This window comes from Lepidochelys olivacea (assembly GCF_965140295.1).
Source record: "Lepidochelys olivacea isolate rLepOli2 genome assembly, chromosome: 2".
NCBI classification, from domain to species: Eukaryota; Metazoa; Chordata; order Testudines; family Cheloniidae; genus Lepidochelys; species Lepidochelys olivacea.
In genome coordinates, this window is record NC_140412.1 from 168,971,557 (window position 1) to 169,032,504 (window position 60,948).

Genomic DNA, 60,948 nt, shown 5'->3' on the forward strand with positions numbered 1-60,948 from the left:
AGGGCAGTTAGTGTTTCCTGATGGTGCTTCTTAATTGAAAATGTCTAGCTTTAATGCAGTGCACCCATATTTAAAAATTCACACTATAGTGAAGAACAGAGAAACAAGAAAACCACTGGTGCCATTTTAGGGTGAAATCCTGGACCCACTGAGACTGATGAGAGTTTTGCCATTAACTTCAGTGGGGCCAGGGTTTGACCTTTAATATTTAGAGATATACAGGGCTCAGACTGAAGGGAGCTAGAAGGAATGTTGTTCTGCTAAAACAATTGGTTTAACACATAAGAGAATGGAATGGAAAGCATTCCAATTGTTAAATATTTACTCACTGGGCAACAGAGACTACAAAAGAGATACTGATTAGACACAGTTAAAGGAATAGGTAGGGGGACAAAATACACTTTGATTAAAAACAATAGGCCAGATCCTCAGCTGGTTTAAATTCTTGTAGCTCCATTGTAGTTATGAGCTACATGGAGCCTCACTGATTTATGCCAATTTGAGATCTGGTCTAGAACTGCATAAATTTCCAAATGGAAATTATACCAAACAAATTGACTACTGTATACTAAACTTTCTGGGGAAGTATTCCCCAAATTGAAGGAAAGGATTTATAGCCTTAATACATTATATTACACATGTTCTAAGGATATTACAACTTGAATTGGATGAGCTAATTAACTTGAAAAACAAACACAGTAATAATATCATTAACCATTTTTCAGATTGAATCAAGGTTACATAGCGCTAGAAGGAGACCATGGATTATTCATGACTGGAACCAACTGTCTGATGTCATTGTCTATATATATGACTTTGCAAAAATTAAACTTAAAAAAACTATTTAAATTTAGTTTTGTGTTTGAGGAAGTTTCATAGATTCATAGATATTAAGGTCAGAAGGGACTATTATGATTATCTAGTCTGACCTCCTGCACAATGCAGGCCACAGAATCTCACCTACCCACTCCTCCAATAAACCTCTCACCTATGTCTGAGCTACTGAAGTCCTCAAATCATGGTTTAAAGACTTCAAGAAGCAGAGAATCCTCCAGCAAGTGTCCCGTGCCCCATGCTACAGAGGAAGGCGAAAAACCTCTAGGGCCTCTTCCAATCTGCCATGGAGGAAAATTCCTTCCCGACCCCAGATATGGCAATCAGCTGAACCCTGAGCATGTGGGCAAGATTCACCAGCCAAATACCCAGGAAAGAATTCTCTGAAGTAACTCAGATCCCACCCCAGCTAACATCCCATCACAGGCCATTGGGCCTATTTACCATGAATAGTTAAAGATCAATTAATTGCCAAAATCATGTTATCCCATCATACCATCTCCTCTATAAACTTATCGAGTTTAATCTTGAAGCCAGATAGGGCTTTTGCCCCCACTGCTTCCCTTGGAAGGCTGTTCCAGAACTTCACTCCTCTGATGGTTAGAAACCTTCATCTAATTTCAAGTCTAAACTTCCCGATGGCCAGTTTATATCCATTTGTTCTTGTGTCCACATTGGTACTGAGCTTAAATAATTCCTCTCCCTCTCTGGTATTTATCCCTCTGATATATTTATAGAGAGCAATCATATCTCCCCTCAGCTGTCTTTTGGTTAGGCTAAACAAGCATTCTCATTAAACCAAAATAACAAGGAAGTCAGCACAAACAGAAAAATCCCTGCACACAGTCCAAGGAATGGGGGAAATCAAAATGAGCAAAGAATTCCCTACTGTTACTAAGAAAGAACTTTTGACGTCCATCAAACCTTGATCTCTTAACAATGGCTAATACAGTATAATTTTGGACACTAGGACTATACCCTCTTCTTCTTGCTTTTGTGTTTTTGTGATCAGGCCTGCTGATCCTTCCTTCCTTTTATCCCTTGTCAACCTACTAAGCTTATCCCTTATCCCTTCTCTCTCTCTCTCTCTTTCGCATGAGGCAGTGTAGCCAATAATTTGATCTATGCGTTCAAACAGACTTATGAAATCTGGATCTGAAGTTGTCTCCCTTTTCAAATTTCACAGTCAAAGGTTCTCCATACACTCTGGGACTCTTCTGAAGATGAGCAAAATCCCAAAGCATGTATTGTATGGGTCTATGAACATATGCATGACATGATAAAAGAAATGAAGGTATAGGTCTGGAAACCAACTTCAGGTGGTCGGATCAAAGAAAATTTCTAGCATAATGGAGGAACAGGGGAAAAGTCACAGAAGGTAGGACAAGAAATAATGGGCTTAATTTGTGGCAAGAGAGATTTTGGTTAGATATTAGGGAAAACTTCTAAGCTATAATGGTAGTTGAATTCTTGAATAGACTTCCAAGGGAGATTATGGGGCACTCATCATAGGGGGGGTTTAAGAACAGGTTGGACAAACAACTGTCAGGGATGGTCTGGATTTACTTGGTCCTGCCTCAGTGCAGGGGCCCGGACTTGATGACCACTCAAGGTCCCTACCACACCTACATTTCTATGATCTAGGGATTCTATAAAGCAGACACTCTTTGTGGAAAAAAAAATCATTTTATAAAAAGATCCACCTATTTTCTCATTGAAAAAATATTTGGATGGAAAATTTTCAACAAGTCCTAGTACTCATGTATATAAACAGTGAATAGTGGGTAGGTGAATGATGGAAAGTCACAAGCATAATTAATTTTGTTCATCTATCCTATGACTACAAATGTGATGCAATATACAACTAAGAAGGTCCAGAAGAATCAACAGAAAGGATTCAAAAAGAGTTAGACTGGAAAGTATGAGAGGCGTAAGCTGCTTATGCAATTCATTGTAGCAAACAAAATAATAAATCTGGGGACAAATAAAATAAATATACACTGAAAAATCATAGATGGAAATCACAGAGCAGGCTAAGGATTACTGGATTAGAGTGGCAAGAATCAAAATCAGCACAACGCTTAGAAGCAGTAAAACAAGACAAACATAATTCTGGAAGTATAAAGAGAAGTGCTGAATACGAGTTGCAGGAAGTTTTTCTGACACTAAAAGAGGGAGCTAATGAGGTCACATTTGAAATATTAAGTTGATTTCAGGCTGTTTTATAATACTGCAAATAAAGATGACTTTCTGGAGAAGTAGAAGGCTCAGCAGATGGCAACTCAAATTATTTAAGGATTCCCTTAATGTAGTTATGTTAAAATACTTGGGAAAGTAGGATTGTATTCTTTGGAAAAGAAGAGACTAAGAAATGATATGATAATCTTGAAGCGTATTCTCAATAGAACAGAAAGTATGTGTGTTAGAGGACTGTTATGGTTCAGGGATGAGCTATCTCTTGCTGTCCCTGCATGGAAACTTTTAAGTGACAGGCTTACACCTGCACTTCTCTCAGAGTGGAATCCTGCAATTTACCCCACTAGACCACCAGGCTACAAACACCTACTGTTTCCCAATTGTATTATCTCCAGCAGATTCTTTCAGTCAGTATGTGTCTCTGAGTTCACAAGCAGTCTTTTATCCATTTCAAGGTACCTTTGTCTGTCTTTGGGGCCCTGGCCCTGATCCAAACTGGTTTATGCATCTTCACCAGGATGGTGGAGGTAGTCTTCATGGCATGGATTCCAAGTATTTTCTGTTAGAGCACCAGAAAACAGGGCTCTTTCTAAAGTCATTGTTTTGGGTTCCTGCAGGGCTTACCCTTAGCTACCTTTCAGCCAGAAATACAATAACCACCAAATGCACATTATATATATATATATATATATACACACACACACCCCAAAACAATGACTTTATGCTTTGCCAACCGATGATCAATCAGAAAAAATGGTGGTGTTAAGTGACTTGTCAAATAGATAGCATTGATAAGCAAAATTCTGAAATTTAGTTTCTGGAAGATATGTCTAGCAGGTTGCAGAGCACCAGAGACATGGGTGAAAATCACCACCGTGCAAAGAGCCAGTTCAAGGTTGATATAACACTTAAATCCTATATAAGCTGTAGTGGGATCTAAGTAGTCTAATGTTTGTGCTGGCACACTGCATGGGGTGAATTTCACTTATGCATGACTGTAACGCCTCTATAAAAATGATGTGATTATTTCAAATCTTGAATGGCTATCATTTATTGTTACTTTACCCATTCATTGGTTTACTCTGATCTCACTGATTAGTTATCGTGGAATTATTCCTTACTCCTGACTTTCACCTTTGTAAGTGGGAAGAGAATCAGGCACCGTAAATGAAAATGACATGGATTTAAAGAAAAAGCTCAAACAAATATTTCTATGTATTTAAAATAATAAAAACACACACATAATTTTCGGTTCTTTTCTTCTTTTGCAATGTAAGAGATTTTCCTATGATTCAATATCAGTCTTCTTAATCCCTGACAGGCTGACAAACTGTGAAATTCATCCTTACTACCATGATAAAGCCATAAATGCTTCATCTGTGTCCATGATCTACACAAGGCAGTGTTTATAAGAATTAATTAATATTAGAGTTGCATTGAGCTATTTGAATCTCTGCCAGATTCACTTCTGGACATATGTGAATTCCCCCTCACCATTCACCCACTGAGTGTGTGCTCTAGAATCATGCTTCTTTGAAATGTCTCTTATTACGTTAGATGAGTAAGACAGAAAGATAGACAGACAGGTGCTCACTTTAGCCAAGTCCCACTCTGAAATTTCTGGCTAAAATTAATAATACTATTATTTGTAAAGCACCCATCTAGTCTTTGCACATAATAATAGTAATAAAAATGGAATATTAAAATTTATATTAATGCATAATAAAATCACCACCCTCTTGAACATTAATAATTCAAACAGATTTGATGGGTGTGGGAGGAGGATTCCATCTGTAAGCAAAAGGGAAGAATAAAAAGAAAAAAAAACATTTGAGTCCAAGGATGGAATACTAAAATAAAAATGGTTTCAGAGTAGCAGCCGTGTTAGTCTGTATCTGCAAAAAGAAAAGGAGGACTTGTGGCACCTTAGAGACTAACAAATTTATTTCAGCATAAGATTACAGACCTAAAAGTCGCAATATTACAACAAAAAAACTTCAAAAACAGACTACAGCGAAAGACTGCTGAATTGGAATTAATTTGCAAACTGGATACAATTAACTTAGGCTTGAATAAAGACTGGGAGTGGATGGGTCATTACACAAAGTAAAACTATTTCTCCCTGTTTATTCCCCCCCGGCCCCCCGCTGTTCCTCAGACGTTCTTGTCAACTGCTGGAAATGGCCCACCTTGATTATCACTACAAAAGTTTCCCCCCCGCCCCCTGCTGGTAATAGCTCACCTTACCTGATCACTCTTGTTAACGTGTGTATGGTAACACCCATTGTTTCATGTTCTCTATGTATATAAATCTCCCCACTGTATTTTCCACTGAATGCATCTGATGAAATGAGCTGTAGCTCATGAAAGCTTATGCTCAAGTAAATTTGTTAGTCTCTAAGGTGCCACAAGTCCTCCTTTTCTTTTTGTAAAATAAAAATAAAATCCCTTAGGTGGGAGGAAGATTTTAGGTACCCTTTCCAAGTGAGGAAACTTTTCTTCTTCAAGCTTAGTACCTATGTATGCAGGTGCTATTGCTCAGATAGGGTGAAATTCATTCCTTCTGCAGACTCACGGACTATGTAGCACTTAAATCCTACTTAAGCTGTATTTTCAGAGCTTACGTTGTTTTTAAGGCCTTTGTAGGCTCTCCATATAGAGGTGAACTTCACCCACAGTGTGCATGCACACAAATGCAGGCCACGGTTACAAAATTGGTGTCCCATTATGTTTAATTATGTTTAATTGAATTAATAAGACCAATGAATAAATCAACTAAGTATTGATAATATTAATGTCGTAGCTAACACCAGCTCTGTTGGAAGAGCTTTATAATAAGAGATTGTCTTTCTTTGATATCAAAGATGTTACATTTTGATAGGGGTGTTTTACAACTTAATTATTAACCCTTAAGTTGTAAATGGCTTTGTGTCCCCAGTTGGAAGGCACCATACATGTATAATATTATTATTAAGCATATAACAATGAGTCACACATATACATATTTAAGACTAGAAATTAAACCAGCTGTATATGGTGTTTATCCTGAAGAATTAAAACCACCACCTGGCTCTTTCTCACTGTTAAAAACGTCGCAGAAATTGAAATCCCATAGAATATGTGACAGATTCATTTTTACTGCCTCTGAGTTTACCATCTGGTGTCCTTTATTTCATTAAGCTGTGGTTTCAAGGCAGAGGATTAATGTAAAGCAATCCCAGTAAAATGTATTACTTCTGATTTGTCAGCTAGATAGTGAACTCCACCAGTAATGTGCCAATAGATAGCACCCTTGCTGTCCAGAATAATGTGTGAGCTTCTTCACAGAGATTCCACAGACCAAATTGCACGAATACAGTCGCTATTTAATGGCAAAGCCCAAATCTAATGGAATAGAAAGGACTCAGGGCTGCTTCCTATTCATCTCTTTTTTTCCTTCCACCATAACCAGGCCTTTCTCCCTTCAGTATCAGCCTTGCATTCTCCTGATAATTGCCTCTTATTGAACCACCAGTAAGACCACTTTCTCTCACTATCCTAATTCTTTTTCCTGACCCAAAAGGGTCAGGCGAACTCATACACTCCCAATAGGCCCTGTAAAACCCTGCTGCCCCATAGGCCCCTCTGGCTCCCAACGGGCTGTTAGATTTGCTAATGTCACATGCTCAGGTGCATTGTATCTAGATGTCTATTCTACTAAAACCTCAGCTATACGCAAAAGTCCTTCCCTGTTTAGTGATATCACAGAATGCATCCCCCCTCCTTCACTCCTGCACCAGGGAAAAGCCCACAGTTACAGAATTAATCACTACCAGCCCAGTAGACAGCTGAAACTGAGAGCTCAGCTCCCTGCAAAATAATAAACCTTTTAAGTAGCTCAGAGAAAGGCATGAGTCTACTTAATGGTTTAGATTCAGTTTGTTTCAAGTTTTTAACTGAGGTTCTGGTCTGTTCTTATTGTATTCTGAACAGGCTCATCTTTCACTGATAGAAATGTCAGAAGCAAAATACCACATTTGATATATAAGATATTAAATCAGCTTGTTCCTCTATTTTACTATGGTGACAGAGGATGTGGTGACCAATTACAAGGGTACTGGACGCATCTTACTATCTTGATAGTGATTATTAATTTCTTTATTTTTGCTCTCAGTCATTGTTGGCCAGTAAATGTTGGATCTATTGTGAAGAACATCACCTTTAAAACTGGAAATTAACCAATCTCTCTATCATAAATACATTACAGATACCTGTAGATATTGAGACTAAGCTTTTTCTTTTACAGACTTTTACAATATTAGTGCACATTCTCTAAGCCAAGCACATCATCATATGTGTTCCTCCAAGTGATGGCAAATTAGTCATGAAATGCCAGCAGAATGACTAATTTTTCTGCACAACCGCTCCAGCCACAGTACAACAAGCTAATGCTTTTTTAATATACTATTGCTGTTATAAAAACACAAGCCAGTCATTAACTGTCTGTAACAATTTGTATGGATTTATTGCTTAATTAGATTTTTACCTTTATTTGACAGGGGTTATTGAATATATCTTACATTCCTCCTATAAAGTCAGAATAAAAGTCAAAGTAAGTTTCTATATGAGCTTATATTAAAATGCAATACAGTGATACAATAAAATATATTAACCCACTTCAGAGGGTTTTAATAGGGCCCATTTTAACACAAAGCTATTTACATATTTGCATAATTTTCCTGGTCATTTTGCTAATTACCAAGCATATATATTTGTAAGGTTTAATGAGGATTTTTCTCCCTTGCAGCCCATCCGCTCTTCCTTTGTGATGCTGCAATTAAGCTATAATGCTGAATTTGAAGTATTGTGGCAACTTCCAGAGTAAAAGACAGCAGGTTTCAAGCATAGAGACCTCTCACTCCCATTCTAGGGCCAAACAGAAGTTGAAGGTGAAGATATGTTTAGTCACATATCTTCAGTATTTAATCATAAGGATGGGAGGAAAATCAAATGTTTCTTCAGGAACTCATGAATATTAGACAGGTTTCCGAGTAGCAGCCGTGTTAGTCTGTATTCGCAAAAAGAAAAGGAGTACTTGTGACACCTTAGAGACTAACCTATTTATTTGAGCATAAGCTTTTATGAGCTACATCCGATGAAGTGAGCTGTAGCTCATGAAAGCGTATGCTCAAATAAATTGGTTAGTCTCTAAGGTGCCATGAATATTAGAGCTACCTTTTGGGGAATATTTCCAAAGCAGAGCAAATTTGATCCTTAATTTAACTACATTTACTTTGGTATGTGGAATTTAAATATAGATTTAGAGCCAAATCCTGATTACCTTATTTGGGTAGCACCATGACAAAAAAAAAAAAAGGCAAGCAGACTTGGTCCTTTGTGTTCACACTTTTCCATTCTCTGTGCAACCCCCTTTCACATATTCTGTGCTCATTGTTTATGTGACCCTACCACTGAATTAATCCAAAACTTGTGCAGCAGACTTAACTGTCATTGATCATTGCATTACAATCACTCACATTCACATACAGCAGTCATTTCAGGCCTGGAATGTGGGAGAAGAAACACAAATATCATAAGCATTTCTAGGTCTCCTGACATCATTATAGCCAATCAGACATTGTGGAACTCCATTACTATCTATTAAAATGGAGTGCCTTTCAAATGGATTTTATTTACACCATTGTAAATAACTGTTAATAAAACTACAGAGAGGATGAAACCTATAAGCAGTAAGATAAGGATCATTGATATAAACCATTGCAAATCTTCAAAGAGGCCCATATTCCCAGACTCTGAGGAAAAGTCATCCCTGCCCAGAGGGCCAACAAAAGCTTATTCACCACTTAAGCCTTATTTTGAGGGTTTAACTGATACTTGGACCTTATTCTGGCCCTCCACCAAGGGATAAATTTCACTCTCAGAGAGTAATGGCAGGGAGTCTAAAATAGGGTTGCCAACTTTCTAATCACACAAAACCAAACCTGCCCCCGTACCGCTCTTTCTCCGAGGCTCCACCCCGTGCTTGCTCCATCCCCTGTCCCTCTGTGGCTTGCTCTTCCCCACCCTCACTCTCTTTCACCGGGCTGAGGCAGGGGGCTGGGGTAGGGGTTATGGACTCTTGTCTGGGGGTGCAGGCCCTGGGGTGGGGCCAGGGATGAGGGGCTCTGGGTACAGTAGGGGGCTCCAGGCTGGGGCAGGGGCTAGGGTGTGGGAGAGAATGAGGGCTCGGGGGTGGGGCCAAGGATGAGGGGCTTGGGGTGCAGGAGGGGACTCCAAGCTGGGGCCAGGGGTTGGGGTGTGGGAGAGGGTGCAGGGTCCTGGCAGCACTTACCATGGCTACAAGTAAGTGCTGCCAGGTCCCTGCAGCCTCTAGACACATAGGCGGCCAGGCACATAGGATCTGCACAGTGCACGCTGCCCCCTGCAGCTCCCATTGGTTGCGGTTCCTGGCCAATGGGAGCTGCAGCACCAGCACTCGGGGCAGGAGCAGCGTATGGAGCCTCCCAGTCCCTGGCTGCCCCAGCACCTAGGGACCACAGGGACCTGGTGGCTGCTTCCAGGAGCAGAACAGAGCCAGGGCAGGCAGGAAGCCTGCCTTAGCCCCAGGACCCTGCTGTGCCACCAACTGGACTTTTAATGGCCGCCAGGGTCAAAGACCGGATGCCTGGTAACCCGAGTCTTAGAATATTTTCTTTTTAAATTAAACACAGGGAAAAGAAATAATGAAAAAAATTAACTAATTCTAGGTATAAAAAAAGATACTGCCAGTTAGGCTCCTTTGAAAATCCCATCCTAACTAAATAATTCTACAAAATGTCACCAGAAATATTATTGACTATGGGCATGACTCTGCTCCCATTTTACCTGTAGTTGTGATTAGAATAATATGAAAAAAGGGAAAGGTGGCTACAGCTAACCAGTGAGCAGATTTTTCAGGGAAACGCTGTGAAGAATCAGGAATCATACCTTTCAGCTAAACTGTGGAAATGAGATGAAAACTGGTAAAGTTTTCAACAGTTTTCCAAGTTTATTCAGCTTGGGAGGGCTTTCCAAGAAACTGCTACTGTTATAAAAAGGTCTAAGGATATGCCGGACTAGGACACAAACAATGAGATATCAGTCCATTTTACCCTCAGTAACCATTGCAATTTAAAAGATTTGATGAGAAAGCTTTCAGACAACAAGGACTCCAGAAGACAACCTATGTCTGCCTGAAATAGGGTAAAATTATGTCAGTTATTAACCTATGTGACAGGGTCGGGCCAGATGGCTATAGGAGAGTAATTTTTTTTAAGCAAAAGATGTTTTTATTTGCATAACACACTTACAAAGTAAAAACAGCAGCATATGCAATGTGTAACACAGCAACCAATCGCAATTGTTTTCTCATTAGCTTCAGGGGAGGGAAGTGTTCAAGCTTGCCTGGGCCCAGAGCAGGTGGCTTCCTCGACTCTCGTGGTCTTCCACCCTTCCGAGTTACCTGGTGGCCCAGAGTGAGGGGGCTTCATCAACTCTCGTGGTCTTCCACCTCCTCGAGTTACCTGGCGCTATGCCCGAGTGTCACCAACAATTCCCTCCTCTGAAAGCACCCAACAAAAGGGGCAGGCTGTGGGGTGGACAATCCGGGGAGGGGAACACACGTGCACCCATGTGTGAAAGGACCCCACTAGGGTGGTGGTGTCTGAGCAGCAATGGCTGGGGTAGGGGTCTCTTACTCTCTCCCCCAATCAAAGGGTCAGACAAAGCGACTCGGACGGGGACACCGAGCAGAGAACCTCGGACAGCACCCACCGCTTCTCAAAAGCATCAAGGGAGTCAGTGGACGCCACCCAGAGGAACTCCGCCCAGATACGTGAACGGGCCAAGGATCGGAAAATGGCCCCACAGTCACAGGAAACTCCATCGGCCAACTTCCTCTCTCTAGTTTTATAGATGGCCATTTTAGCCAGGGCCAGGAGGAGGTTAACTAGGAGATCCTGCGACTTTGTGAGGCCACGAATGGGGAGTGCATAAATAAAAAGGTGAGGGGAAAAATGCAACCAAAAATGTAATAGGAGATTTGTGAGGAGCTGGAACAGGGGCTGCAGCCTGGCGCACTCCAAGTATATGTGTGCCAGGGTTTCCCTCACACCACAAAAGGGACAAGTATCTGGGATGGGGGTGAACCGCGCCAAGTACATGCCCGTGCTCACAGCTCCATGAAGGAGCCGCCAGCTGATGTCCCTGACAGGCCTCAGAACCAAGGTGGAATATAGGCTGGCCCACTGTGGCTGCTCACCCTCCAAAGGTGGCAGAAGATCTCGCCACTTTGTGTTGGGGCGGGACACTAGGGTGAGGGCGTGAAGGGTGTGGAGCGCGAGCGTGTATAGATGTTTCCTTGGCACGGTTTGGAAGCGTACCGGCTGCAGTTCATGCATCCGGCTCACAGTGAAGGGGTGGGGGGGTCGATTGGATCTGCGGGGCAGGGGTCCAATTAAAAAATCTGGTGCGCCTGGGGTAGAGGGTGGGAGGGGCATGCCCTCAAGCAGGACCCGGTTGAGGTAAGCTCGAGCAGCGGGAGACAAAGTGGCCTTCACCTCCTGAAGTACACGCTGGGGGGAATGAGGTCTGGAGAGCACCATGCGCCGGGCGAGCATCAGAGGATCCAGCCAGTCTCCCCGGTCGTAGTCCAGGAGGTCTCCAACTCTCGTGACTTCTGCCAGGATCAAGCTCTGGTGCACCGAGCGGGACTCTGCCACCTGCACACGGAGCTGGGGGTTGTGTAGCAGGGGCTCCGTGAGGAGATCTACCCACTCCGTGGCCGCCACGGACCTGGTCCTTAAAAACAGTTTCCAAGTCCGGAGGAGGTCCTGGTAGAAGACCGGCAGCTCGGAGAGGTCTTGCGGAAGACCTCCCAGACGGAGATAAAAGAGCTGCCGGTCATATCGGAGCCCTTGGATGTGGCACAGGGTGGTGTGTGCCAGTGTGCTCCACGCTGAACTGCCTGCACCATAGAGGAGCCTCTCTAGGGCCTGGAGGCGGAAGACACGGACCTGAGTATGTAGACACTTCAGGCCCTGTCCTCCTTCTTTCAGGGGTAGATGAAGAACCCTTACAGGGGTCCAGTGCGTTCCTGACCAAAAGAACTCCAGAGCCGATGTCCGGAGGTTGGTCAGAAAACCCGGGGCCGGGACCAGGGTGTTGAGCCAGTACCAGAGCATGGACCGGACTAGTTGATTAAGCACCAGAGCTCTTCCTCGTAGGGAGAGACATCGGAGTAGTCTCATCCATTTCCGGAGCCGCTCTATCACCCCACCCTCTAAATTTTCCCAGTTCTCTGGCGGAGAGGGATGCGTAAAGAAAGGTAAACGCCGAGGTAGAGCAGCGGACCCACGCTCCACCGGATGGTCTGAAGCATGGGTGGGAGGGAGCTCGCCTGCTGCCAGTCTCCTACTGCCAAGCCAGAGCTCTTGACCTAGTTGACCCGGGTGGAGGAGGCTGCCGAATAGATGGCCTGGCAAGCCTCCACCCACGCCAAGTCGCCAGGGTCCTGGATCACGAGGAGCACGTCATCAGCGTATGTCGACAGGACCAGCCGCAGCTCTGGCTCCTGCGGAGGAGACAGAGGAAGGGCTCAATCGCCAGAGCGTACAGCTGGCCTGAGAGGGGGCACCCCTGCTGTACTCCTCGCCCGAAGCTGACCAGTTCGGTCAGGGTCCAGTTGAGCTTAACCAGACACTCTGCGGAAGCGACAGCACCCGGAGAAAACCCACAAACTGAGGTCCAAAGCCAAATGCCTGCAGAGTGCTCAGGAGGTACCCGTGGTCCACCGTATCGAATGCCTTCTCCTGATCTAGGGACAGGAGCGTGAACAACAGACCGTCTCTATGCCCAAGTTCCAGAAGGTCCTGAACCAGAAATAGGTTATCAAAGATACTGCGGTCTGGGACGGTGTAAGGTCTGGTCTGGGTGGATCACGTCCACCAGCACAGACCCTAGCCGCAGCGAGATTGCTTTCGCTACGATTTTGTAGTCTGTGCTGAGGAGCGAAACGGGACGCCAATTTCGTAAATCGCGGAGGTCCCCCTTCTTTGGCAATAAGGTGAGTACAGCTCGCCTGCACGAGAGAGGGAGGACCCCGCTCTGCAGAGACTCGGTCCAGACGGTGACTAGGTCTGGGCCGAGGACGTCCCAAAACATGCGGTAGAACTCGACGGTCAGCCCGTCCATGCCTGGAGACTTATTGGTGAACATACGACGGAGGGCTTCTGAGAACTCGGCCAGAGTGAGAGGCAACTCTAGCCAGTCTCGGTTGCTCACGCTGACCATAGGGAGCGCCTCCCAAAGCACTCTGCAAGCGCTAGGATCAGTCGGATCCAGGGAGAAAAGACTTGCGTAGAAGGCTTGGGCCCTCCCGCACATCTCCACCGGTTCTGTGAGGGGAGTGCCGTCTTCTGCCAGGAGGCAGGTGACGTGTTTCTTGGCCCCCCTCATTTTCTCCAGGGCATAGAAGAAGTGGGAGCCACGATCCATCTCCCGAAGGAGGCGGATGCGGGATCGAACAAACGTGCCCCGGGCCCGATGGTCCTCGAGGGCCCGGAGATCCTCCTGCTTCTCCTGGCACACTCCGCAGAGTAGCGGGTCTTTGGAGCTGGTGGCCAGATGCCTCTGCTCTATCGCTGCTCCATCGCTGCATTTCTCCATCGGCTGGTGCCCTGGGTGTAGTCACGGCAGAAAAGCCTGGTGCGCACGTTCCTCAGGTCCCACCATCGCTGCGCCGAGGGAAAGGCACATCGCTGCCCTCGCCAGGCAAGCCAGAATTCCTGGAAGGACATCACAAAGCCCTCATCCTCCAACAGGCTGCTGTTAAGATGCCAATAGGCTGGCCCCGGCCTCTCCGCACAGAGGGAGGCTGTCACGGTGGCTAGGTGATGGTCAGAAAATGGGGCCAGCCAAATGCTGGAGGAGTGGGCTCTTGGAAGTGAGATAGATAAATGCGGTCCAACCGGGAGTGGCTCGACTGATGGGCTTCCACCCGGACAAAGGTGAACGTGGAAGTGTCATCCGGGTGGTGGTCGCGCCAGATGTCCACTAGGGAGTGATGTTCAACTATTTCCTGGAGGGTGTCCGTGGCGACCGGGCACTGCTCGGTCCCCGAGTGGTCTCGATCCTAGAGGGTGGTATTAAAATCCCCCCCCAGGACCAGGCACTCATGAGAATCTAAGGTGCCAAGGAAGGCAGATGCCTGCTGATAGAATTGCAGCTGTCCCGGGCCCGATGTCGGGGCATAGACGTTAACGAGGTTAACCACAAGCCCCTCTATACGGACCTGGAGATGCAGCAGGCAACCCTGCCCGGCCTCGGCGACCCCTAGCACCTCGGGCCGCAGTTCGAGGGAGAACAGGGTCGCCACTCCAGCCAGCCGAATCGTGGAATGGCTAAAGTAGACCCTGTCCCCCCACTCCAGCTGCCAACTATCTTCGGCGGTTGGATCCATATGGGTCTCCTGCAGGAAAATCACAGAGTACCCTCCCTCCCTAAGGAAGGAGAGCACCTGGGACCTGCGGAGAGCCATCCTACAACCCCAGGTGTTCAACGTTGCGATGGTGAGAGGTGTCATGGGGAGGGCCGGGGAGGATCCTCACTGGCAGGGACGCTCGCATCCCCCAGCGGGCCATGCAACAATCCTTGACCCATCCTATAGGTGAGTAATTGGTCATGGAAGACATGGACCTGCCAGTAAGCCACGGCATCCTGCTTCCCCGTCCCTTTACCTTCCCCCATGAGGGCCCTTGTGGCCCGGAGGTTTTGAAAAAAAATCCCCCCATCGCTGGAGAGCAAGCTGTACCTTGTTGCGGGAGCCACGGACATCCTCCGAAAACTTCCTCAGCTCTCCTCACAGCTCATGGGGGGGTGGGGTTACGGTTTCCCGGTTGTTCCCCGGCGGGGCCCTTGGTGCAGCCCCGTGGCCCACTAAAACGGGCAAGCAGGGTGCGGACCCCCGACGGGGTGCCTGATGGGCTGGAGCTTCTAGGCCTGCCTCAAGCCCTGGGGCGATAGGGGGCGGTGGAGGGAAAATAGCAGCCCCTAATGGTTCAGGGCAGGAGAACGCAAAGGCCGCTCCCTGGGCGTCATCGATTGGAAAAGGGAAGGAGACAGCTCCGGGGGCGGTGATAACATTGCAGGAGGTAGACTGGATGGGGTAGGGGCAGGGGTAGGGGCAGAGGCGAGGTTCTGGGTTTCGGGAGGTTAGAAGCTGGATGGTGGCGCCTCCCGATAAGGCTCGAGGGTTAAGGGGGTGGGGAGGGAGCTCTCAGTAATACCGGGCACGGGCTCCATGGTGGATTTAATGGCTACAGCATCAGGAGGTGGATTATCTTCTGTTGGGCCCCTGCCCGGGAAGGAAATCAATTGCTCTGCACCAATGGGGGGTGCCCCTGGCGGCTCGTGTCCCAGTCGCGTGGCGATGGCTGTCACCTGAGCAGGCTCAGTGGTTGTCAGCAGGGTGCCATCAGCGGCCGGGTCGATGGAGGAGTCCGGGGCTCCTCGGAGGTGGGAGCAGAAACAGCAGTTAGGGGTAGGGAGCATGGGGAAAAGAGGGGTGGAGTGAGGTCGCTCAAATTGAGGTTTGCTGGCAAAAGGTCGTCCTCCCCCTGGGTGACCGGGGTCAGATTTAGGGCCTCGATCTCCTCAAACATGGAGGAGAGGACACTTTCGATCACCCCAGGTTGTCCCCGCTGGCACCCGCCACGACGGTTGCCTCGGGGTTCACGGGAGTTTCGGGCAGTGTCAGGACAGAAAGGGCTTCCTCAAGGGTCTCGGAGGGGAGGGTGTCCCATGGAGGGGAGACACTACCTTCCGGTGCTACCACATCTTTCCTGGCTGACACCGGTGGATGAGACGCACTCATGGGCAAAGTGGAAGGTTCAGCATCAGTGCCCCCTTTCCTGGTCTTCCGGGGGGCCTCCGCCTTGGGTAGATGAGGTGGAGCTCAAGCCTTCCGCTTGCCTCGCTTCCCCTGGACTAGGGCCCAGCCCTCCATGGCATCGTCTGGGGGCTGGTTAGCAGGGGTCGTATCAGGGGGTAAAGGCGATGGCTCAGGGGCTTGCAGGGGAGACGGTGGGGTGGCATAAGGGAGACAGGATTCTCCCTGGGGCAGGCTCTCTCCCATGCCTGGTGGTATCTCTGCCACACCCTCCTCCATAGGCCCCACCAGATTGTCAGCAGCAAGGGCGGGGCTCTCCCGCTCATCTGGGCATTGTAGGGGAGGTGCCCCTTGGGCCTGAGCGGGAGAAGTGGTGGTCCGAATAGGAGGGGTGGGTGGGTTAGAGTATTGGGAGGCCAGGAGCGTCGGCAATGACGGGGCCGATGTCCTGCTGGGTCTTGGGGATCCCAGGTGCCCCTCCTTGCCGAGCTAAGGGGCAGTCCCTCCGGACATGCCCTGACGCCCGGCAGAGGTAGCACCAGGCTTCCCCCGTGGAGAAATACATCCAGTAACGGGCCCCCTGGTGGGGGACTAGGAACGACCCCTCGAGCGCCTCTCCATCACGTGCTGCTGACAGCAGTAGAAGCTGCACTTGCCAGTGGAACGAAAAGATGTGACGGAGGGTGGGGTCCTTGCAGCCCATTGGGAGAGGGCTGATGACAGAAACACGTTTCCCCAGGGTGGAAAGGGCGGGTAACAGGGCAGCATTGGGGAGAAAAGGAGGGACAGAGGTCAGGACCAGGCGGATGCCCAGGTCCTCTAGTGGCTCTAGGGGGACAAACACCGCCCCCACCGCCAGGCCCCTCTCCACCGCTTCTTGGGCGGCCGCCTCCGATGCTAAGAAGAAGACGACCTTCCCATACATTTTGGAGGCTGCCACAATAGCCGAGGGCCCTACCATCCTTGCCAATGCCTGCACATAGGTCTCCACGTGGGGCGAGGTGGGCACCAGGAGGCATCGGACTCCGTGCTTCCTTGTCATGGTGGGAAAGGGGCCCTGGATGCTATTGATGGTGGAGGAGATGGTGGGCGGGAGAGATGATGAGGTGGCAGGCGGGGGGGCTGCCACCGCCCAGGCATATGTCCTGGGGGCTGAGGGAGGGACATCCGCAGAGCTGGTGGAGGGGGCAACGGGGGAGGACGCCGTGGTCGGTGGCGGGGCTGCAGCAGTGGGGGTGGCCCCTGCCACGGAGGGCCTGGTGGTTTTAGCGGGGCCCTGCCCCTTCTTCTTGCCCTGGCCTTTCCCGCCAGCTGGGGGGGCTTCTCTAGAGTCTGGGGAAGCAATGGGCATGGCAGCAGTGCCCTCCATTGCTGATGCCCCAGCGGGGGCGGTGGCAAGTGATTGACAGGAGTTTGGATCAGGTAGAAAGGGACAAGCTGTGGGGTGGACAATTCAGGGGCGGGGGTGGGGGGGGCACATGAACCACCATAAGGTTGTCCAGAGAGTCCTGTTTGGTTGGCTGGTGCTTCTGGCCCATGCTGTGGAGTCAGGGCGAGCCGTTAAGTCCAGAGGCAGATGTTAGACAGCCAGCAAAGATAGTGGAGGAGGCAGTTGTGAAGATGGTAGCGTGGGGGTTGGGAGGACACAGATGGATCAGGGGACAGCTCCGTGCCACACCCCCTGTATCCCTACAAACACAGTTAAGATACAGTCAAGGCCTCCCCCCACACGAGAGCACAGTCTGAAAGTTACTCAGTCTTATGCCCCCTCCACAGTGATTTGTAGATTCCCTGGGCGGTGTTCCTCTGGTAGAGGGCTTTTTCTCTGTCTGTTTCGGGTCCCAGCTGCAAACATTCCAGGGATGCCAGAGCAGATGATAAGAAATTCTCTCAGCCGGAGACAGGTCCGCAGACAAACAGCAAGCGGCTGGGTCTGGGGGCTGGGTCCTTCCACTACCCCCCTCCGGGGAGCAGGTCAGCAGGCCCCGCTCTCTTAGGGTGGGGGGTTCAGCTGGAGCGGCAGCAGCGTCCGAGGGCGGGCGGGGGGTGGGGTGGGGTGGGCTAACAGCCAGCCGGCTGCCGGCCAGCACTCTAGCAACAACAGAGAAAGAAAAAAAAAGCAACAAAAAGAAAAGAAAGGGGGACAGCGTCTGGCCCGGTCCGGGGGGGAAGCCGAAAGCAGGGGCAAAAAATAAGGAAAGCCCAGGCCAGAGGGTAGCAGTAGGAGAGCAGGCTAAGTAGGTCCCTTTTCCCTGGGTAAGGTAACAGGGAAGGTTTTTTTTTTTGAAACAGAAAGAAAATTTATTGGTAACGCTTACAGAATTACCAAAGGAAACAAAACAACTATGCAACAAAACAACGCAATCAGAAGGTATAACACAGCAGCTTTCAGGAGGGAAAAGTGTTCAGGCTAGCCTGGGCCCAGAGCGGGGGGGCTTCCTCGACACTCGTGGTCTTCCACCCTCCTGAGTTACCTGGTGGCCTAGAGCGGGGGGGCTTCCTCGACACTCGTGGTCTTCCACCCCCTCGAGTTACCCAGTGCCGCGCCCAGTGTCACCGATCCTCCCTCTCCTGAGAGTGCCCGGTAAGATGGGCACGGCTGCGGGGTGGGCGGTTTAGGGAGGGGGGGGTAGACACCCATGTATTATAGGACCCCTCCTAGATGACAGGAATGACGGTATCCACAGCGGCAATGGCTGGGGCTGGCGTCTCTCGCTCTTCCCCTCAATCAAAGGGTCAGACGGAGGGAACCGGACGGGGTCACCGAGCAGAGAACCCCAGACAGCACCCACCGCTCCTCGAAGGCTTCAAGGGAGTCGGTGGACGCCGCCCAGAGGAACTCCGCTCGGATACGTGAGTGTACTGAGGATCGGAAAACGGCCCCACAATCGCAGGACGTTTCATGGGCCAACCTCCTCTCTCTGGTTTTATAAATGGCTGTTTTAGCCAAAGCTAGGAGGAGGTTGACCAGAAGATCCCGCAACTTTGTGGGGCCATGGATGGGAAGTGTATAGATAAAGAGGTGGGGGGAAAAATGAAGCCAGAAGCATAATAGAATATTTGTGAGGAGCCGGAAAAGGGGCTGCAATCTGGCACACTCTAAATACACGTGCGCCAGGGTTTCCCTCACATTACAGAAAGGACAAGTGTCCGGAATGGGGGTAAACCGTGTCAAAAACACACCCGTGCTCACAGCTCCGTGAAGGAGCCGCCAACTGATGTCCCCGACGGGCCTTGGGACCAGGGTGGAATACAGGCTGGCCCACCGAGGTTGCTCACCCTCCAAAGGTGGCAGGAGATCCCGCCACTTTGTATCGGGGCGGGACACCAGGGTGTGGGCGTGAAGGGTGTGAAGCGTAAGTGTATATAAATATTTCCGTGGAGCAATTTGAAAGCTAACCGGCTGGAATTCGTGCAGCCGGCTTGCAGTGAAAGGGTGAGGGGTTTGTTGGGATCTACGGGGTGGGGGCCCGATGGAAAGGTCCGGTGGGCCTGGGGTAAGGGATGGGTGGGGTGCGCCCTCGCACAAGGCTCGGCTAACATAAGCCCGAGCAGCGGGGGTCAAGGCGGCCTTCACCTCCTGAAGCACGCGCCGGGGGGTACGGAGGCTAGAGAGCCCCATGCGCCGAGCAAGCATCAGGGGATCCAGCCAGTCTCTCCGGTCGTAGTCCAGGAGGTCTCCGACCCTCGTAACTTCCGCCAGGACCAACCTCTGGCGCACCGAGCGGGACTCCGCCACCTGCACACGGAGCTGGGGGTTGTGTAGCAGGGGCTCCGTGAGGAGATCTGCCCCCACGGTGGCCACCACGGACCTGGTTGTTAGAAACAATTTCCAGGTCTGGAGGAGGTCCTGGTAGAAGACCGGCAGCCCGGAGAGGTCTCGCGGAAAACCCCTCGGAGAAAGATAAAAGAGCTGCCGGTCATATCGAAGCCCTTGGAAACGGCGCAGGAAGGCGTGCGCCAGTATGCTCCATGCCGAACTACTTGCACTATAAAAGAGCCTCTGCAGGGCCTGGAGGCGGAAAACGCGGACCTGAGTGTACAGACACTTCAGGCCCTGCCCTCCTTCCTTCAGGGGTAGATGAAGAACTCCAACAGGGGCCCAGTGCATTCCTGACCAGAAGAACTCTAGAATCAATCTCCGGAGGTGGGTCAGGAAACCCAGGGCCGGGGCCAGGGTGTTGAGCCGGTACCAGAGCGTGGACAGGACTAGTTGGTTAAGCACCAGTGCTCTCCCTCGGAGGGAGAGACATCGGAGAAGCCTCGTCCATCTCCTGATCCGCTCTATCACCCCGCCCTCTAAATTTTGCCAGTTCTCCGGCGGGGAAGGATGCGTGGCGGAAAGGTAAACGCCGAGATAGAGCAGTGGACCTGCACTCCACCGGATGGTCTGAAGTGCGGGTGGGAGGGAGCTCACCTGCCGCCAGTCCCCCACCGCCAAGCCAGAGCTCTTGACCCTGTTGACTCGGGCGGAGGAGGCTGCCGAATAGATGGCTTGGCATGCCTCCACTCGCGCCAAGTCGCCCGGGTCCTGGACCACGAGGAGTACGTCATCGGCGTATGCCGACAGGACCAGCCGCAGCTCCGGCTCCCGCAGCACCAACCCTGTCATCCTCCTGCGGAGGAGACAGAGGAAAGGCTCGATCGCCAGAGCATACAACTGGCCTGAGAGGGGGCACCCCTGCCGCACTCCTCGCCCGAAGCTGACCGGTTCAGTCAGGGTCCAGTTGAGCCTAACCAAACACTCCGCGGAGGCATACAGGACCCGGAGAAAACTCACAAACTGAGGTCCAAATCCAAACGCCTGCAGAGTGCTAGGAGGTACCCATGGTCTACTCTATCAAACGCCTTCTCCTGATCAAGAGACAGGAGGGCGAACGATAGACCATCTCTCCGCCCGAGTTCCAAAAGGTCTCGGACGAGAAAGAGGTTGTCGAAAATGCTGCGACCCGGGACAGTATAGGTCTGGTCTGGGTGGACCACGTCCGCCATCACGGACCCTAGCCGCAGCGAGATTGCTTTCGCTACGATTTTGTAATCCGTGCTAAGGAGTGAGACGGGACGCCAGTTTCGTAGATCGCGGAGGTCCCCCTTCTTCGGCAGCAAAGCGAGCACCGCTCGCCTGCATGACAGAGGGAGGACCCCGCTCTGCAAGGACTCAGCCCAGATGGTGACTAGGTCTGGGCCGAGAATGTCCCAGAACGCGCGGTAAAACTCCACGGTCAGCCCGTCCATGCCCGGAGATTTATTGGTGGGCATGCGACGGAGGGCTTCCGAGAACTCGGCCAGGGTGAGAGGCAGCTCTAGTCGGTCTCGGTCGCCCACGCTGACCGTGGGGAGTTCCTCCCAGAGCACCTCGCAAGCGTCAGGATCGGTCGGGTCCGGGGAGAAAAGGCTTGTGTAGAAGTCACGGGCCCTCCCACACATCTCCTCCGGACCCGTGAGGGGGGTGCCGTCTTCCGCAAGAAGGCAGGTGACGTGTTTCTTGGCCCCCCTCGTTTTCTCCAGGGCATAGAAGAAGCGGGAGCCGCGGTCCATCTCCCGAAGGAGGCGGATGCGGGATCGAACGAAGGCACCTCGGGCCCGGTGGTCCTCAAGGGCCCGGAGCTCCTCCCGCTTCTCCCGGCATGTTCCGCAGAGGGACGGGTCCTCGGGATCGGCGGCCAGGCGCCTCTCCATCTCTAAGACCTCCCGTTCCAGCTGCTCTATCGCCGCATTTCGCCGTCGGCTGGTGCCCCGAGTGTAGTCACGGCAGAAGAGCTTGGCGCGCACCTTCCCGAGATCCCACCATCGCCGCACCGAGGGAAAGGCACGCCACTGCTCTCGCCAGGCCAGCCAAAACTCCCGGAAGGACATCACAAAGCTCTCGTCCTCCAACAGGCTGTTATTAAAGTGCCAATAGGCCGGCCCCGGTCTCTCTGCATGGAGGGAAACCGTTACAGCGACTAAATGATGATCGGAGAATGGGGCCGGCCGAATGGCGGAGGAGTGGGCCTGTGAAAGATGGAAACGGGATAAGTAAATACGGTCCAACCGAGAGTGGTGTGACCGATGGGCCTCCACCCGGACAAAGGTGAACGTGGAGGTGTCATCTGGGTGATGGTCGCGCCAGACGTCCACTAGGGAGTGATGGTCGACTATCCCTTGGAGAATATTCGCAGCGGCCGGACTCGGTTCGGCCCCTGAGCGGTCCCGTTCCTCGAGGGTGGTGTTAAAGTCCCCTCCCAGGACCAGGCACTCGTGCGAATCCAGGGTGCCGAGAAAGTCGGACACCTGCTGATAAAATTGTGGCCACCTGGAGCTCATTTGCGGGGCATAGATGTTAACAAGATTAACCACGAGCCCCTCCATACGGACTCGAAGGTGCAGCACGTGGCCCGGCACGGCCTCATTGACCCCTAGCACCTCAGGCCGTAGGTTGGGGGAGAATAGGGTTGCCACTCCAGCCTGCCAGGTCGCAAAGTGGCTAAAGTATACCCCGTCCCCCCACTCCAGCCGCCACCTGTCCTCGGCGGCCGGGTCCGTATGGGTCTCCTGCAGGAAAACTACAGAGTACCTCCCCTCCCGAAGGTAAGAGAGCACCTGGGACCTGCGGAGAGCCATCCTACAGCCCCTGGTATTCAGGGTCGCAATAATAAGAGGCGTCATGCGGAGGGCTGGGAGGGTGGGGGCCTCGTATTGGCGGGGGGGTTCAGGGCCCCTGGCGGGTTGCACAGCAACCCATGACCCATCCCGTGGGTGAGTAGATCGCTTCGGAAGCTGCGGGCTCGCTCGTAGGCCGCAGCACCGCGCTTTCCTTGCCCCCTGCCCTCCTTTATAAGGGCCCTTGTGGCCTGGAGGAGTTGATCAAAGTCCCCCCATAGCCGAAGAGCCAGCTGTGCCCCATCGCGGGCGCCACGGGAGTGCTCTAGGAACTTCCGTAGCGCATGCCGCAGCTCATGGGGGGGTGGGGTTACAATTCCCGAGGTATTCCCTGATGGGCCTCTTAATACAGCCTCGTGGTCCGCTAAGGCAGGTAGACAGGGTGCGGACCACCGACGGGGCGTCTGACAGGCTGGGGTTATTAAATTCATTTCACGCCTTGGGGTGGAAGGGGATGGCAGGGGAAAAATTGCCACTCCTAATGGGTCGCGACTAGAAAGTGCAAAGACTGCTCCCTGGGGGGAGTCTGCAAAAGGCGGAAAGGAAATAACCCCAGGGGCGGCATTAACATTGCAGGAGGAGGGACCTTGGGCAGGGGCAGGGGTGGGGGCAGGGGCAGGGGTAAGGCTCTGGGGTGTAGGAGGCGAGCAGCTAAAGGAAAGTGCCTCCTGAGCAGAGTCAAGGGTTAAGGGGGAAGGGGAGGGGCTCCCAATAATGCTAGGTGCTGGCTCCATGGTGGTCTTAGCGGTCATGGCATCAGGTGGTGGACCGCCTTCTGCAGGGTGCTCACCCGGGAAGGCAAATAGGGGGAGGGAGCATGGGGAAAGGGAGGCTGGGGTAAGGCTGCCCAGCTCGAGGCCAGCCAGCAGCAAATCATCCCCTCCCTGGGTGACCGGGGTCAAATCTAGGGCCTCAATCTCCGCATACATGGAGGAGAGGCCAACTCCTGCCACCCCGGGGGCCTCTCCTCTAGGGCCCGCCTCAACGGCCGCCTCGGGGTCCGCGGGGGGTTCGGGTAGCGTCCAGGCAGAAGGGGTGTCCTCAGAAGTCTCGGAGGGGGGATTCTGCCCTCCAATGACAGTCCGTCTTCCCCTCCCGACACCGGCGGATGGATCTCGCTCGCGGCCGTGGCGGGAGGCTCGATAGCAGTGCCTCCTTTCCTGGTCTTCCGGGGGGCTTCCGCGTCGGGTGGATGCAGTGGAGCTCGAGCCTTCCGCTTGCCTCGCTTCCCCTGGACTAGGGTCCAGCCCTCCATAGCATCATCTGGGGGCTGGTTAGCAGGGGTCGTGTCGGGGGGCGGAGGCGATGGTTTAGAGGTTCGGGGAGGTAGCGGTGGGGCAACATGAGGGGCGGGGGCTTCTCCTTGGGGAGGGCCCTCTCTTATACCCGATAATATCCTTGCCACACCCTCCTCCATGGGCTCTATTGGGTTGGTACTAGCAAGGGTGGAAACCCCTTGCTCGCCCGGGCATTGTAGGGAAGGTATCTCTTGGGCCCGGACGGGAGCAGCGATGGGTCGAGTAGGAGGAGGGTTGGTTTCAGGTACTGGGCAGCCAGGGGCGTCGGCAGCGACGGGGCTGATGTCCTGCCGGGTCTCGGGGGTTTCGGGTGCCCCTCCCCCCCGAGCCAAAGGGCAGTCTCTGCGGACATGCCCCGCTGAATGGCAGAGGTAGCACCGGGCCTCTCCGGTAGAATAAAAGACCCGATAGCGGGCTCCTTTGTAGGGGACTAGAAAGGACCCCTCAAGCGCCTCTCCGTCACACGCCCCTGCCGGTGGTAGAAGCTGCACTTGCCGGCGGAACGAAAAAATGTGACGGAGGGTGGGGTCCTTGCAGCCCAACGGGAGAGGGCTGATGACAGAAACAAGTTTCCCCAGGGTGGAAAGAGCGGGTAACAGGGCAGCATTGGGTAAGAAGGGAGGAACGGAGGTAAGGACGAGGCGAACGCCCAGGTCTTCTAACGGTTCTAGGGGGACAAACACCCCCCCTACCGTCAGGCCCCTCTCCACCGCCTCCTGGGCGGCATCCTCCGAGGCTAAGAAGAAAACGACCTTCCCATACATCTTGGAGGCCGCCACAATAGCCGTGGGTCCTACCACCTTCGCCAACGCCTGCACGTATGTCTCCACGTGGGGCGAGGCGGGCACCAGGAGGCAACGGACGCCGTGCTTCCTGGTCAAGGCGGGGAAAGGGCCTCGGCCGCTGGTGATGGTGGCGGAGGCAGGGGGGGCGCGAGATGACGAGGCGGCAGGCAGCGGGGAGCCCGCTGCCGCCCGGGCATACGTCCTGGGGGCCGGGGGAGGGACAATCGCAGAGCTGGTGGAGGGAAACGCTGGGAGGGGCGCCACGGTTGATGACGAGGCCGCAGCGGTGGGGGCAGCCCCTGCCATGGAGGGCTCAGTGGTTTTAGTGGGGCCCTTTCCTTTCCACCTGCCCTGGCCCTTCCGGCGAACCGCGGGGGGTTTCCTAGAATCCGGGGGGGTGGTGGGTGCAGCAGCAGCAGCAATCACCCTGGTGCCTCCTGCTACCGGTGCCCCAGCAGGGGGGGTGGCAAGTACCTTAACAATAGTAGTAGGGGGGGGACCTTGGGGGTCGGGCAGGGGTGGTGGTGGGGAAGGGACAACTAATTTTATTGAAGCAGTCTCGCCCCTCTCGTTCCCTGCCATTGTGAGCAGGGAGAGACAGGGAGACACCGGAAAGGGGGAGGGGGGAGGGGAGAAGGCGGAATAGCCCCTCCTTCCGCTGGCTACGGACGGGAAGGGAAAAAATGCCGAGGGGGGGGGCTGGGAGGAGGGGGGGACGACAAAATCGGGGTCCAGTAATAGGGGCAAGTTGTGGGATAAGCAATCCGGGGGGGGTGCAGACCCACACACATTTGTCCAAAGAGTCTCGGTTGGTCGGTTGTTAGGTCCGGTCCGGAAGGCAAAGTTCAAAGCAAACAGCTGGATTCGAAGGGAGATGGCAGGTTGCCAGCAGGGACAGACTGCGGGGGGGCCGTGACAGTTGTAATAACGATGGGGGGGTAGGGGCACCGATGGATCGGGGGTGGGGGTCTCCACGCCACACCCCCTGTGCCGCCACGAACGCAAGTAATCACAGTCAAACTCCCCCCCACGAGAGTATAATTCAGAAAGTTACTCAATCTTACGGCCTTCGTCACGATGATTTATATTATTTCTACTGTCTGCTGAAATCTCCGTCTCCGGCTGTGTTGGCTGTGTTCCAAGGCCTCCGGCATGTTAAGAATGTTGTAAGGTCCGAGCTGCTGGCAAAACGGCTGGGTCTGGGGGTTTCCACTCCCCCCTCCGGACAGCAAAATCGGCAATCCTCCCCCCCCTCCTCCGGGTGCTCAGCTGAGGCAAATAGCTGTGCCCGAAAGCAGGCGTGGGGGGGATGGCTGGCGAAGGACGGAGACGGAAAAAAAAACACAAAAAATGAAAAGAAAAAACAAAAAAGCGTCTGGCCCGGTCGGGGGGCGGACTAAGGCAGGTGCAAAAAGTAAGAAAAATCCGGGCCAGGGGGCTTTAGGAAAGAACAGAAAGCAGATAGCTGAGGAGCAAGCAAAAGACGTTCCGTTTCCTAACAGGGAAGGTTCCACAACAATCAGGAACCTTCTGGAGACAATTAAGACAGGCTGATTAGAACACCTGCAGCCAATCAAGAAGCTGCTAGAATCAATGAAGGCAGGCTAATCAGGGCACCTGGGTTTTAAAAAGGAGCTCACTTCCGTTTGTGGTCTGTGTGTGAGGAGCTGGGAGCAAGAGGCACTAGGAACTGAGAGTGAGAATGTGGACTGTTGGAGGACTGAGGTGTACAAGCATTATCAGACACCAGGAGGAAGGTCCTATAGTGAGGAGAGAGAAGGTGTTGGGAGGAGGCCATGGGGAAGTAGCCCAGGGAGTTGTAGCTGTCACACACCTGTTCCAGGAGGCACTCTAGACAGCTGCATTCCACAGGGCCCTCGGCTGGAACCCGGAGCAGAGGGCGGGCCCGGGTTCCCTCCAAATCGTCCCAACTCCGGGTCAGACACAGGAGTCGTCGAACTGGACTGTGGGTTCAAAAAAACGGCCAAGCTGAGGGCTGCCGTGAAGCTCCAAGGTGAGCAAATCCACCAATAAGCACAAGACCCACTAAGGTAGAGCAGGAACTTTGTCACAACTACCATAAATAATATTATAAGGAATATCTGACTGAATTCCCATTTATGAGCTGATTTGCCCATTCACATGGAAAACCCTACAAGACAGTGTTCAGAGCAAGAATCTCCTCGGTGATCTCTTTGTACAGTCCCTACCACATTGTTCCTGTGTGGTGTGTGATGGGTCCACTACTACCATGGTCTAGGTTGCTATGTACCTCTCCATTCTCGAAGAAGCCTGAAAAGCCAGGGCCATAAATGGGAAGACCTTGCACCGCCACAGGTCCTCTGGTTCCTGGTGAGTAAAGCTGTGCAAATAACAGATTTTTTTGGTTTGCTGGCAAGCTTTTTCCACTGGAAAATGCAGATTTGGGTCAATTTCACCAAATTATTTGAGTCAGAAACAAAACAAAACAAAATATTAAAATTCTAAATTAAAAAAAATCCCTGGGAGCATGGCTCCAATCTTTTTCTAGGAATTTATATGGGGGATAAGTGTATTCCAGCCATCTCTGCCATTGGGCCATCCTCCATGGAACAGTGAATTTCTTAAAGAGGGATAGCAGAAAAGCAGCACTAGAAGTTCTTTTTGAAAAAGTTATACCTTTTCCTTTTCATTTCACAGAGCCTTTGCAAGAGGAATAATTCCTAGAAAAATTAGCTGTTTGCAAAATTTATTGGCTAGGTTAGAAATTTAAATTTAATTTTGTCTCATCATATTCATGCAAGGTAATTGTGCATGCCTGGTCTTAATTGTGAAGATGAGGTTCGACGCTTGTCTGATTCATTTAGTTGTCAGAGCCATGGAATACAGAAAAGGGGCTTTAGAAGCCCTGTGCCATGTTGTTTTAGGAAGCATTGGAAAATGAGTTTCAGGGCATGTGAATTTAAAATTCACTATCAGTGAGCAGGTGCATATGAAAGTTTAAAATTTGCAACCTGTGCCCATATAACTATTTATATTTATAGAGGAAGATGCAGACAAATTTGATGTGAATGTAGCTGTAGCAAATACATTCTTTTTGTGAATATGTTTTCATGGTTCTAGCCAAGTACTAATTTATTCTGTGAGAATCTCTTCATTTTTGACACGTCAACTCCAACTGCTGCATCTCCGAACTTCCTCAGGGATGACTCTGCATGACCCAGCCGGCTGGCCGAGTCATAGGCCCTTACATTTGATTCATAGGTTTATGGATTTTACAGTCAGAAGGGACTATTATGGTCGAGTCTGACCTCCTGAATAACAGACCCAAGAACCTCACCCAGTAATTTCTGCATCAAGCCTGTAACTTCTATTTGAGCTATAGCATCTATCTAAAAAAAAGTATTAGGGCATATGCCCAAATAAATCTGTTAGTCTTTAAGTTGCCACCAGGCTCTTCATTGTTTTTCTTAAAAAAAAAAAAAAAAGGCTATCCAGGCTTGATGTAAAGAGCATCTGCATCCCAAGGCAGAGGAGAGTGGAGAATGTGGGGATTCAGCTCTATGCTCCCTTCATTATCAACCCTGGCTCACAGCCCCAGGCTGCTTACCCATCCTCCTGGCACAACTTTTGACCAAGGAACCCTGGAACCACAACGATCCCCTAGAAACATTCTTTATTTTCAATCAGTCTGCACTTAGTCCAGAATTTGCTGTTTCTTCTTTGGCACTGTAATTCCTGCAAGTAATTGAACATTGCCTCTGATCCAGCAAAGCACTTACACACAGGCTTCACTTTAACATGTGAGTAGTCCCATTAGAGTGGATCGTAATGATAATGATGGTCTGAATCCTGCTCATTTTACTTGTGTGTGTTATCCTATTGATTGCAATGAGGCTGTTGGCATGAGTATATCAAGAAGAATTTTATCTGGTATTAGATCTTTTCAGTTTGTCCCATGTTTGCATATAGAAGTTGTCATTCGAGAAGGTGGGGATGTCTGTTGTTATATATTATTTGTTTTGCTGTAGAGCCCCCAGTGGGACAAACACTGTGAAAATATATAAAGAAACACAGCCCCAGTCACAAAAAGCTCATAGATAAGATAGATTGGGGATCTAAGGATAAAATCAGACACAAGAGAGCAGTGTTTCCCAAACATGGGATGCTGCCTGTTCAGGGAAAGCCCCTGGCGCGCTGGGCAGGTTTGTTTACCTGCCGCGTCCACAGGTTAGGCCGATCGCAGCTCCCAGTGGCCACGGTTCACTGTGCCCGGCCAATGGGGACTGCGGAAAGCAGCAGCTGGTATCTCCCTCGGCCCGCGCCACTTCCCGTAGCCCCCATTGGCCTGGAGCGGCGAACCACGGCCAGTGGGAGCCGTAATCGGCTGAACCTGCCGACGTGGCAAGTAAACAAACCGGCCCGCCAGGGGCTTTTCCTGCACAAGTGGCGTCCCAAGTTTGGGAAACACTGAAATAGGGGGATACAACAAGACAGACAGCAGAGTGCAAGGTAACAGTGAGACTGTTACGATTAGTGTAATAAGCAGTGATAACACCAGCTGCCTTTCAGCAGAGAAGTGAGAGGCAAGAAATCCATGTTCTGTTCCAAACTCAACAGTGGACTTATCATCTCTGTAATTAATTTAAATTTACTCATTCATAAAATGAGGGTAATAATATTTACACCTAGAGAAGATGTGCTGCTTCATTAATAAGTGATTGCAGAGTGCTTTTAGAAAATCAGATGAAAGATGCTACACACTAGGACTGCAAAGTATATTTTTATTTATTATTAAGTGATAAAAATCTAAGACAAAGCAAAATGGCATCCGCAACAGCATCAATTAAAGATAAGTCAAATACTGAGGGTGAAATAATCCTCTATTTTATTCTATTCCTTAGTAGAAACAAACAAACAAAAATCACAAAACAGTGGAACCATATTTCAATATTTACACAGATTGTTTTGAGTAATTCATAAGTACAACATTGCTATTATCATCCCTTGCTTATTGTTGTTGACATGGTGGTGCAGTTCTTCATAATTTCCTGGACAATCTCAAAAAGAAAACTGAAGGAGCTTAAACAAATACAAACCAGATTCCAGAGAATTAGTCGAATGAATGTTTTCATGAGCAGACCATGGGTTTTATTTGTGTAAGATACATCATTAGAAGATTGGTTGTATTGAGAATGAGTCAGGAGATAAAACCTTTCCAATCTAACAACTAAATAATATCTTGTCGAGAAATTGAACAGTTGTTAATGAACTCATTAGTGTAGAACAAAGCAAAATACTACCCTTGTTTAGCAATTTTGCACATTTTAATTCTGTTCATTTACAGCTACTTTAAAAAATATATAATACAGTGAAAAAGCAGCAAATGCTGAATATTAAAAAAGGTGTGAATAAGCGGCACAGCACTAAAACGTGTTGCAATGCAATCTTCTTCAAAGATCCCTTTCCCCAGACACTCAGCATGCTCCTGATATTTTGAACCCTGTTGAAGAAATCAAGATTGGTTGCAGAAGTATCCCCAAAAGCCCATTCTTGGGATGTGGAATATATTAAAAAATGCTATCGATTGTGTTTCAAAACGTTTTGTTTAGGCCATAGCAAGGCAAATAAATAATAAAAACCTGCACAAGCGTATAAGGGTCTGTATACACAGCAAGAAAAACTTGCTGCTGGCCCATGCCCGCGAACTTGGACTGTGGGGCTGTTTCATTGCTGTGTAGATTTCTGGGCTCTTGCTGGAGCCTGGGCTCTGGGAACCTCCCAACCTGCAGGGTTTTCTTTGCTGTGTATACATACCCTTAATCTGATATCAAACTATGCTTCACTTTGCACACATTTCTTTTGACTTTCACATCCACTTCTGCAACCTGTTTTTTGTTGTTCACAATGCAGTATTTATGGATGCAGGATCCGGGCTACCGGGTAAATTGAATAGCTAATAGACCGGTACTTCTGATTTACCACATCTCAGAAGAGAATTCTTGTTGACGTCTGTTAATATTATTACTACAGCTAATGCTCTCAGTCTGTTCTTAATGAATGCATTAGCAACAGCCAATGAACGGAGGCTGTCATTTGGGTTTCTCCTCAGAGCCCCAAATAGAAAACAAAATCAGGCGTGTTCTTGAATTTAGTAGCCAGGCGTTATCATCAGCATTTGGTAAAGATACAGCTAAACGATTAGTCAGAATAGAATTTGTGATCAGTCTGCACCCATTTTTAGAAGCTAAAATGACATGGTCTTGTCAAATAATACCTGAAAATGTGTATAATGCACCTTCTGTTAAAATTCATGGGATTTACAAGGTCAGCAGCCCATCTGCACATGAGAAGCATTTCAATTATTTTCTAGTACGTTAAATGTTACAGATTTTTTTAAGATGTCCTTTCCTCCCAGTAAGCTGTTATTTCCCTCCTCCAGGAGAGATCAAGGGCAACAAATCTGGAAGCTTAGATTTAATTATTGTATAAACCCTCAGAGAAAAAACCCACTCTTCTCCTTATAAATGTGTTCTAATTAGGGACAAGATTTTCAGTAGAATTTACAACCATATATATTCAGGAAAATATAATTTGCTTTGCTCAACAAGTAATGTTGCATTGCAAGAAGATGCATAGTCCCCATCCACTGGTTAGCAGGGGAGGGGTTAAACCTCTCCCTCTCTTTCTAGAGAAAGCAGCACAATGACCTGAATGACCCCTGAATGCAGGGTAGATGGTTGGACAGCTGTAGGGTATTAATTAATTCTCCCTGAACACTAAACCAGATGTCTAGCTTAGTCTTGGAACTCTGTTTTAACTGAAGCAAGCTACACTTTTTACCACAGGGTTAGGTTGCACCCAGACCTCCAGGGGTTCACCTGAGATACTAGTGCAAACCTCCCCAGGGTGGGTGAGAGGAGAGGCAGGGATGGCTATCAGTGAGGAAGCAAACCATAAAACTTTGGAAAGTATTGTGCCCAACCCAGACACAAGACTTGCAGGAGATCCTGCTGGGGTTGTAGAGTAGCAGCCATGTCAGTCTGTATCCGCAAAAAGAAAAGGAGTACTTGGGGTTGTGTGTCTTTGCATTACCCTTATGATGGGACTAGGCCTTAAAGGCACACAGAGTCCTTACTTTGGCTGAGGAAAGCCGGGTGGTTGTATTTTGTTTTAAAAATGAAAACACAACAAAAGTCTTGTAAAGCACTGATAAAAATAACACACAACATTAATAATGGACAAAACTCTGAAATCATTTCTCTTCCCTTACCCCCAATTCCTTATCAAGGCCTGATATTGGGTTTTTCTAGGGGCAGGTGATTCTTCACATTTATCATTCTGTTTTACAATCAAACACGCCAAAAAGGTATTGGAACTCCACTCAGCCATGCACAATAGCTCCCTGGCTCTCAGAAGGCATGTCCCATGCTTTGCAACATTCATTGTGATCAGTAGGAAGAGTCTGACATTTCAGCAGAACCATGGTAACTGTCTTATATCTCCCTTAGGTCACTGATTCAAATCAGGCTCAGGGCTGTGGTAACTGCAAGCCATTATGACCTTGCAATTCAGTTATAAATCAGAGACACCAGTGGTTTTTTTTGCCAAATCAAGGGTCTGCATCTCAAGTGGTAGTCTGAGCAAACACTGAAAGAGTCAGGTGGGATTCGCAAGATCTGAGTTCTATTCCTAACTATGGCAGTGACTCATTGTATGTCTTTGAACACAGCGCCCCTCTGTGCCTCAGTTTCCCCATCTGCAGGGTGGGGATAATAATACTTATCCACCTCTGGCAAGAACTTTGAGATCTCTGCTAAAAAGCATGATATACCTGTATACTATTTATTGTTATAAGTTCTTATAAAGTTGTTGAGGCACAGTTGTGGAGCTGTAGGACGCTTGCATTGCCTATGATGTACTGGTTCTGTGATATATAGAGGACTTCAGTTTCCATGCCTGTCATTCTAGTACCTTTCATAGTCACTAAACATATTTTTAGAAAGATGTTACCAGAAGGCAAGCATTTATTTTTATTTTCACAAACTTAGCCCTTTCCCAATTTTAACCATGCAATATTGGATCCATATAAAGAGTGAGATTTGGAAAAGTTGGCCTGACTCTACTTACACTGAAGCCCAGGGAAGTTTTACTTCTGGCTTGGTCTATATCACATAGGTAGGTCAACACAAGCTGCCTTACATCGACGTAATAATGTCTGTGTCTACACTACAACAAGGTCCCTTCCACTGATGTAATTTACCTACTATGTCAACTTAATTACTCCACCTCTGTGAGAGGTGTAGTGCTGAATTCGACATAGTTTGATCGATGCAGTCGTAGGATAGACACAGTGTTGTTTATGTTGACTTAACTGGCCTCCAGGAGGTGCCCCGTTCTGGTCACTGTTCTCAAATCTGCTGCCCAGCAGCCAGATACGCTGGAAACAGCCCCTCAACTGTTAAAGGACCTGGAACTTTTGAATTTCCATTTCCTGTTTGTTTGGCATGGAGAGCTCACCTGCCCAGCTGATCATGTCGGCTCCATGTTCCAAACGCACTCCTGCGTGGAGTACAAAGGAAGTGGTGGATCTTCTGGATCGGTGGGGAGAAAAGGCAGGACAGGCACAGCTCCGATCTAGCCGTAGAAATGTAGACATATATGGACAGATTGCTCAGGGCTTGGAGGAGAAGGGCTACACTAATGACATGCAGCAGTGCTGTGTGAAAATCAAAGAACTGTGTGAGGAGTATCAGATGGCAAGGGAGGTGAACAGTCACTCTCCTTCAGCACCACAGACTTGCCGCTTTTTACAAGGAGCTACATGCTGTTCTCACTGGTGAACCCACCACGACCCCCAAAGAGCAGCGTGGATACCTCTGAGGAGTCAGAGTCCTGGGCCACCACGGGCAATACTGAAGAGGAGAATGGGAGACAGGTGAGTGGGGGATCCATTGTCTCAGAGAGCCAGGAGCTGTTTGTAACCCCAGAGCAGTCCAGCCAGTCAAACCAAAACAGCTTGGCCGAGCATGATGCTGGGGAAGGAACCTCTGGTGAGTATGCAATTCCAATTAATATTTTGGGGTCTTGTCCTGTTCCTATATGCTATTTTTTATTTTAAAAATCCAGTTGAGTTATCATGGCTGTCTGCTTCCCAGAGGCCGCACCAGCTGGGCAGAGGGTTCCCTGCAAAAAAGATTGTTTATGCACACAGGGATGTCCCTGGAATCCTCCAGAGAGATCCCCAGGAAACTTTCATGGAGGTTGTCAAGGTTCCTCCCCCACTCTGAACTCTAGGGTACAGATGTGGGGACCTGCATGAAAAACCTCTTAAGCTTATCTTTACCAGCTTAGGTCAAAACTTCCCCAAGGTACAAAATATTCCACCCGTTGTCCTTGGACTGGCTGCTACCACCACCAAACTAATACTGGTTACTGGGGAAGAGCTGTTTGGACGCGTCCTTCCCCCCAAAATACTTCCCAAAACCTTGCACCCCACTTCCTGGACAAGGTTTGGTAAAAAGCCTCACCAATTTGCCTAGGTGACTACAGACCCAGACCCTTGGATCTTAAGAACAATGAACAATCCTCCCAACACTTGCACCCCCCCTTTCCTGGGAAATGTTGGATAAAAAGCCTCACCAATTTGCATAGGTGACCACAGACCCAAACCCTTGGATCTGAGAACAATGAAAAAGCATTCAGTGTTTTACAAGAAGACTTTTAATAAAAATAGAAGTAAATAGAAATAAAGAAATCCCCCCTGTAAAATCAGGATGGTAGATATCTTACAGGGTAATTAGATTCAAAAACATAGAGAACCCCTCTAGGCAAAACCTTAAGTTACAAAAAAAGATACACAGACAGAAATAGTTATTCTATTCAGCACAATTCTTTTTTCAGCCATTTAAAGAAATCATAATCTAACACATACCTAGCTAGATTACTTACTAAAAGTTCTAAGACTCCATTCCTGGTCTATCCCCGGCAAAGACCAGCATATAGACAGACACAGACCCTTTGTTTCTCTCCCTTCTCCCAACTTTTGAAAGTATCTTGTCTCCTCATTGGTCATTTTGGTCAGGTGCCAGCGAGGTTACCTTTAGCTTCTTAACCCTTTACAGGTGAGAGGAGCTTTCCCCTGGCCAGGAGGGATTTCAAAGGGGTTTACCCTTCCCTTTATATTTATGACACGCCCCCCAAATCTCAGCTAGGGTGAAACACTGGCTGGGATTTCTTCCTGGAGCTCTAGGAAAACAGAGTTAATAAGACACATGCATCTCTAAATATACTACCAAGTACATAAAGACTAACAATATTTTCCACATCTCAAGGACGATTTTAACCAGTTGACTCTGGGAAACTTTCACGGGAGAGTGCATCAGCCACTTTGTTAGAAGCTCCTGAGATGTGTTGGATGTCGAAATCAAAATCTTGGAGAGCTAAACTCCACCGAAGAAGTTTTTTGTTAGTTTCCTTGACGGTGTGAAGCCACTTCAGTGCAGCATGGTCGGTTTGCAGGTGGAAACGCCGTCCCCAAACATATGGGCGTAGCTTTTCCAGAGCATAGACAATGGCGTAACATTCTTTTTCAGTGACTGACCAGTTGCTTTCCCTCTCAGACAGTTTTTTGCTGAGAAACACTACAGGGTGGAATTCTTGATCAGGTCCTTTCTGCATTAAAACTGCTCCCACACCACTCTCGGACGCATCTGTGGTTACTAGGAACGGTTTGTCAAAGTCTGGGGCCCTTAGTACAGGGTCAGACATGAGTGTCGCTTTAAGCTTGTTAAAGGCCTTCTGACACTTTTCGGTCCACTGAACAGCATTTGGCTGTTTCTTTTTGGTTAGGTCTGTCAGTGGGGCAGCGATTTGGCTGTAGTGCGGTACTAATCGTCTGTAATAACCGGCCAAGCCTAAGAAGGATTGAACCTGTTTCTTTGACTTTGGGACAGGCCACTTTTGGATAGCATCCACTTTGGCCTGTAGGGGGCTGATAGTTCCTTGACCCACCTGGTGTCCAAGGTAAGTCACTCTGTTTAGGCCTATTTGACACTTCTTAGCCTTAACAGTTAGTCCTGCCTCCCTTATGCGCTCAAGGACTTTTTGTAGATGTTCCAGGTGGTCTGCCCAGGAATCCGAAAATATGGCCACGTCATCAAGGTAGGCGACTGCATATTCTCCTAATCCCGCCAGGAGACCATCTACAAGTCTTTGGAAAGTGGCGGATGCATTTCGCAGCCCGAAAGGGAGTACATTAAATTCATACAGCCTGAGATGTGTGATGAAGGCTGACCTTTCCTTGGCAGATTCATCTAGCTGTACCTGCCAGTACCCCTTGGTTAAGTCCAAGGTAGAGATGAACTGGGCCCGTCCCAGTTTCTCTAATAGTTCATCTGTGCGTGGCATTGGATAGTTGTCTGGGCGAGTTACAGCATTTAGCTTAAGGTAGTCCACGCAAAAACGTATTTCCCCATCTGGTTTGGGAACTAGAACCACTGGAGATGCCCATGCACTTTCAGAGGGGCGGATTACACCCATCTGTAACATATCCTGGATCTCCCGTTCTATAGCAGTTTTAGCTTGAGGAGACACCCGGTAAGGTTGGACCCTAATTGGGTGAGCATTACCTGTGTCAATGGAGTGGTATGCCCGTTCAGTCAGTCCTGGGGTGGCTGAGAATGTTGGCGCGTAGCTAGTGCACAGCTCCTGGATCTGCTGTCGCTGCATAGGCCCAAGGGTCATGGAGAGGTTCACCTCTTCCACACCACCACCACATTTCCCTTCGTAGTAAACACCTTCAGGCCACTCAGCGTCGTCTCCTCCCTGGGCTGTAAACTGACAAACCTTTAATTCTCTGGAATAAAAGGGCTTTAGAGAATTAATATGGTACACCTTAGGCTTTCGGTTGGAGGTGGGGAATGCTATGAGATAATTAACAGCTCCCAGGCGCTCCTGGACCATGAATGGCCCTTCCCACGATGCTTCCATTTTATGGGCCTGGAGCGCCTTTAAGACCATGACCTGGTCCCCTACTTTGAAGGAACGCTCTCTGGCATGTTTATCATACCAGGCTTTTTGCTCTTTTTGAGCATCCTGTAAGTTTTCTCTAGCAAGGGCTAAAGAGGTTCGGAGGGTGTTTTGTAGGTTGGTTACAAAGTCCAGAATGTTAGTTCCTGGAGAAGGTGTAAATCCCTCCCATTGCTGCTTCACCAACTGCAATGGCCCCTTAACCTCACGGCCATATACAAGTTCAAATGGGGAAAACCCTAAACTGGGATGTGGTACAGCTCTGTAGGCAAAGAGCAACTGCTGCAACACTAGGTCCCAATCATTGGAGTGCTCATTTACGAATTTACGTATCATGGCCCCCAAAGTTCCCTTAAACTTCTCCACCATGCCATTTGTTTGATGGTGGTAAGGAGTGGCAACCAAGTGATTTACCCCATGAGCTTCCCAAAGGTTTTTCATAGTTCCTGCCAGGAAATTAGTCCCTGCATCTGTGAGGCTGTCGGAGGGCCAACCTACCCTGGCAAAAATGTCTGCTAGTGCCTGGCACACACTTTTAGCCCTGGTGTTGCTTAGAGCTACTGCTTCCGGCCATCGGGTGGCAAAATCCATGAAAGTCAGTATGTACTGCTTTCCTCTGGGTGTCTTTTTCGGAAAAGGACCCAGAATATCCACAGCTACTCGCTGAAATGGAACTTCAATGATGGGGAGTGGTTGTAGAGGGGCTTTGACCTGGTCTTGGGGTTTTCCCACTCTTTGGCACACCTCACAAGACTGGACATAGGTAGAAACATCCTTGCCCATTCCCTCCCAGTGGAATGACCCCCCCAACCGGTCTTTGGTCCTGTTCACCCCAGCATGGCCACTAGGGTGATCATGGGCTAAGCTCAAGAGCTTGGCCCGGTATTTAGTTGGAACTACCAACTGTCTCTGAGGATGCCAGTCTTCCTGGTGTCCCCCAGAAAGAGTTTCCTTGTATAAAAGTCTTCTTTCTACAACAAACCTGGATCCATTAGAAGAGCTGAGAGGCGGTGGGTTGCTCCGTGCCGCCGTCCAAGCTCTCTGGAGGCTTTCATCTGCTTCCTGTTCGGTCTGGAACTGTTCCCTTGATGCTGGACACATCAGTTCCTCATGGGATTGTGGACCTAGGCTTGGTCCCTCTGGAAGCGATATAGGGGATGGAGCTGTTTCTGTTGACTGTGAACCGCTCTCCGCTGGTGCACTATGTTGGGATTCAGGCTCCGGCTGAGCCTCTTGTGTAGGGTTATCGGCTGCTGCCAGTTCAGGTTCGGTGGGGCCCTCTGGTGTTGAGGTTGCAAGTACTGGATTCAGTGCTGACACGGGGTCTGGTGTTGGTTGTTTGGCTGGTTCCGGTTCTGGGACTGGTTCCGTCTGGGTCTCTGGGACTGGATCCACTACTGCTGTTGCAGACATTGGCCTGGGGTCCGGGTCCATCACCTCTGACCAGGTTCTGATAGAAGTTTCCGGAACAGAGCTAGGCCTCACGGCTTGTTTAGCCTGGCTGCGGGTGACCATTCCCACCCTCTTGGCCTGCTTCACATGATTGGCCAAGTCTTCCCCCAACAGCATGGGGATGGGATAATCATCATAGACTGCAAAAGTCCACATTCCTGACCAGCCCTTGTACTGGATAGGCAACTTGGCTGTAGGCAAATTGAAAGAGTTGGACTTGAAGGGTTGAATCGTCACTTGGATCTCTGGGTTGATTAAATTGGGGTCCACTAAGGAGGCATGGATAGCTGACACTTGTGCTCCGGTGTCCCTCCACGCGGTGACCTTCTTCCCGCCCACACTCACAGTTTCCCTCCGCTCCAAGGGTATCTGGGAGGTATCTGGGCCTGTGGACCTCTGGTGTGATTCCGGTGCAATGAACTGTAATCTGTTGGGGTTCTTGGGGCAGTTGGCCTTTACATGCCCCAGCTCGTTACATTTAAAACATCGTCCAGCTGACGGGTCACTGGGGCGAGGTGGGTTGCTGGAGAACGGGGTGGTGGGACGATAAGGGGTCTGGAGGGTTCTTTGGGAGGTAGGTGGGGCTTTGGGTGGCCCCCGGTAATAGGGTGTGGTCTGGGGTGGTCCCTTCTGGTCTCCGCTCCAACTGCGACCAGTTTTCTTCTTCTCTGCCACCTCCACCCATCTGGCTCCAATCTCTCCTGCCTCGATTACAGTTTTGGGTTTCCCATCTAGGATGTATCTTTCTATTTCCTCAGGAACACCCTCTAAGAATTGTTCCATTTGCATTAGGAAGGGCAAATTTACTGGAGATTCAACACTTGCTCCTGATATCCAGGCATCCCAATGTTTCACAATGTGGTAGGCATGTCGGGTAAATGACATGTCTGGTTTCCACCTTAGGGCTCGGAACCTCCGACGAGACTGCTCGGGTGTTATCCCCATTCTGACTCTCGCCTTGGATTTAAACAGTTCATACTTGTTCATATGTTCTTTAGGCATTTCAGCTGCCACCTCAGCTAAGGGTCCACTGAGCTGCGGCCTCAGCTCTACCGTGTATTGGTCAGTAGAGATGTTGTACCCAAGGCAGGCCCTTTCGAAGTTTTCTAAGAAGGCCTCAGTATCATCACCTGCCTTGTAGGTGGGGAACTTTCTGGGATTGGAAGTGGTACCTGGAGAAGGATTGCTAGGGTTTGTTGGTATATTCTGCTGGGCCTTTATCCTCTCCATCTCCTCCACATGCTTCCTTGCCTCCATTTCCCTCTTGTGGGCAGCCTCCTGTACCTCCTTCTCCAGCCGCATGAGTTCTATCTGTCTTTCATGTTCCCTTTGTTTTTCCTCAGCCTGAAATTTGGCTAATTCCAGCTGTAGTCGAGCCGAGGATTTGGCCATTCTAACCTCTCTGTTTTTAACTAACTTTACACCTGAGGTTTAGAAATAAACAAACAAAACTTGGCTGTAAAATTTTGCTGTGCTGGAATAGAATACCTAGTCTCTGATAGTGATTGTCAGCCTACAGAAAAAGACAATTCCCTTGTCTCTGCTCTGGGCCCAAATTAAAGCAAAAAACCTCCAACTACTTGGAAACCTGCTTACCCAGCCCAAAGAAAAAAAAATTTCTTTTCAAACCTGTGCTCCTTGTAAAACAAAAAAAAATCAAAATCCTAAAAAAAACCCTGCCACTTTTGTCTCCAGGCAAATGGGTAGAGCACACACCCCCTATTTACTTTTAGGAAGAAAAGAAAAAAAAACCCTCTGGGTTGGAAGACTGTGAATTTCCCTGCAGGAGTTAAGTACCCTGCCTCCAGGCAAAGAAAACCTGCAATTCACAAGATAATCCCCTTTTGTCTCTGCTTGGCCACAAAGCACAGAGAAACCAAGCTGCTTTCAGTTTCAAAGCTGCTTTCTGGACTTCCTAAAAATTCCTTTTTAAAATCTGTATTTCTAGTTCAAAAAATCTCAACTGGATCTCAAAATGATTTCAGGTTAATCCCACCACTGTGCCACCATGTCAAGGTTCCTCCCCCACTCTGAACTCTAGGGTACAGATGTGGGGACCTGCATGAAAAACCTCCTAAGCTTATCTTTACCAGCTTAGGTCAAAACTTCCCCAAGGTACAAAATATTACCCCCGTTATCCTTGGACTGGCTGCTACCACCACCAAACTAATACTGGTTACTGGGGAAGAGCTGTTTGGACGCGTCCTTCCCCCCAAAATACTTCCCAAAACCTTGCACCCCACTTCCTGGACAAGGTTTGGTAAAAAGCCTCACCAATTTGCCTAGGTGACTACAGACCCAGACCCTTGGATCTTAAGAACAATGAACAATCCTCCCAACACTTGCACCCCCCCTTTCCTGGGAAATGTTGGATAAAAAGCCTCACCAATTTGCATAGGTGACCACAGACCCAAACCCTTGGATCTGAGAACAATGAAAAAGCATTCAGTGTTTTACAAGAAGACTTTTAATAAAAAATAGAAGTAAATAGAAATAAAGAAATCCCCCCTGTAAAATCAGGATGGTAGATATCTTACAGGGTAATTAGATTCAAAAACATAGAGAACCCCTCTAGGCAAAACCTTAAGTTACAAAAAAAGATACACAGACAGAAATAGTTATTCTATTCAGCACAGTTCTTTTTTCAGCCATTTAAAGAAATCATAATCTAACACATACCTAGCTAGATTACTTACTAAAAGTTCTAAGACTCCATTCCTGTTCTGTCCCTGGCCAAAACGACTACAGACAGACACAGACCCTTTGTTTCTCTCCCTCCTCCCAGCTTTTGAAAGTATCTTGTCTCCTCATTGGTCATTTTGGTCAGGTGCCAGCGAGGTTACCTTTAGCTTCTTAACCCTTTACAGGTGAGAGGAGCTTTCCCCTGGCCAGGAGGGATTTCAAAGGGGTTTACCCTTCCCTTTATATTTATGACAGCCTCCAATTTCAGCTTTACTAGATTCCAAAACCCAGTGCTTCCTACTTAATCACAATACTTACTAGCAGCATTCATCAGTAGGACTGGAAAGGCTTCAGGTTAAAACTGGGCCAAATTTTTTGGACAAAACTTTTTCTGACTAAAAATGCAGATTCAGCAACACTGAAACGGTTTGCGAATTTGTGCTGGTTTTGCCAAATTGTCTCAGTTGAAAAAACTCCTTAACAAAATTCCCCCCAAACTGAAATGTGTTGATTTTTAAGTTTGAAATGACTTCTTTCCATCATTTCCTTTATTTAAAAAAATCAAAAATGTTTTTTAAAATGTCAAAATTTAAATGAAACATTTTGTTCAACCTGAAACATTTAAAAATGTCCAAAAAAATTAATGAACCCGGTTCCCCCTCCCCACCCGCCACTTTTTTTTTTTTTTTTAATTTTCAGTCCTCCAAAAAAAATCCACTATTCACACAGCTCTGCTGGAGATAAAGGCCAAGACGAAATGTGTCAGATAAAATAAGGGCTGACTCTATCCATACAAAACTCAAACCAAACCCAAAACAAAATTATGAGGTGTGTAAAAAAGATTGTTTTAATTATTATTCCACACCGCTATATTTCTGGGTTGAGGTGGAAGCACAAATCCTGAAACGCTTCTGGAAGAGATAGTCGGAGAATCCTGGCTCCATTGAAGTCAATGGCAAAACTCCCACTGACTTCAATGGGACCAGGAATTCACCCATGGTAGTTTCAAGCCGACCAACACGTACTATAAATATCATAACTAAGTCTGCTCTATTAAGATTTCCCATGCAATTATGCAGATGCAAGAGGGTCAAAGAGCTCAGATAAACTCCTGATAAGTGTTCAAACTTTTGTTGGGTGCTTAACTACATAAAATCTAAATTGCACGTCTTTGGAGGTTAGAATAATAGAATCACGGGTTCCCTAGTCTAACCCCCTTCTCAGATGCAGGAAGTGTTGTGTCTCAATCATCCAAAAATATCTTTTGAAAGTCTCCAGCGAAGGAGCTTAGGTTAGGAAATTGTAGGTTAACACATGTAGTTCTAGACTGAACATTACAACAAAATTGTAATTAAATTAATATATGGCAATTGAAAAACTAATGGCATACTATATGTGGACAGCAAACACTGGTGAAATAATTTAATGTTAATCAATTATCAAGGTTTGTAAAAGGTTCCCACTGCACAGATGCCAGTCAAAAAAATAAAGCTATGTGGAAAATATTTTTCTCTCCTCATGTAACTGTACACATTCCCCAAATGCTTAAATTAGTCTCCATGTTTTTGGAAGATATGCTGTTCCTAATGTGTGGATGCCAATAAATGAATGATAGAAAAATGAACCAAAAATAGTTATTCAGTTATTCAACATGTCAGAGAATGCTTTGCAGGATATTCATGCTTGGAAGATCACAAGATAGTTAGTCATCAAAACAGAATTTAACAGCACAAATGCATAAACACAGCACTGGGAAGCTTTACTAAACTTTAAAGAAGATCACTATTAGTTAGCAATGACATTTACTTTGATCCTTTTATGTCATGCTCCCACGCAGACCCAAGGCTCCATCTTTTTGAAGGCAGGTTTTTTACACAGCTGCAATATGTTAAAGGTGCCTGGCATACAATACGACCCCACTCCTATGCAAGAATGATTGCACACAACTCCAATCGCTATTTTCTCCCCATTTCTGGGCCTGATCCTGAAAGTTCTGAGCCTTCTCAACTACCACTAGACTTTGTGGGTAGTTAAAGGCAGCGTACCCATCACAGGCTCATACCTTCTCTTTCCTTACATAACATTCTTGAAGCTATATTAGCTTCCTCAGTGAAGTGGATAAGCTCACATAAGAATTAATATCCTTATCTGCCTCTGTGAATGCACATGTTTATAATTTAATGTCCTACGCTTTGCCTGTCCATAATAAATCCTTATAAACAAAATTTGTTCCAAACCAAACTGGGAGTTTAGCACTATGTTGCAGTGAAAACCTGCCATGTGGGGTCAGGTGTGTGTGAGTGTGTTGTGTGTCTGATCCTTGCCCCATTGAAATCAATGGGAGTTTGCCATTTACCTAAATGGGACCAAGGAATCTTTCCTTTGATTTCAGTCAGCTTTGGATCAGCCCCTATATTTGGGGAAACATGTCTGTCTGTCGGTTCAAGGTATGTAAATTGTGACCAGACACTTCAGCAGTGGGTGTATAAATGTACCTAATACTGTAGTAATAATATATTATTTTCAGTAACTTTGGGCCAAAGCATTTTACTATTACCATAATAATTAGTTTTCCATTAGCAACCACTCCACCTCAGAATTACTGAGTTCTACATCCACCTGGTTTTATTTTCTATGTTTTCTTATTTCTAAGTTCTCTGGGCCTGAGCTCTGGCTGAAATATCCAAAGTGCAGGTTACGGGGTGTGCTAGCTTATAGACTCCCTCTCTACACACAAGGTGAAATCCTGACCCCACTGAAATCAATGGCAAACTTGCATTCACTTCAAGTGGAGCCAAGATTTCTCCTACAGCATCATACATAACCAGGCCAGTCATCAGAGTTACCAGGCAGCCAGCTGAGGCAGGAGCAGATGCAGGCTGGAACACGGGTTGGCTTGAGTTGAAATATGCTCATCTAGAGGTGGAGCAGGAGGAGAAGGCTGAAGTAGCAGCAAGGGCATTCTGTTGAAACTACTAGCAATAGGAGTGTCCCTAGTCAAATAGTGATGCAGAGCAGTCCGGAGAGACTGCTTCCCCCTATACTTATGCAACAGGGTGACCGTTGCGCCCCTGTGTATCCAGCCCCTTGGCTCTGCTCCTCACAGACTCAGGGACACTCCAACCTGGTGCAACTCCCGTGCTCTTTACTTGTGTCTGTTTCCCACCACCGGTTTCCTAGTATATACAGGTTATTTACAACAACTTGGCTTAACAAGGCCTGGTTAGTAATAGGCTCCTGCCTCCTGTTCTCTGCCCCCTTTTCACTCACTTCCTCCCAGTCTTATTGCTCCTGCCTAATGAGGCTGGTAGGTGCAGTCAGTGACTAGGCAAACCTAGGCTATTTACCCAGCCCTAATCCATTTCCCCTGATTGGAACTGGAGTGGCAGGAGCCGATTGAGGCTTCCCCAGCAGTTCCCTGCCATGGGATCACCTGGGTGGGTCCTCACTGGTGGATTGGATGAACTCTGGTTGGATAGCATGGGGCCTATCACAAGACCTGCAGGTAATTCTGTTGACTCATCAGGCTTAAGAAGGCTCAGTAGGGTGACCAGACAGCAAGTGTGAAAAATTGGGACGGGGGGGTAATAGGAGTCTATATAAGAAGAAGACCCCAAAATTGGGACTGTCCCCATAAAATTGGGACATCTGGTCACCCTAAGGTTCAGGCGTACCACATCAGGGCAGTAAGGGGAAGGCTGATCTGCCACTCACTGTATTGTTCTAGACATACACCTTCCCATTGTAGGTAGGATTTCAGCATTGACGGCTCTTAATCTTTAATGAGCCCTAGCAAAAGGGTTAAAGAAAATTAAAATTTGGTTTTAGATTAAGATGTTAGCTGTAAGGAATCAGGAAGCAAACTTTATGTTTTCCCGTGCCATGTTGTTTCTGTCAGATTCATCTGGAATTGTTTCATTGGTTATACTTTACTACTGATTGTTTACTGTAAAATAATGAAGCCTTTTGGCTGCTTTTCAAATGAAGAGGGGCATGTTCCTACATTCATTTTCAACCAATTTGGTCTGCGTCTCTCGAAGGAATAGGAGATTAGCCAGCACTATAAAATCTGTTTGCAGTGAAGTAATGCCTTTGTTAATGAGATTTAACCCAATTTGACTGAAGAAAATAACTTTTAAAATGCACATTTTTGGTCCCATGAATTTCAGTAAAGCACCACTGAAAATCTTTTAAGTGAAACTGAGTTAGATCTCATTAGCAAAGCAAAAAATGTATTAAAGTAAGTCTCCATAGTTTAAGAATTATATAGTCTATATTAAGAAGTGTGAGACACTTAATCTGAATATTTACTTTACCAGAAATTGCTTCCACACACCCCATTTGGATCAGCTATATGGTGCATTGCAAATGCATAACCTGTTTGTTTCTAGCCACCTCAAAAATGCAACAAATAGGATAGAAATGGAAGACAATTCTGCTTTTCACCAGACTGTCAGAGTTTCTTGCCATAGCCTGCAACTTTTGATGGTAAACCTTGTGCTGACTGTCATAAATCATGAAACTTTCAACATTCATTTTCTGAAGAACTGTTTAAGATCATATCTTTCATCAACCACTGCCCTATCACACATGTTATTTCTGTGATTAAGTGTCCTTATGAACTAGCACATATTACTAAAAGCTACTAGAGCATTTCAAAAGTGCATAATTTGAAGGAAAAGTATAACAAAGTAGTCACTCAGCATAGGCTTTGACCATTTAATCGGGAGATCTCCTCATTATGCAATTTATTGGAGTACAGAAACCAAATTTCTTTCAAGCACAAATTGTAATGTAAGTAAAGTGATAAAGTGCTAATGAAAACAAAGCATTTCAAATCTCTATATTTAATAGCATTTTATCAAGTGGTTAGGCAGACGTATGGATTTTATTACAATTTTTGCTAGTACTCATTAATCTGCTGAAAGTTTCCTAGCAATCAGGGAATCATTTCATTATTCTAAAACTCTTAACTATAATAATTCACACTTTTCTTTTTAATACACGATTGTGCTTTCATTGAAACATACAATGAACAACATGGTCCCTTTTCATAACTTTTTTTCTTTGTCTCTGGTGACTTGCTTCCACGGCAACTCTATGTCCCTTTCTACAATGAGTTTGCAAATTTTTCAATTAAACACCAGTTTAGGGAGTATTTAAGTATTTATTGATAGTCTTTTCACCTTTGCAACAATATTGTGATTTGATAAAGATAAATTTGTTCTATGCAGAAATGAGACATGGAAATTAGACCACTGGATCCCAATACCTTGCAGAAGTAACTTGCATTTTATACATATGAAATATTTAGCTACCCTTTTATTCCCATCAGATGCTCAACATTTTATTGAAGTTAAAATTTTCATAAGCAAACTGACAATCTTTAAAATTTTATTATAGTGAATTATATGTAATCAGGGAAACATTTCTGATAATTTAAAATTGTATTTAATGAATGGCAACTGAGAGGTAGCATGGTCCAGTGCATGGAATGAGGGATAGAGCATGAAAAGAACTGGCTGGAATATGATGAGTAGAACTAGAGAAAGAGGAATAAGTTGGGTGGCTCAGGAATGTAAGCCTGAGGGGTTGCTCCCAGCTGTGGTGTGGAGACAGAGTCTTTACATGTAACACTGGGCTCTCAGTATATTTAATCAAGCTCTGTTTTCTTACAACTCTTCCTGTTTGCTACATTGCTTCACTAATGAAACCTTGGGTACTGTTCCTAGATCTGCCAAAAGTTTCCGCTATAGGACATACATTGCAAAGAAAAACGCGTGGCACCGGGGGGCAGGTCCATACTATTGGTTAAGATGATCTAACTTACGTTGCTCATGGGTGTGAAAAAGCCCCCACCCCCAAGCCACGCGAGCTTCGCATTGTCCTCACCAGTGCTATGTCGGTGGAAGACACTCTCCCCACCTGCTGGGTGTCAGAGTCTGGGCTCCGGCCTGAGTGGAAACAACTACACAGCTATTTTTAGCCCTGCAACCCAAGCCCCACAAGCCCAAGTCAACTGACCTGGGCTCTGAGTCTCCATGCCGAGGGTTTTCCTTTACAGTGTAGGACATACTTTATGTGTCCTTGGGCAAGCAATTTGGGCCAACATTCAAGTTTAGGCTAGTCTAGAGGTGAGAGTGATAACAATGGCTCTACCATTTCTTTGTTACAACTGTGCGCAACACCCTGGCCATGGAGAAATATAATTCCTCTCATTAATTTTTGACTTGGCTAGATTCTGAACACATTTAAATAATTGAGTTTGATATGTGCAGACAATGACTTGGAAGGTGTCAGGGAAAGCTTACTGAGTGAGAATGGGACCTCTGAACAAGCTCAGGGCTCATCTCCACTTGACATGCTCAGGGCTCGTCTCTACTTGACATGCCACAGAGGCACAGCTGCACTGCAGTAGCGCTTCAGTGTAGACACTCACTACAGTGACGGGAGGGGTTCTCCTCCTGGCATAGTTAATCCACCTCCCCAACAGGTAGTAGCTAGGTTGAAGGAAGAATTCTTCCATTGACCTAGCTCTGTCAACACCAACAGGGTTAGATTGGCTTAACTACATCACTCATGGGGGAGTGTGTGGATTTTTCACACCCCTGAGCAACATAGCTGAGTCGTCTTAACTTTCAGGGAGAGGAACTGTACAGTAGGGGAGTTTGTAAATAGCAGTGCAGATGAGAACCTTGACTTTGGCACCAACAAACATGAATATACCAGAATCTGAACTGTTACAATTCTTTTTTCAAGATCCCTGCTAGACAAACTGTACATATAAAAAAATAGCTTTAAAAAAAAGTGAAGTTTCCCTCAAAGTAAATGGAATCAATAGGCAGGAGAAATAAAGCTGGGTACGCGACCGAAGTATATGCAGCGTAATCACCAGTAGCTAGGTATTGTGTACAGGACACAGGACTAGTGCTTGGGTTCAGCAGCCAAACCTCAGCCTAAAATTATATCCTCTGTTATTTACCTGTGAGGCTGGGTTTAACTCGGCCACAAAGATGTTGGTTCTTGAGGGCTGCACTGATCACCAAGCTCAAGATTTTACAAAAATGGAAGAGTAGGCTTATCCTGAGAATAGAGCAGTGGTATTCAGACCTGTCTGAGTTAGCAGCCAAAGAAAGAATAGCTTATCACTGTAGAGAGCAAGTATATGAATTCAAAGGAATTTAGACCCCATTTCTAGATACACTGGGATGAAAACAAAGTTGAGATAGCTCAAAGAACACCAGACCTCCATTCCACTTAACCTCTTCTCATTTTCCTCCCCCCTATTCCTCTCCTTCCCTCCCCTCCCTATTCATGTAGGTCTTCTATTTTATTACTGTTGCCCCTCCAACCCAACACATTGCATCCATGCAGTATTGTCTGGCTTTGTATGGCCTGGCTTGCAGCCTTGATGAGCTGTAACACTGCATAATTCTGTTGGTGATCCTAGGAAGTATATGGAATTTGGAAACGTAGACAAGCTGTAAGTCATTTAATTTTTTTTGTACTTTTCATTGCCTGTTTCTTTATGAAAATCAATTAAAAAGAAATGCCATGGTTAATGTATGGCATTCAGCTGCACTCTCCAAAAATGCACTGACTGGAATTGCAATCACAACAATACAAACTGCTGTCCTGGTACAAATGCTGAGTGTGGGAAAGAAAAGATGCAGAGACATTTAAGAGTGGTTCCTGGGATTAATAATGGACATTGAGTCTTGTGCCACTACAGAAAATAGCTGACTGAAATCCAGCCCAGGACAGCAGTGAGGGACACTTATTACTTTTTGATGGAAGTTTAGTGGCTAGCATGAAGCATGCAAGTGGTCTTGGTCCAGTTCCCAGTAGTTAAGTATTCATATCACAAAAGTTACCACTATAATCAGCACCTTGTTAGACATCCTTGGGAGAAAGATCAAAGAATTAGTAGATGCAGATGCTGAACAAACTGTTCATCAACTCTGGCCATAGGCTGAGGCACATTGGCAGGACATCTAGAGAAGCATGCACTGCTGCTGCCCTTGACGTAACTGATCTGTAAGTAAAGAGGATTTCAGTTTCCAGGCCTGTCAAATAGGCATAGCCCGTTAACACTGAAGTCGCAAAATGATGCAAAAATGAAGACTAGTGTAATAGCATACTTTCTGTGCAGTCAGCAGCTGTAGAATTTGTTGCGCAGTCCAGCCAGTAGTGTAAAATCGTGCTCCAGAATCCTTTTTTTAAAAGGAGATATGCTTCTAGTCCTTGTAGTTACAAAGAAAACTTTAGGATTCTAAACCAGGTGTAAAGCAATGTAGTGCTGACTTTGAGTCTGCACACAGCCTGAAACTATAACTATTTGAACTTCTCCCATTCTTCTTACTGGATTATTAACTCTGAAATTTAAGGATGACTATTTAACAGTTAACAATTCCACTGCTGATCATTTTAGCAAAAAAACCCCAAAAACAAACAAAAAAACCAGCTAAAGTGCATATCCAAAACCCAAAATGCCTCCCATTGCTTTCAAGGTACAAAAGGCAGTAGCTGATCCCTGTCCAGATGCCATTAACTATAGCTTCCTCCTGAGTAAACAAGAAATCTTTCAGTAGAATTTAGGTCCAGCTTGCATAGAACTACTGGAAGGAGTAGTAAGTATATATATAGTATAGTATATATATAGTAAATATAAAAGGAGTGCACAGCATTAGGGCTGATATTCACAGAATGTACAGATGATCACATCTCTCTCCGTGCTAATGTAAGAAGATTTCCTGCTTTGTCTAGTCTAATTCTAATCAACAGGCAGGACTTCCATCATATCTCCTGGGTGATACAGATTAATGAATCTCACTGTCAGGAGGTTAAGAACATAAGAATGGCCATACTGGGCCAGACCAAAGGTCCATCCAGCCCAGTACCCTGTCTACTGACAGTGGCCAATGCCAGGTGTCCCAGAGGGAGTGAACCTAACAGGTAATGATAGTGATCTCTCTCCTGCCATCCATCTCCACCCTCTGACAAACAGAGGCTAGGGACACCATTCCTTACCCATCCTGGCTAATAGCCATTAATGGACTTAACCTCCATGAATTTATCCAGTTCTCTTTTAAACCCTGTAAAAGTCCTAGCCTTCACAACCTCCTCAGGCAAGGAGTTCCACAGGTTGACTGTGCACTGAGTGAAGAACTTCCTTTTATTTGTTTTAAACCTGCTATACACTAATTTCATTTGGTGGCCCCTAGTTCTTATATTATGGGAACAAGTAAATAACTTTTCTTTATTCACTTTTTCCACACCACTCATGATTTTATATACCTCTATCATATCTCCCCTTAGTCTCCTCTTTTCCAAGCTGAAAAGTTCTAGCCTCTTTAATCTCTCCTCATATGGGACCCGTTCCAAACCCCTAATCATTTTAGTTGCCCTTTTCTGAACCTTTTCCAATGCCAGTATATCTTTTTTGAGATGAGACCCCATCTGTACGCAGTATTCAAGATCTTCAAGATCTGACTCCAAGATTAGCTCCTGATTAGCTGTAGCTAAATTAGTCCCCATCATATTGTATATATAGTTGGGGTTATTTTTTGCCAATGTGCATTACTTTACATTTATCTGCATTAAATTTCATTTGCCATTTTGTTGCCCAATTACTTAGTTTTGTTGCCCTGGTTATGCAGGTTTTCCCTGATACACAACCTAAACGTTCCTTGTTGAATTTAATCCCAATATTTCCAGTAATATTTGCTTCTTACTGTGCTAAATATAATTAATTTCTCTCTCTCACTGGTCTTTACACATTCCAAATCCCTACAAATTGCTGCGTCCCCCACATAGGGTCCTAAGATGTCCCATAGCTCAGCTAGCCATATTTCACTTAAATTTATCATCAATTCCTATTACTTTTTCTTTGGTTCACTTCATCATGACAATCTCCCACATCCACCCAAGCATTCAGTCTTTTGGTTCTTACTCAGAAAACCTCCCATTCATTTCTGAAAATACATCTTGATACTGTGGGGACATCCCATCTGTTAATTTAAAAGAGAGTCTGGTACACTTGCGTAGCAGTACCAACCTTGCACTCTCTTACTGTCTGGAACCCCAATTAGGGCTTATCTGCTCATGAACAACAGGGAAGTGCAGACATGTCAGATATCAGGCTGGCCAGATTGCAAATACACTGAAGAGCCTTGACAGCTCACTTGTGGTTTTTGAAAAACAGAAAGGTAAAGAGAAAAATATTGCAACAGCATGTACACTTTGCAAATGAAAAAGCACACATAAATCCCTTTATTATCTATTCTGGTGCCTATCTAGCAACATGCATCTGCAAATCAGGGATTTACATGAAGCCTTCAGGTAATGCATGTGCAAAGTAGGTGCACAATTATTATTTATAGTACAGTAGTGTCCAGAAGCCCCAACTGAAGCCCCCTATTATGTTAGAAATGTTACAAACACATAGTAAGACACATAGTCTCTGCCCTGAGGAGCTAACAGGATAAGTAGACAAGATGGTCAAAGTGTGGGAGGGGATATAGTAACAGAGATGTGAGGTGACTGGGCCAGGGTCACATAATAAGTAAGTGACAGAGCGAAGAATTAAATCCAGATCTCCTAAATCCCAGTCTAGTGCTCTATTTATTATACCACAAAATCACATCTAAATTATACTGAAAAAATCAGGTCCTGGGTATATTGTCTATTTTATTTCCAAATAAGAATTCATGTGCAGGTTTCTTTACTAAGGTTCTGACCCTGCAAAGGCTTTAGAAGATGTGTAACTTTATGTACTGAGAACTCCCATTGCAGTAAGTGGACTTACACACATGCATAAAGTTAAGCACGTGCATAAATCTTTGCAGGATTAGGGCTTTAGAGTGATATGTGTGGTTGAAAGAAAGGGGTAGGAAGACAGAAAATATAGATATGCATGGGCCTTTTCCTGAATCTGCCTTAGGAGGTTTCTATATGTTGAGTAAGTGTGAGTTGTTGGATTGTGGGTTTTTTTTCCCTTTTGCTTCAGCCAGGATACACTTATTGCTGAGCATGCCTTTTCTTTTTTTCTTTTTTTCCTTTCCAGCTGCAATTCCTGTCTGGCTAATTTGTTGTTTGGAAATGTTTTTGCATGACTGGGCAAGCAGCTAGGATGATTGTCCCCAGGAGCAATGCCTCTCTTCATCTCATCACATTACATAACTACTTATGTTCATAAAAGCTGTCTTCTTCTGCAGTGCGGATACCTCTCCCCCCAGGCCACTGCTCTTTCCACTGATGACAGCTTCTTACCATGTTTCCTTCTCTTCTCTGTTTAGATATGGGAATAAAGTCTTCCTTTTCTCTTCTAGCCTTTTTTTCATTTCAGATGGTAATCTGGCCTGGTTGGAAAATTTCTTTATAGAGCCTTCATTCATTTAGCAGTATTATTGTGGGTGTTTCTGTGTTAACTATTATGGATTATCGTTTGGAAGAGAAGGGTATTATGGGGATATGACTAGAGCAGTGAAGCTAATGAGCAATGACAGCACTGGGTCCAGCACTTACAATAATACATTAAAAATAATACTGTGTCCACCCTTCAAAACATCTAGCAAAAATATTTTAAAAATTCAGACTTTTTAAATTTTATTTTAGAAACTGTCAAGAAAAAAAGTCTGTATGCAGGGTTAATAAAACATAACATGCAAAAGTAGGAGGAGATGCTTATTCACACAGAAAACAGCGTTGGCCCAAACATGCTAGCAACTGAGCCATGAGACATTTGGCAATGCTGTCTCACAACTATATACAGACATTGAATAAATGGATTTAGCTGTTTGGTTTCAGGACATTTTAGCTACTAAATATTTGCTAATAACTCATACCTGGAAGAGATCACATTGCCAGTGGCATAAATCAAAGTCTCATTATAAAGAATATTTCCAATATGCTGCCCTTTATATTTAATCAAAATTCTTACCATACTTTCCTTGGACTAAATGTTGGCAATCAGCCACAGATCAGACACAGTCCAAAATTAAATTTAAAAATTTATTGGGCTACTAACTTCCTATTTAGAAGGGCATCGATGATGGACAGTGAGACCAGGGTAATGGCATATAGGGCTCTGCTGAACTCTATTTCTCTTCAACCAAGAGATGTGAAAGAGAAAACAGAGTTCATAGTCTCTACTACTCAAAGACTTTACTTCTAGCTTTAATGCGGTTCTCAGAAGAAAGGATGACCTTTGGAGATAAAAGTAGTTTGTATTAATTTTAACATATATACCTGGCTATACAGTGCTGATATAATCTGACCTATGTAAGTGGTAGAGGAGAGCAATACTCCTCCAGGCACACCCCGGGGATTGAATTGTGAGAGTAGTATGATTCCTTCCTTGCTACTTACTACTCCCCTGCAGCAAGTAATCTGCTATTGGCCCATAACAATAAGACATGACCACCTGCTCCCTGGTGAAGGGGGGCGGTGGGGAATAATGATGTTTCAGTCCTTGAGATCTACTGATGAAGAGTGCTATGTAAGGGTGAGGGTTGTCATCAATACCTGTCCACAAGAGCAACTGGACTGCACACCTACATGATAATTACAACGGCCTAAATGACCACTATCTTCTGTCAACAACATTTCTCTATCTGTTCAAAATGCTTGGCAAAACACTTTGTTAACCCAGAGTTAAGTTTGCCCAGCAATAGCAAGTGCCCTTCCAGTTCAGCAAACCTTGAGTTCAGCAAACCTCAAACTTGTGAAAACCAGGAAATTCCAAGTTAAGGTACACACTAATGCAACCTTAACTCTGCCCTCTTTGATGCACCCAATAAGCCCATAACACATACTTGCAACCCATAACACACACACACACACTGGGGTTGGGCATAGACGCTCACACACACACCCAGAGAGCCACAGTCCCCTAGATTGCCTCCTACCATAATCACAGCTCTTCCAAACAGCTCCAATTTATTCCTCCACCATCCAGTGCAGCAATATCTAACATGAATGCAGCTGGAATGCACTCAGATAATTTCCAATGACTATTGCCATCTCCATGCTGGAGGTGTGGGGAGGCAGGGTTATGGTTGTGTGGGTGTGTACCTTACCTCTCTATGTCCTGGTTTTCATAAGTTTGAGTTTTGCTGAACTTGACATTCTGGAGAGGAATGAGCTATCATTGGATAACCTAACTGTATTTAAATACTCTGTTATTTTGCCATTTCGTTATTTTTAGTCATGCCTGAACTGGACATGAGGGCCCTATTGTTTGACGTCAGATGACTGTTCTGGGGTACCAGTTGGTTAGATACCTAAAACACGCTTTCTCTTCTAATTCAGTCTCTAGAAATCTGATCCACGCACTAAATTGGATTCCTGTTCTAATCATTTTTCACCCTAAGTGATACACAAATATAATAGTTTAATGTCTGCTTATTTCTTTTGCCATTTGTCTACTACACATAAACTCCTAAATTGCTTTTTGCACTAGATGTGAACTTCTGCATCATTTAACCTTCATTTTTCATTTGCACTTGCTTATTTACAGTTCTTCAGTTACGTTTTAGCATCCTTTTAATTTTCCCATTTATCAGAAATATGTCTTAAGCCTGTAAATGTTGTTTTTTAATAAATAATAGTACTATTAGCATCTCAGATTTAAATAAACTTCTTCATCTGAAAGGATTCCCAAATCATTTCATAAAGTATATGTACAGTATCACCTCACCAACAGTGAAATGCAGAAACTACTATGGATAGAATCCCCAGATGTTTAACAATACATAGCAAAGCGAACTCAAAGTTTAGCACAGGAAGTGAGGATGAGCACTAAATCTAATAGCAACTGCAAGGTGAGCGTAGGTAAGAATGTAACTACCTATGTTGAAAACTGAACAGCACACTGGGGCTAATACCCCTAACTCTGGCAAACAGCGCAGAGAAATCTTTAATAACACAAGTGGTCAGGTTATTTGTTTTATAGCTCCTTCACTATTACTAGCTACATTGTCCCATAGTAATACTCTGGAATTCTGGTTCAATGTTGACAGAAGGAAGAATGCCACCTACTGAATCGCCAACACAACTTCCTGTTGCACCAGACATTTTCTCTGGAAATTTCGCATCCAAGTTCTGATCAGGTATAACTTCAGCTACAGCTGTTTAGCTTGACAGCTATGACCAGATCCCAGCCTGAGATAATCATAGGATTTCCAAAGCATTTCTGAACACAAAAGTATTTGCCAACTCATGCATGAAAGAGATATTTTGTTAACCATTCTAACTGTGAAGATTGCATCATTCCATTCACTGTATCAACTGCTATTCTCAAAGTCTTACATCCCATTACAGTGCTTCCTACCTAAGCTTCTTCCTGAGACTCCCATCTTTGCATGTTATAGCAATATGTGTGTTATAAATAGGGATCTTTATATACATTCTGCAATCTTACAGCCACAATATTTTCTGTGTAATTCGCCCCAGCCCAGAACCACTACTTTCTTTAAAAAAAAAAATAATTACGTTTTTAGTCCTTCTGATTGCAGAGAAAATCCTGAAAACACCAACTGGGTACAAGCTAATTCATTAATGCCTGTCTGAGTCTGCAGACAACCTGAAACAATAGCTCTGAGATGTGCAAACTGCCCCATTAATCTTGAACAGTGCCCATGAACTCCAGGACTCTGCAGCTGTGAAATCTGGCACTTTTACAAGATGCCACAGAATTCAGCATTTTTGCTGCAGTCAGGCAACTGTTTTGTTTTCTGTCGCTCTACACTACTGGGACCTTCCTGCTGCTGCCCCTTGTACCGTGCAAGGGAAACATAATTGGATGAGAGTGCATGCTTCCTGCACTGTTCACAGAGCTGTGGGCCCAGGAGACTGGGATATGAGTTAACTCCAGGCTTCCCTGAATCCTGACAGATGAAGGAGGTTCTCAGCCAAGCTGCCTGGACAATATTGTGAGAGCTAAGGCACAGAGTCCAAAGTCAAGTCACCTGAAAAGCATACTAAAACAAAACAAAACCCTTCATCCTTGAAAATAAATGAACAACAAAGTTTACGCTAATGAGTCTTATCTACTATGAGCTTTGTGTTTGTGTGGCGGGATGGGAGTGATGAATAAAAATAAGACCTACAAAATTAATGTTGCTGTGGATTTTGGGGTTTTGTCATGCAACTTGATTCATAGATTCCAAGACCAGGAGGGACCATTTTGATCATCTATGTCCTGTGAGCTTCAGGAAGTCAGACTGGAACACTCCCAAAATAATTCCTAGAGCATGTACTTTAGAAACAACTTCCAATCTTGATTAAAAACTTGCCAGTGATGGAGAATACCAACACAACTCTTGTGAAATTGTTCCAATAATTAATTACCCACACTTTTTCTTTTAGATGTTTTCTTTTTCTGATAGATTGAAGAGTCCATTATTAAGTATTTGTTACCCTATACGTTACAGTGGCACAGCTTCAGTGGCACTGCTGTAATGTAGACACTTACTATAACAATGGAAGGGGGTCTTCCGTCACTGTAGTAAATCCACCTCTCTGAGAGACAGTAGCTAGATCAAAAGAAGAATCCTTCGGTCAGCCTAGGAGTGTACACAACAGGGCTTAGGTTGGCATAATTACATTGCATAGGGTATGAAAATTTTACTATAAGGCATGCTTTCTAATCCTTTAATCATTCTCGTAGCTCTTCTCTGAACCCAGTTTCTCAACATCCTACTAGAATTGTGGGCACCAGAACTGGACACTGTATTTCAGAAGTGGTCAAACACATGACAAATATAGAGGTAAAATAACCTCTGCACTCCTATTTGTGATTCCACTGTTTATGTACTCAAGAATTGCATTTGCTCTCTTGGGCACAGCATCAGACGGGGAGCCCATGTTCAGCTGATTATCCACTACAACCCCTTCATCTTTTCAGAGTCACTGCTTCCCAGGATAGAATCCACCATCCTGTAAGTATGGCTACATTCTTTGTTCCTAGGTGGATACATTTACATTTAGCCATATTAAAACACATATTGTTTAATTGCACCCAGTTATAGAGGGAATCATAGAATATCAGAGTCGGAAGGGACCTCAGGTGATCAAATGATCCAGATTGATCTGAATCAGTGACCCTTCTGCTTCATTATTTATCACTCCCCCAATTTTTTGTCATCTGCAAACTTTATCAGTGATGGTTTTATGTTTTCTTCCAGGTCACTGATAAAAATGTTAAATAGCAAAGGTCCAAGAACCACTGCAAACACACTCTATCAATGACAATTCCCCATTTACAATTACATTTTGTGACCTATCACCCCCCTGCAAACATACTCTATTAATGACAATTCACCATTTACAACTACATTTTGAGACCTATCACTTAGCCATTTTTGATCTATTTAATGTGTGCCATGTTAATTTGATATAATTTTAGTTTTTAATCAAAATATCGTGTGGTACCAAACCAAAAGTGTTACAGAAGCCTATGTTTATTACACCAACGCTATTACCTTATTCTACCAAACTTGCAATCTCATCAAATAAAGATATCACATTAATTTGACCAGATCTATTTTACATAAACCCATGTTGATTTGCATTATTTACATTACCCTCTTGCAAGTCTTTATTAATCGAGTCGCCTGTCAACCACTCAGTTATCTTGTTCAAGATCGATGTCAGGCTGACAGGCCTATAATTACCTGGTCATCCAGTTTATCCTTTTTAAAAATTGGCACAACATCAGCTTTCTTCCAATCCTGTGGAACTTACCCAGTGCTCCAAGACTCATTGAAAATCAATATGAACAGTTCAGTGAAATCCTCAGCCACTGTTTTAAAACTCTGGGATGAAAGTTATTTGAACCTGCTGATTTAAAATTCTTGCTTTAATAGCTTCTGTTTAACATCCTCCAGAAATACTAGTGGAATGGAAGGAATGTTATCATCACCATATAATTAGACTATATCATATGTTTTTCCGCAAATAGAAATATTTATTGAATACTTCTGTATTATTATTGATAATGATAATTCTACCATTTCCATCTAGTAATGGACCAATACTATTGTCAAAATACTTTTTGCTCCTATTATATTCAAAAAAATTCTTATTGTCCTTAACTCTGCTGGCCAGAGATTTCTCTCTGTCTCTTTGCTTTCCTTATAAATTTTCTGCAATCCCTAATTTCTGATTTATGTTCATTACTATCTTTGTTTCCATTTGTTTTATATATATAATATGTATAATTGTAGATGGGTCTGATATAATTTTATATATATACACAATTTTTATCGCTGCCTTTTTTGTCCTCTAAACCAGTTTTTTAAACTAATAAGGTCCCATTGGGTTGGTTAACAGGAGGTGGCTTATGTTGAAAATCAGTATGGTTGGAAATCAGAATCTCGTGGTGCATACTAGATCTTCTGCTCTGTCTTCCATTGAAACGACATGCCTCATAATTGGCTTTGGATTCCACAGTCATGAATTCCAATGTATTAGAGCTATTTGGAACAATTGGAGAGTGGCTCAAATTGGAGAGACAGGGTGATCAAGGGATTCAAAAATTGGGCAGGGAATATGACTGTCTTGCTCACACAAGGTGGCTGAAGCTTTGGAGCACCCCAATGTTCAGAGGAAATCAGGGAGTGGATTTAAGGTTTTGGTAGCAATACTTCTAGAGATAGGGAGTATTAGCTAAATGTGTATCCAGATCTTATTTCAGATTCCAGCTGCCCAGTGGGGGTATTCACATCTGAAGTTTAGGTATAAAACAACCTCTAGAAAAAATGCTACCATAATGGCACACTACAGTTTGTGTTGCAGTGAATATTATGAACCTATATGTATACTATCTTCTTCCCTTACAGGACATATTATTATAGATCATTCACTTATGCTTTCAGTTAGTAAATATCCCTAGTGAGATAATATTATACCTCTAGGGCCACATATTCTTTCAGCATGATTTTGTGTGTGTCTTGACATCCTGACCTGGAAATCTTTTGTCTGACTATTTTCAGCTTTTCTGTCTTTCAATCTTAATTTTCTCTGCTCAGTGTTAGCCTGCACGTCACTACTTACAGCACTTCAGGCAGATCTTGCAACAATGTCGATGATACACAAAGGGGGTTTCAGCTGCTTCTCATTTGTTTTTAAATATACTGAAATGTTTTCCAGAGGCAACATCTATTGTGACTATGTAAAAATATGACTGTGTCCTCCCGGGAGCAGGACTGGCACAAACAATGAAATATCAGTTTTGAATTCTATAGCTTCTGTTATCTATAGATTATGTTACATTTTATTTGTATGCCAGTTATAATGTTAAGAACAACGAGGATTTGCCAGCTCCTATTCTATATTTTAAACATATTCGTCCTGTAATATTTGAACTCCCCAAAAGCCGGTAATTAGATTAGTTGGACTCCAAAGGTTTTATACATTAATGACTATATACTTACCACCTATTTTTAGATGTACAAAACAGCTTGAAATTAAAAACAGCAAAAACATATGGGACCATTTTGATCATCTATTTTGACGCTCAGTAGAACTCAGGCTGTAGAAGTTCTCCAAAATAATTCCTAGAACATGTCATTTAGAAAAACATCCAATCAATTTAAAAATTCTCAGTAATGGAGAATCCACCACAACCCTTGCTAAATTATTCCAATTAATTAATTACTCTCACTGTTAAAAATGTACACCTTATTTCCAGTCTAAATATGTCTAGCTTTAACTTCCAGGCACTGGATCCTGTTGTATCTTTTTCTATCAATTTCAAAAGCCCATTGTCAAATATCTATTCCTCAAGTAGGTACTTATAGACTGTAATCAAATCACCCCTTAACCTTCTCTTTGTTAAACTAAGTAAATTGACTTCTTTGAGTCTATCATTAGAACACGTGTTTTCTAATCCTTTAATCATTCTCCTGGCTCTTCTTTGAACCCATTAATCAACATTCTTCTTGAACTGTGGGCACCAGAACTAGACACAGTATTTCAGCAGTGGTCAAACCAGAGCCAAATACAGAGGTAAAATAACCTCTTTGCTTCTACTTGAGATTCCACTGTTTATGTATCTAAGAATTGTATTTGCTTTTTTTTGCCACAGCATCAGAGGGACCCCATATTCTGCTGATTATTCACAACAACCCCTTCATCTTTTTTCTGTCACTGCTTCCCAGGATAGAATCCCCTACCCTGTAAGTATTAGTTACACTCTTTGTTCATAGATGTATATGTTTACATTTAGCAGCATTAAAAGGCATAGTGTTGGTTTGCATCCAGCTTACCAAACGATCCAGATGACTCTGAATCAATGGCTTATCTTCTTCATTATTTACCACCCCCACAATTTTTTGTCATCTGCAAACTTTATCAGTGATGATTTTCTGTTTTCTTCCAGGTCATTGATAAAAATGTAAAATAATGAATGGTCAAGAACCAAACCCTTAGGATCCCACTGAAAACACACCTGTTTGATGACAATTAAACATTTAACAATTACAGATTGAGACCTAGTGGTTTTTAATCCATTTAAAGTGTGCCGTATTAATTTTATAACATTTTATATCAAAATGTTGCACAGTACCAAGTCAAACACCTTACTGTAGTCTAAGTATATTACGTTAACAGTATTACTTTTATCTACCAAACTTGTAACATGATATCCTTTTAATCAAAAAAGGACATCATGTTAATTCGACCTGATCTATTTTGCATAAATCCATGTTGATTTGCATTAGTTACATTACCCTCTTAGAATTCTTTATTAATCAAATCCTTTATCAGCCACTCCATTATCTTGCCATGGATCAATGTCAGGCTGACAGGCCTATAATTACCCAGTCATCCCAATTACCCTTTTTTAAAAAAAAATTGGCACATTAGCTTTCTTTCCAATCTTCTGGATCTTACCCAGTGTGCCAAGACTTATTGGAAATCACTATTAATGATCTAGTTCACTCCAAAAGAGCTCTTTTAAAACTCTGGGATGCAAGTTATGTGAGCCTGCTGATTTTAAAATTCTTACGTTAGTAGCTGCTGTTTAACATGCTCCAGAGATACCAGTGGAATGGAAAGTTTGTTATCATCATCATCACATGATGTGACTAGATCATTTGTTTTCCCCCCAAATATAGAACTGAAATATTTATAGAACACTTCT

General features: G+C 45.9%; 1 long non-coding RNA gene across 1 annotated transcript; it reads left to right on the forward strand.

Moving 5' to 3' along the window:
• The first annotated feature begins 17,845 nt into the window (after window positions 1-17,845).
• On the forward strand, window positions 17,846-60,251 carry LOC311517146. The gene is made up of 5 exons (XR_014710615.1): window positions 17,846-17,908; window positions 18,227-18,305; window positions 18,669-18,787; window positions 59,893-59,983; window positions 60,187-60,251. It is a non-coding gene; the product is annotated as an uncharacterized lncRNA (long non-coding RNA).
• The last annotated feature ends 697 nt before the right edge of the window (window positions 60,252-60,948 follow it).